The sequence below is a fragment of the Calliopsis andreniformis genome, unplaced genomic scaffold (genome assembly GCF_051401765.1).
Source record: "Calliopsis andreniformis isolate RMS-2024a unplaced genomic scaffold, iyCalAndr_principal scaffold0025, whole genome shotgun sequence".
NCBI lineage: Eukaryota > Metazoa > Arthropoda > Insecta > Hymenoptera > Andrenidae > Calliopsis > Calliopsis andreniformis.
Genome location: NW_027480434.1, coordinates 7,379,237 through 7,451,325, shown reverse-complemented (window position 1 = coordinate 7,451,325; position 72,089 = coordinate 7,379,237).

Sequence of the window (72,089 nt, the reverse complement as noted above, 5' to 3'; positions counted from 1 at the left end):
ACAGTTTTTCCATCGTATAAAACGAATAATTGCAATCAGTGTGCAAGTAATGATCATTTCGACGTTTCGGGCATCCTAGATTTAACTGTGAGGCATTGCTCCACCAGATCGAATACGTAGCGCCTTAGAAGTCAACGCCAGAAACATAGAGTACAATAAAAATGCAACAGCTTGTCCATCGTATAACAGGAATAACTGCAACCAGTGTTAAAGTGATGGTCATTTCTACGTTTCGGGCAACATACGCTTCACTCTAGAACGTTGCTCCAACAAATCGAATATCTAGGTCCATAGAAGTCAACGCCCAAAGCATAAAATACAATAAAAGTACAACAGTTTTTCCATCGTATAAAAAGGATAATTGCAACCAGTGTGAATGTTATGGTAATTTCTGCGTTCCGGGTAACCTGGTCTTCACTCTAGGGCGTTGTTCCAACAGATCGAATAGTTAGGGCCTGAGAAGTCAGCGCAAGAAGCATAAAGTGCAATATAAATACAACACCTTTTCCATCGTATAACAGGGATAATTGCAACCAGTGTTAAGGTTATGGTCATTTCTACGTTCCGGGCAACCTAGGCTTCATTCTAGGGCGTTGCTCCACTAGATCGAATAGTTAGGGCCCAAGAAGTCACCGCCAGAAGCATAAAATACAATACAAATACAACAGTTTTTCCATCGTATAACACGAATAATTGCAACCACTGTGAGAGTTATGGTAAATTCTACGTTCCGGGCAACCTAGGCTTCACTCTAGGGCGTTGCTCCACCACATCAAACAGTTAGGGCCTTAGAAGCCAACGCCCGAAGCATTAAATACAAAATAAACAGAACAGTTTTTCCATTGTATAAAACGAATAATTGCTACCAGTGTAAAAGTTATGGTCATTTCTACGTTCCGGACAACCTAGGCTTCACCCTCGGCCGTTGTTCCACCAGATCGAATAGTTCGGGCCTAAGAAGTGAACGCCAGAAGCATAAAATACAATATAAATACAACAGTTTTTCCATTGTATAAAACGAATAATTGCAACCAGTATGAAACATATGGTCATTTATATTTTCCGGGCAACCTAGGCATCACCCTAGGGCATTGCTCCAACAGATCCAACAGTTAGGGCCTTAGAAGTCATCCCCCGAAGCATAAAATGCAATAAAAATACAACAGTTTTTCCATCATATAACAGGAATAATTGCAACCAGTTTGATAGTGATGGTCATTTCTATGGACCGGGCAACCTAGGCTTCACTCTAGGGCGTTGATCCTCTAGATCGAATAGTTAGTGCCTTAGAAGTCAACGCTAGATGCATAATATACAATATAAATACAACAGTTTCTCCATCGTATAAAACGAATAATTGCAACCACTATGAAAGTTAACGTCATTTCTACTTTCCGAGCAACCTAGGCTTCACCCTAGGGCGTTGCTCCAACAGATTGAATAGTTAGGGCCTTAGAAGTCAACGCCCCAAGCATAAAAGGCAATAAAAATACAACAGGTTCTCCATCGTATGACAGGATTAATTCCAGCCAGTTTGAAAGAGATGGCCAATTCTACGTTCCGGGCAACCTAGGCTTCACTCTAGGGCGTTGCTCCACCAGATCGAATGGTTGGTGCCTTAGAAGTCAACGCCAGAAGCTTAAAATACAATATAAATACAACAGTTTTTCCAATGTATAAAACGAATAATTGCAACCAGTATGAAACTTATGGTCATTTCTACTTTCCGAGCAACCTAGGCTTCACCCTAGGGCGTTGCTCCAGCAGATTGAATAGTTAGGGCCTTAGAAGTCAATGCCCGAATCATTAAATGAAATAAAAATACAACAGCTTTTCCATTGTATAACAGGAATAATTGCAACCAGTGTGAAGGTAATGGTATGTTCTACGTTCCGGGCAACCTAGGCTTCACACTAGGGCGGTGCTCCACCAGGTTAAATAGCTAGGGCCTAAGAAGTCAGCGCCCGAAGCATAAAATACAAAATAAATAGGACAGCTTTTCCATGTATAAAACGAATAATTGCTTCCTGTGTGAAAGTTATGGTCATTTCTACGTTCCGGGCAACCTAGGCTTCACCAGAGGGCGTTGTTCTACCAGATGGAATAGCTGGGACCTAAGAAGTCAACGACAGAAGCATAAAATAAGATATAAATACAACAGCTTTTCCATCGTATAAAACGAATAATGGTAACCAGTGTGAAAGTTATGGTCATTTCTACGTTCCGGGCAATCTAGGCTTCACCCTAGGGCGTTGCTCCAAGAGATTGAATAGTTAGGGCCTTAGAAGTCAATGCCCGAAGCATAAAATGCGATAAAAATACAACAGTTTTTCCATCATATAATAGGAATAATTGCAACCAGTTTGAGAGTGATGGTCATTTCTACGTACCGGGCAACCTAGGCTTCACTCTAGGGCGTTGATCCACTAGATCGAATAGTTAGTGCATTAGAAGTCAACGCCCGAAGCATAAAATACAAAATAAATATAACAGTTTTTCCATCGTATAAAACGAATAATAGCAACCAGTGTGAAAGTTATGGTCACTTCTACGTTCCGGGCAACCTTGGCTTCACTCTAGGGCGTTGCTCCACCACATCAAACAGTTAGGGCCTTAGAAGTCAACGCCCGAAGCATAAAATACAAAATAAATATAACAGCTTTTCCATCGTATAAAACGAATAATAGCAACCAGTGTGAAAGTTATGGTCACTTCTACGTTCCGGGCAACCTAGGCTTCACTCTAGGGCGTTGCTCCACCGGATCAAACAGTTAGGGCCTTAGAAGCCAACGCCCGAAGCATTAAATACAAAATAAATAGAACAGTTTTTCCATTGTATAAAACGAATAATTGCTACCAGTGTAAAAGTTATGGTCATTTCTACGTTCCGGGCAACCTAGGCTTCACCCTCGGCCGTTGTTCCACCAGATCGAATAGTTCGGGCCTAAGAAGTGAACGCCAGAAGCATAAAATACAATATAAATACAACAGTTTTTCCATCGTATAACAGGAATAATTGCAACCAGTTTGAGAGTGATGGTCATTTCTACGTACCGGGCAACCTAGGCTTCACTCGAGGGCGTTAGGCCACCAGATCCAATACGTAGGGCCTAAGAAGTCAACGCCAGAAGCACAAAATAAAAAATAAATGGAACAGTTTTCCATTGTATAGAACGAATAATTGCAACCAGTGTGAAAGTTATGGTAATTTCTACGTTCCGGGCAACCTGGGCTTCACTCTAGGGCGTTGGTCCAACAGATCGAGTAGTTAGGGCCTAAGAAGTCACCGCCAGAAGCATAAAACACAATATAAATAAAACAGTTTTTCCATCGTATAAAACGAATAATTGCAATCAGTGTGAAAGTAATGGTCATTTCTACGTTTCTGGCAACATACGCTTCACTCTTGAACGTTGCCCCACGAGATCGAATATCGGAGACCTTAGAAGTCAACGCCAGAAACATAAAATACTGTAAAAAAGAAACAGTCTTTCCATCGTATAACAGGAATATCTGCAACCAGTGCGAACGTAATGGTCATTTCTACGTTTTGGGCAACATACGCTTCACTCTTGGACGCTGCCCCCGAGATCGAATAGTTAGGGCCTAAGAAGTCAACGCCAGAAGCATAAAATACAAAATAAATAGAACAGTTTTCCATTGTATAAAACGAATAATTGCTACCAGTGTGAAAGTTATGGTAATTTCTACGTTCCGGGCAACCTGGGCTTCACTCTAGGGCGTTGGTCCAACAGATCGAATAGTTAGGGCCTAAGAAGTCACCGCCAGAAGCATAAAACACAATATAAATAAAACAGTTTTTCCATCGTATAAAACGAATAATTGCAATCAGTGTGCAAGTAATGATCATTTCGACGTTTCGGGCATCCTAGATTTAACTGTGAGGCATTGCTCCACCAGATCGAATACGTAGCGCCTTAGAAGTCAACGCCAGAAACATAGAGTACAATAAAAATGCAACAGCTTGTCCATCGTATAACAGGAATAACTGCAACCAGTGTTAAAGTGATGGTCATTTCTACGTTTCGGGCAACATACGCTTCACTCTAGAACGTTGCTCCAACAAATCGAATATCTAGGGCCATAGAAGTCAACGCCCAAAGCATAAAATACAATAAAAGTACAACAGTTTTTCCATCGTATAAAAAGGATAATTGCAACCAGTGTGAATGTTATGGTAATTTCTGCGTTCCGGGTAACCTGGTCTTCACTCTAGGGCGTTGTTCCAACAGATCGAATAGTTAGGGCCTGAGAAGTCAGCGCAAGAAGCATAAAGTGCAATATAAATACAACACCTTTTCCATCGTATAACAGGGATAATTGCAACCAGTGTTAAGGATATGGTCATTTCTACGTTCCGGGCAACCTAGGCTTCATTCTAGGGCGTTGCTCCACTAGATAGAATAGTTAGGGCCCAAGAAGTCACCGCCAGAAGCATAAAATACAATACAAATACAACAGTTTTTCCATCGTATAACACGAATAATTGCAACCACTGTGAGAGTTATGGTAAATTCTACGTTCCGGGCAACCTAGGCTTCACTCTAGGGCGTTGCTCCACCACATCAAACAGTTAGGGCCTTAGAAGCCAACGCCCGAAGCATTAAATACAAAATAAACAGAACAGTTTTTCCATTGTATAAAACGAATAATTGCTACCAGTGTAAAAGTTATGGTCATTTCTACGTTCCGGACAACCTAGGCTTCACCCTCGGCCGTTGTTCCACCAGATCGAATAGTTCGGGCCTAAGAAGTGAACCCCAGAAGCATAAAATACAATATAAATACAACAGTTTTTCCATTGTATAAAACGAATAATTGCAACCAGTATGAAACTTATGGTCATTTATATTTTCCGGGCAACCTAGGCATCACCCTAGGGCATTGCTCCAACAGATCCAACAGTTAGGGCCTTAGAAGTCATCCCCCGAAGCATAAAATGCAATAAAAATACAACAGTTTTTCCATCATATAACAGGAATAATTGCAACCAGTTTGATAGTGATGGTCATTTCTATGGACCGGGCAACCTAGGCTTCACTCTAGGGCGTTGATCCACTAGATCGAATAGTTAGTGCCTTAGAAGTCAACGCTAGATGCATAAAATACAATATAAATACAACAGTTTCTCCATCGTATAAAACGAATAATTGCAACCACTATGAAAGTTAACGTCATTTCTACTTTCCGAGCAACCTAGGCTTCACCCTAGGGCGTTGCTCCAACAGATTGAATAGTTAGGGCCTTAGAAGTCAACGCCCCAAGCATAAAAGGCAATAAAAATACAACAGGTTCTCCATCGTATGACAGGATTAATTCCAGCCAGTTTGAAAGAGATGGCCAATTCTACGTTCCGGGCAACCTAGGCTTCACTCTAGGGCGTTGCTCCACCAGATCGAATGGTTGGTGCCTTAGAAGTCAACGCCAGAAGCTTAAAATACAATATAAGTACAACAGTTTTTCCATCGTATAAAATGTATAATTGCAACCAGTGTGAAAGTTATGGTCATTTCTACGTTCCGGGCAACCTAGGCTTCACCCTAGGGCGTTTCTCCAACAGATTGAATAGTTAGGGCCTTAGAAGTCAATGCCGGAAGCATAAAATGCGATAAAAATACAACAGCTTTTCCATCATATAACAGGAATAATTGCAACCAGTTTGAAAGTGATGGTCATTTCTACGTTCCGGGCAATCTAGGCTTCACTCTAGGGCGTCGATCCACTAGACGGAATTGTTAGTGCCTTAGAAGTCAACGCCGGATGCATAAAATACAATATACATACAACAGCTTTTCCATCGTATAAAACTAATAATTGCAACCAATATGAAAGTTAACGTCATATCTGCTTTCCGGGCAACCTAGGCTTCACCCTAGGGCGTTGCTCCAACAGATTGAATAGTTAGGGCCTTAGAAGTCAACGCCCGAAGCATAAAAGGCAACAAAAATACAACAGTCTTTCCATCGTATAACAGGATTAATTGCAACCAGTTTGAAAGTGATGGTCATTTCGACGCTACGGACAACCTAGGCTTCACTCTAGGTCGTTGCTCCACCAGATCGAATAGTTAGGGTCTTAGAAGTCAACGCCCGAAGCATAAAATACAAAATAAATGGAACAGTTTTTCCATCGTATAAAACGAATAATTGCTACCAGTGTGAAAGTTATGGTCATTTCTTCTTTCCGGGCAACCTACGCTTTACCCTAGGGCGTTGTTCCACCAGACGGAATAGTTACGGCCTAAGAAGTCAACGCCAGAAGCATAAAATACGATATAAATACAACAGCTTATCCATCGTATAAAACGAATAATTGCAACCAGTGTGAAAGTTATGGGCATTTCTAAGTTCCGGGCAACCTAGGATTCACCCTAGGGCGTTGTTCCACCACATCGAATAGCTACGTCCTCAGAAGTCAACGACAGAAGCATAAAATACAAAATAAATATAACAGTTCTTCCATCGTATAAAACGAATAATAGCAACCAGTGTGAAAGTTATGGTCACTTCTACGTTCCGCGCAACCTAGGCTTCACTCTAGGGCGTTGCTCCACCAGATCAAACAGTTAGGGCCTTAGAAACCAACGCCCGAAGCATTAAATACAAAATAAATAGAACAGTTTTTCCTTTGTATAAAACGAATAATTGCTACCAGTGTAAAAGTTATGGTCATTTCTACGTTCCGGGCAACCTAGGCTTCACCCTCGGCCGTTGTTTCACCAGATCGAATAGTTCGGGCCTAAGAAGTGAACGCCAGAAGCATAAAATACAATATAAATACAACAGTTTTTCCATCGTATAAAACGAATAATTGCAACCAGTATGAAACTTATGGTCATTTATATTTTCCGGGCAACCTAGGCTTCACCCTAGGGCATCGCTCCAACAGACCAAACAGTTAGGGCCTTAGAAGTCAACGCCCGAAGCATAAAATGCAATAAAAATACAACAGCTTTTCCATCATACAACAGGAATAATTGCAACCAGTTTGATAGTGATGGTCATTTCTATGTACCGGGCAACCTAGGCTTCACTCTAGGGCGTTGATCCACCAGATCGAATAGTTAGTGCCTTAGAAGTCAACGCTAGATGCATAAAATACAATATAAATACAACAGTTTTTCCATCGTATGAAACGAATAATTGCAACCACTATGAAAGTTAACGTCATTTCTACATTCCGAGCAACCTAGGCTTCACCCTAGGGCGTTGCTCCAACAGATTGAATAGTTAGGGCCTTAGAAGTCAACGCCCGAAGCATAAAAGGCAATAAAAATACAACAGCTTTTCCATCGTACGACAGGATTAATTGCAACCAGTTCGAAAGTGATGGCCAATTCTACGTTCCGGGCAACCTAGGCTTCACTCTAGGGCGTTGCTCCACCAGATCGAATGGTTGGTGCCTTAGAAGTCAACGCCAGAAGCACAATATACAATATAAATACAACAGTTTTTCCATTGTATAAAACGAATAATTGCTACCAGTGTGAAAGTTATGGTCATTTCTACGTTCCGGGCAACCTAGGCTTCACTCTAGGGCGTTGCTCCACCAGATCGAATAGCTAGGGCCTTAGAGGTCAACGCCCGAAGCATAAAATATAAAATAAATAGAACAGCTGTTCCATGTATAAAACGAATAATTGTTTCCAGTGTGAAAGTTATGGTCATTTCTACGTTCCGGGCAACCTAGGCTTCACCATAGGGGGTTGCTCCACCAGATGGAATAGTTGGGTCCTAAGAAGTCAACGCCAGAAGCATAAAATACGATATAAATACAACAGCTTTTCCATCGTATAATACGAATAATGGCAACCAGTGTGATAGTTATGGTCATATCTACGTTCCGGGCAACCTAGGCTTCACTCTAGGCTGTTGCTCCACCAGATCGAATAGCTAGGGCCTTAGAAGTCAGCGCCCGAAGCATAACATACAAAATAAATAGGACAGCTTTTCCATGTATAAAACGAATTATTGCTTCCTGTGTGAAAGTTATGGTCATTTCTACGTTCCGGGCAGCCTAGGCTTCACCCTAGGGCGTTGCTCCAACAGATTGAATAGTTAGGGTCTTTGAAGTCAATGCCCGAATCATTAAATGAATTAAAAATACAACAGCTTTTCCATTGTATAACAGGAATAATTGCAACCAGTGTGAAGGTAATGGTATGTTCTACGTTCCGGGCAACCTAGGCTTCGCTCTAGGGCGGTGCTCCACCAGGTTAAATAGTTAGGGCCTAAGAAGTCAACGCCAGAAGCATAAAATGCAATATAAGTACAACAGTTTACCATCGTATAAAATGAATAATTGCAAACATTGTGAAAGTAATGGTCATTTCTACGTGCCGGGCAACCTAGGCGTCACTCTAGGGCGTTGCTCCACCACAGCTAAATGCTACGGCCTTAGAATACAACGCCAGAAGCATAAAATACAATAAATATGCAACTGATTTTCCATCGTATAGCATGACTAATTGCAACCAGCGCGAAAGTAATGACCATTTCGACGTTTCGGGCATCCTAGGCTTATCTCTGAGGCATTGCTCCACCAAATCGAAGAGATAGGGCCTTAGAAGTCAACGCCAGAAGCATAAAATACAATATAAATACAACAGCTTTGCCATCGTATAAAATGAATTATTGCAAACAGTGTGAAGGTAATGGTCATTTCTACGTTTCGAGCAACCTAGGCTTCACTGTAGGGTGTTGCTCCGCTAGATCGAATAGGTAGGGCCTTAGAAGTCAACGCCAGAAGCATAAAAAACAAAATAAATAGAACAGTTTTTCCATGTATAAAACGAATAATTGCTACCAGTGTGAAAGTTATGGTCATTTCTACGTTCCGGTCAACCTAGGCTTCACTACAGGACTTTGTTCGACCAGATGGAATAGTTAGGGCCTAAGAAGTCAACGCCAGAAGCATAAAATACGATATAAATACTACAGCTTTTCCATCGTATAAAACGAATAATTGCTACCAGTGTGAAAGTTATGGTCATTTCTACGTTCCGGGCAGCCAAGGCTTCACTCTAGGACGATGCTCCACCAGATCCAATAGTTAGGGCCTAAGAAGTCAACGCCAGAAGCATAAAATACAATAAAGATGCAACAGTTGTTCCATTGTTTAACAGGAATAATTGCAAACAGTGTGAAAGTACAGGTCATTCCTACGTTCCGGGTAATCCAGGTTTCACTCTAGGGCGTTGCTCCACCAGATCGAATAGCTAGGGACTTAGAATTCAACGCCAGAAGAATAAAATACAATCTAAGTACAACAGTTTTTCCACCGAATAAAATGAATAATTGCATACATTGTGAAAGCAATGGTCATTTCTACGTTCCGGGCAACCTAGGCTTCACTCTAGGGCGTTGCTCCACCAGATCGAATAGCTAGGGCCTTAGAGGTCAACGCCCGAAGCATAAAATATAAAATAAATAGAACAGCTGTTCCATGTATCAAACGAATAATTGTTTCCAGTGTGAAAGTTATGGTCGTTTCTACGTTCCGGGCAACCTAGGCTTCACCATAGGGGGTTGCTCCACCAAATGGAATAGTTGGGGCCTAAGAAGTCAACGCCAGAAGCATAAAATACGATATAAATACAACAGCTTTTCCATCGTATAATACGAATAATGGCAACCAGTGTGATAGTTATGGTCATATCTACGTTCCGGGCAACCTAGGCTTCACTCTAGGCTGTTGCTCCACCAGATCGAATAGCTAGGGCCTTAGAAGTCAGCGCCCGAAGCATAACATACAAAATAAATAGGACAGCTTTTCCATGTATAAAACGAATTATTGCTTCCTGTGTGAAAGTTATGGTCATTTCTACGTTCCGGGCAGCCTGGGCTTCACTCTACGGCGATGCTCCACCAGATCAAACAGTTAGGGCCTTAGAAGTCAACGCCCGAAGCATAAAATACAAAATAAATAGAACGGTTTTTCCATTGTATAAAACGAATAATTGCTGCCAGTGTAAAAGTTATGGTCATTTCTAAGTTCCGGGCAACCTAGGCTTCACCCTAGGGCGCTGTACCACCAGATCGAATAGTTAGGGCCTAAGAAGTGAACGCCAGAAGCATAAAATACAATATAAATACAACAGTTTTTCCATGTATAAAACGAATAATTGCTACCAGTGTGAAAGTTATGGTCATTTCTACGTTCCGGTCAACCTAGGCTTCACTACAGGACTTTGTTCGACCAGATGGAATAGTTAGGGCCTAAGAAGTCAACGCCAGAAGCATAAAATACGATATAAATACTACAGCTTTTCCATCGTATAAAACGAATAATTGCTACCAGTGTGGAAGTTATGGTCATTTCTACGTTCCGGGCAGCCAAGGCTTCACTCTAGGACGATGCTCCACCAGATCCAATAGTTAGGGCCTAAGAAGTCAACGCCAGAAGCATAAAATACAATAAAGATGCAACAGTTGTTCCATTGTTTAACAGGAATAATTGCAAACAGTGTGAAAGTACAGGTCATTCCTACGTTCCGGGTAATCCAGGTTTCACTCTAGGGCGTTGCTCCACCAGATCGAATAGCTAGGGACTTAGAATTCAACGCCAGAAGAATAAAATACAATCTAAGTACAACAGTTTTTCCACCGAATAAAATGAATAATTGCATACATTGTGAAAGCAATGGTCATTTCTACGTTCCGGGCAACCTAGGCTTCACTCTAGGGCGTTGCTCCACCAGATCGAATAGCTAGGGCCTTAGAGGTCAACGCCCGAAGCATAAAATATAAAATAAATAGAACAGCTGTTCCATGTATAAAACGAATAATTGTTTCCAGTGTGAAAGTTATGGTCGTTTCTACGTTCCGGGCAACCTAGGCTTCACCATAGGGGGTTGCTCCACCAAATGGAATAGTTGGGGCCTAAGAAGTCAACGCCAGAAGCATAAAATACGATATAAATACAACAGCTTTTCCATCGTATAATACGAATAATGGCAACCAGTGTGATAGTTATGGTCATATCTACGTTCCGGGCAACCTAGGCTTCACTCTAGGCTGTTGCTCCACCAGATCGAATAGCTAGGGCCTTAGAAGTCAGCGCCCGAAGCATAACATACAAAATAAATAGGACAGCTTTTCCATGTATAAAACGAATTATTGCTTCCTGTGTGAAAGTTATGGTCATTTCTACGTTCCGGGCAGCCTAGGCTTCACTCTACGGCGATGCTCCACCAGATCAAACAGTTAGGGCCTTAGAAGTCAACGCCCGAAGCATAAAATACAAAATAAATAGAACGGTTTTTCCATTGTATAAAACGAATAATTGCTGCCAGTGTAAAAGTTATGGTCATTTCTAAGTTCCGGGCAACCTAGGCTTCACCCTAGGGCGCTGTACCACCAGATCGAATAGTTAGGGCCTAAGAAGTGAACGCCAGAAGCATAAAATACAATATAAATACAACAGTTTTTCCATGTATAAAACGAATAATTGCTACCAGTGTGAAAGTTATGGTCATTTCTACGTTCCGGTCAACCTAGGCTTCACTACAGGACTTTGTTCGACCAGATGGAATAGTTAGGGCCTAAGAAGTCAACGCCAGAAGCATAAAATACGATATAAATACTACAGCTTTTCCATCGTATAAAACGAATAATTGCTACCAGTGTGAAAGTTATGGTCATTTCTACGTTCCGGGCAGCCAAGGCTTCACTCTAGGACGATGCTCCACCAGATCCAATAGTTAGGGCCTAAGAAGTCAACGCCAGAAGCATAAAATACAATAAAGATGCAACAGTTGTTCCATTGTTTAACAGGAATAATTGCAAACAGTGTGAAAGTACAGGTCATTCCTACGTTCCGGGTAATCCAGGTTTCACTCTAGGGCGTTGCTCCACCAGATCGAATAGCTAGGGACTTAGAATTCAACGCCAGAAGAATAAAATACAATCTAAGTACAACAGTTTTTCCACCGAATAAAATGAATAATTGCATACATTGTGAAAGCAATGGTCATTTCTACGTTCCGGGCAACCTAGGCTTCACTCTAGGGCGTTGCTCCACCAGATCGAATAGCTAGGGCCTTAGAGGTCAACGCCCGAAGCATAAAATATAAAATAAATAGAACAGCTGTTCCATGTATAAAACGAATAATTGTTTCCAGTGTGAAAGTTATGGTCATTTCTACGTTCCGGGCAACCTAGGCTTCACCATAGGGGGTTGCTCCACCAGATGGAATAGTTGGGTCCTAAGAAGTCAACGCCAGAAGCATAAAATACGATATAAATACAACAGCTTTTCCATCGTATAATACGAATAATGGCAACCAGTGTGATAGTTATGGTCATATCTACGTTCCGGGCAACCTAGGCTTCACTCTAGGCTGTTGCTCCACCAGATCGAATAGCTAGGGCCTTAGAAGTCAGCGCCCGAAGCATAACATACAAAATAAATAGGACAGCTTTTCCATGTATAAAACGAATTATTGCTTCCTGTGTGAAAGTTATGGTCATTTCTACGTTCCGGGCAGCCTAGGCTTCACCCTAGGGCGTTGCTCCAGCAGATTGAATAGTTAGGGTCTTTGAAGTCAATGCCCGAATCATTAAATGAATTAAAAATACAACAGCTTTTCCATTGTATAACAGGAATAATTGCAACCAGTGTGAAGGTAATGGTATGTTCTACGTTCCGGGCAACCTAGGCTTCGCTCTAGGGCGGTGCTCCACCAGGTTAAATAGTTAGGGCCTAAGAAGTCAACGCCAGAAGCATAAAATGCAATATAAGTACAACAGTTTACCATCGTATAAAATGAATAATTGCAAACATTGTGAAAGTAATGGTCATTTCTACGTGCCGGGCAACCTAGGCGTCACTCTAGGGCGTTGCTCCACCACAGCTAAATGCTACGGCCTTAGAATACAACGCCAGAAGCATAAAATACAATAAATATGCAACTGATTTTCCATCTTATAGCATGACTAATTGCAACCAGCGCGAAAGTAATGACCATTTCGACGTTTCGGGCATCCTAGGCTTATCTCTGAGGCATTGCTCCACCAAATCGAAGAGATAGGGCCTTAGAAGTCAACGCCAGAAGCATAAAATACAATATAAATACAACAGCTTTGCCATCGTATAAAATGAATTATTGCAAACAGTGTGAAGGTAATGGTCATTTCTACGTTTCGAGCAACCTAGGCTTCACTGTAGGGTGTTGCTCCGCTAGATCGAATAGGTAGGGCCTTAGAAGTCAACGCCAGAAGCATAAAAAACAAAATAAATAGAACAGTTTTTCCATGTATAAAACGAATAATTGCTACCAGTGTGAAAGTTATGGTCATTTCTACGTTCCGGTCAACCTAGGCTTCACTACAGGACTTTGTTCGACCAGATGGAATAGTTAGGGCCTAAGAAGTCAACGCCAGAAGCATAAAATACGATATAAATACTACAGCTTTTCCATCGTATAAAACGAATAATTGCTACCAGTGTGAAAGTTATGGTCATTTCTACGTTCCGGGCAGCCAAGGCTTCACTCTAGGACGATGCTCCACCAGATCCAATAGTTAGGGCCTAAGAAGTCAACGCCAGAAGCATAAAATACAATAAAGATGCAACAGTTGTTCCATGGTTTAACAGGAATAATTGCAAACAGTGTGAAAGTACAGGTCATTCCTACGTTCCGGGTAATCCAGGTTTCACTCTAGGGCGTTGCTCCACCAGATCGAATAGCTAGGGACTTAGAATTCAACGCCAGAAGAATAAAATACAATCTAAGTACAACAGTTTTTCCACCGAATAAAATGAATAATTGCATACATTGTGAAAGCAATGGTCATTTCTACGTTCCGGGCAACCTAGGCTTCACTCTAGGGCGTTGCTCCACCAGATCGAATAGCTAGGGCCTTAGAGGTCAACGCCCGAAGCATAAAATATAAAATAAATAGAACAGCTGTTCCATGTATCAAACGAATAATTGTTTCCAGTGTGAAAGTTATGGTCGTTTCTACGTTCCGGGCAACCTAGGCTTCACCATAGGGGGTTGCTCCACCAAATGGAATAGTTGGGGCCTAAGAAGTCAACGCCAGAAGCATAAAATACGATATAAATACAACAGCTTTTCCATCGTATAATACGAATAATGGCAACCAGTGTGATAGTTATGGTCATATCTACGTTCCGGGCAACCTAGGCTTCACTCTAGGCTGTTGCTCCACCAGATCGAATAGCTAGGGCCTTAGAAGTCAGCGCCCGAAGCATAACATACAAAATAAATAGGACAGCTTTTCCATGTATAAAACGAATTATTGCTTCCTGTGTGAAAGTTATGGTCATTTCTACGTTCCGGGCAGCCTGGGCTTCACTCTACGGCGATGCTCCACCAGATCAAACAGTTAGGGCCTTAGAAGTCAACGCCCGAAGCATAAAATACAAAATAAATAGAACGGTTTTTCCATTGTATAAAACGAATAATTGCTGCCAGTGTAAAAGTTATGGTCATTTCTAAGTTCCGGGCAACCTAGGCTTCACCCTAGGGCGCTGTACCACCAGATCGAATAGTTAGGGCCTAAGAAGTGAACGCCAGAAGCATAAAATACAATATAAATACAACAGTTTTTCCATGTATAAAACGAATAATTGCTACCAGTGTGAAAGTTATGGTCATTTCTACGTTCCGGTCAACCTAGGCTTCACTACAGGACTTTGTTCGACCAGATGGAATAGTTAGGGCCTAAGAAGTCAACGCCAGAAGCATAAAATACGATATAAATGCTACAGCTTTTCCATCGTATAAAACGAATAATTGCTACCAGTGTGGAAGTTATGGTCATTTCTACGTTCCGGGCAGCCAAGGCTTCACTCTAGGACGATGCTCCACCAGATCCAATAGTTAGGGCCTAAGAAGTCAACGCCAGAAGCATAAAATACAATAAAGATGCAACAGTTGTTCCATTGTTTAACAGGAATAATTGCAAACAGTGTGAAAGTACAGGTCATTCCTACGTTCCGGGTAATCCAGGTTTCACTCTAGGGCGTTGCTCCACCAGATCGAATAGCTAGGGACTTAGAATTCAACGCCAGAAGAATAAAATACAATCTAAGTACAACAGTTTTTCCACCGAATAAAATGAATAATTGCATACATTGTGAAAGCAATGGTCATTTCTACGTTCCGGGCAACCTAGGCTTCACTCTAGGGCGTTGCTCCACCAGATCGAATAGCTAGGGCCTTAGAGGTCAACGCCCGAAGCATAAAATATAAAATAAATAGAACAGCTGTTCCATGTATAAAACGAATAATTGTTTCCAGTGTGAAAGTTATGGTCGTTTCTACGTTCCGGGCAACCTAGGCTTCACCATAGGGGGTTGCTCCACCAAATGGAATAGTTGGGGCCTAAGAAGTCAACGCCAGAAGCATAAAATACGATATAAATACAACAGCTTTTCCATCGTATAATACGAATAATGGCAACCAGTGTGATAGTTATGGTCATATCTACGTTCCGGGCAACCTAGGCTTCACTCTAGGCTGTTGCTCCACCAGATCGAATAGCTAGGGCCTTAGAAGTCAGCGCCCGAAGCATAACATACAAAATAAATAGGACAGCTTTTCCATGTATAAAACGAATTATTGCTTCCTGTGTGAAAGTTATGGTCATTTCTACGTTCCGGGCAGCCTAGGCTTCACTCTACGGCGATGCTCCACCAGATCAAACAGTTAGGGCCTTAGAAGTCAACGCGCGAAGCATAAAATACAAAATAAATAGAACGGTTTTTCCATTGTATAAAACGAATAATTGCTGCCAGTGTAAAAGTTATGGTCATTTCTAAGTTCCGGGCAACCTAGGCTTCACCCTAGGGCGCTGTACCACCAGATCGAATAGTTAGGGCCTAAGAAGTGAACGCCAGAAGCATAAAATACAATATAAATACAACAGTTTTTCCATGTATAAAACGAATAATTGCTACCAGTGTGAAAGTTATGGTCATTTCTACGTTCCGGTCAACCTAGGCTTCACTACAGGACTTTGTTCGACCAGATGGAATAGTTAGGGCCTAAGAAGTCAACGCCAGAAGCATAAAATACGATATAAATACTACAGCTTTTCCATCGTATAAAACGAATAATTGCTACCAGTGTGAAAGTTATGGTCATTTCTACGTTCCGGGCAGCCAAGGCTTCACTCTAGGACGATGCTCCACCAGATCCAATAGTTAGGGCCTAAGAAGTCAACGCCAGAAGCATAAAATACAATAAAGATGCAACAGTTGTTCCATTGTTTAACAGGAATAATTGCAAACAGTGTGAAAGTACAGGTCATTCCTACGTTCCGGGTAATCCAGGTTTCACTCTAGGGCGTTGCTCCACCAGATCGAATAGCTAGGGACTTAGAATTCAACGCCAGAAGAATAAAATACAATCTAAGTACAACAGTTTTTCCACCGAATAAAATGAATAATTGCATACATTGTGAAAGCAATGGTCATTTCTACGTTCCGGGCAACCTAGGCTTCACTCTAGGGCGTTGCTCCACCAGATCGAATAGCTAGGGCCTTAGAGGTCAACGCCCGAAGCATAAAATATAAAATAAATAGAACAGCTGTTCCATGTATCAAACGAATAATTGTTTCCAGTGTGAAAGTTATGGTCGTTTCTACGTTCCGGGCAACCTAGGCTTCACCATAGGGGGTTGCTCCACCAAATGGAATAGTTGGGGCCTAAGAAGTCAACGCCAGAAGCATAAAATACGATATAAATACAACAGCTTTTCCATCGTATAATACGAATAATGGCAACCAGTGTGATAGTTATGGTCATATCTACGTTCCGGGCAACCTAGGCTTCACTCTAGGCTGTTGCTCCACCAGATCGAATAGCTAGGGCCTTAGAAGTCAGCGCCCGAAGCATAACATACAATATAAATAGGACAGCTTTTCCATGTATAAAACGAATTATTGCTTCCTGTGTGAAAGTTATGGTCATTTCTACGTTCCGGGCAGCCTAGGCTTCACTCTACGGCGATGCTCCACCAGATCAAACAGTTAGGGCCTTAGAAGTCAACGCCCGAAGCATAAAATACAAAATAAATAGAACGGTTTTTCCATTGTATAAAACGAATAATTGCTGCCAGTGTAAAAGTTATGGTCATTTCTAAGTTCCGGGCAACCTAGGCTTCACCCTAGGGCGCTGTACCACCAGATCGAATAGTTAGGGCCTAAGAAGTGAACGCCAGAAGCATAAAATACAATATAAATACAACAGTTTTTCCATCGTATAAAACGAATAATTGCAACCAGTATGAAACCTATGGTCATTTCTACGTACCGGGCAACCTAGGCTTCACTCTAGGGCGGTGCTCTACCAGATCGAATAGTTAGGGCCTTAGAAGTCAACGCCCGAAGCATAAAATACAAAATAAATAGAACAGTTTTTCCATCGTATAAAACGAATTATTGCTACCAGTGTGAAAGTTATGGTCATTTCTACGTTCCGGGCAACCTAGTCTTCCCTCTAGGGCGTTGCTCCACCAGTTCAAACAGCTAGGGCCTTAGAAGTCAACGCCCGAAGCATAAAATACAAAATAAATAGAACAGTTTTTCCATTGTATAAAACGATTAATTGCTGCCAGTGTAAAAGTTATGGTCAGTTCTACGTTCCGGGCAACCTAGGCCTCACTCTAGGTCGTTTTTCCACCAGATCGAATTGTTAGGGCCTAAGAAGTCAACGCCAGAAGCATAAGATACAATATAAATATAACAGGTTTTCCATCGTATAGAACGAATAATAGCAACCAGTGTGAAAGTTAACGTCATTTCTACTTTCCGGGCACCTAGGCTTCACCCTTGGGCGTTGCTCCAACAGGTTGAATAGTTAGGGCCTTAGAAGTCAACGCACGATGCATAAAATACAAAATAATTAGAACAGTTTTTCCATCGTGTAAAACGAATAATTGCTACCGGTGTGAAAGTTATGGACATTTCTACGTTCCGGTCAACCTAGGCTTCACCATAGGGCGTTGTTCCACCAGATCGAATAGTTAGGGCCTAAGAAGTGTACGCCAGAAGCATAAAATACAATATAAATATAACAGTTTTTCCATCATATAAAACGAATAATTGCAACCAGTATGAAAGCTATGGTCATTTCTACTTTACAGCAACCTAGGCTACACCCTAGGGCGTTGCTCCACCAGATCGAATAGCGAGTGCCTTAGAAGTCAACGCCAGAAGCATAAAATACAATAAAAATACAACAGTTTTTCCATCGTATAAAACGAATAATTGCAACCAGTATGAAACTTATGGTCATTTCTACTTTCCGAGAAACCTAGGCTTCAACCGTAGGGTGTTGTTCCATCAGACTGAATAGTTAGGGCCTTAGAAGTCAACGCCCGAAGCATAAAATGCAATAAAATTACAACAGTGTTTCCATCATATAACAGGAATAATTGCAACCAGTTTGAAAGTGATGGCCAATTCTACGTTCCGGGCAACCTAGGCTTCACTCTGTTGCGTTGCTCCACCAGATCGAATAGTTAGTGCCTTAGAAGTCAACGCCAGAAGCTTAAAATACAATATAAATACAACAGTTTTTCCATCGTATAGAACGAATAATAGCAACCAGTGTGAAAGTTATGGTCATTTCTAGGTTCCGGGCAACCTAGGCTTCACTGTATGGCGTTGCTACACCAGATCAAACAGTTAGGGCCTTAGAAGTCAACGCCCGAAGCATAAAATGCAAAATAAACAGAACAGTTTTTCCATTGTGTAAAACGAATAATTGCTACCAGTGTGAAAGTTATGGTCATTTCTACGTTCCGGGCAACCTAGGCCTCACTCTAGGGTGTTGTTCCACCAGATTGAATAGTTAGGGCCTAAGAAATCAACGCCAGAAGCATACTATACAGTATAAATATAACAGTTTTCCAATCGTATAAAACGAATAATTACAACCAGTGTTAATGTTATGGTCATTTTTACATTCCGAGCAACCTAGGCATCACTCTAGGGCGTTGCTCCACCAGATCGAATAGTTAGTGACTTAGAAGTCAACGCCAGAAGCTTAAAATACAATATAAATACAACAGTTTTTCCATCGTATAGAACCAATAATTGCAACCAGTTTAAAAGTGATGGTCATTTCTACGTTCCGGGCAACCTAGGCTTCACTCTAGGGCGTTGCTCCACCAGATTAAACAGTTAGGGCCTTAGAAGTCAACGCCCGAAGCATAAAATACAAAATAAGTAGAATGGTTTTTAAATTGTATAAAACGAATAATTGCTGCCAGTGTAAAAGTTATGGTCATTTCTACGTTCCGGGCAACCTAGGCTTCACCCTAAGGCGTTGTACCACCAGATCGAATAGTTGGGGCCTAAGAAGTGAACGCCGGAAGCATAAAATACAATATAAATACAACAGTTTTTCCATCGTATAAAACGAATAATTGCAACCAGTATGAAACCTATGGTCATTTCTACGTACCGGGCAACCTAGGCTTCACTGTATGGCGTTGCTACACCAGATCAAACAGTTAGGGCCTTAGAAGTCAACGCCCGAAGCATAAAATGCAAAACAAACAGAACAGTTTTTCCATTGTATAAAACGAATAATTGCTACCAGTGTGAAAGTTATGGTCATTTCTACGTTCCGGGCAACCTAGGCTTCACTCTAGGGCGTTGCTCCACCACATCAAACAGTTAGGGCCTTAGAAGTCAACGCCCGAAGCATAAAAAACAAAATAAATATAACAGTTCTTCCATCGTATAAAACGAATAATAGCAACCAGTGTGAAAGTTATGGTCACTTCTACGTTCCGCGCAACCTAGGCTTCACTCTAGGGCGTTGCTCCACCAGATCAAACGGTTAGGGCCTTAGAAACCAACGCCCGAAGCATTAAATACAAAATAAATAGAACAGTTTTTCCTTTGTATAAAACGAATAATTGCTACCAGTGTAAAAGTTATGGTCATTTCTACGTTCCGGGCAACCTAGGCTTCACCATCGGCCGTTGTTTCACCAGATCGAATAGTTCGGGCCTAAGAAGTGAACGCCAGAAGCATAAAATACAATATAAATACAACAGTTTTTCCATCGTATAAAACGAATAATTGCAACCAGTATGAAACTTATGGTCATTTATATTTTCCGGGCAACCTAGGCTTCACCCTAGGGCATCGCTCCAACAGACCAAACAGTTAGGGCCTTAGAAGTCAACGCCCGAAGCATAAAATGCAATAAAAATACAACAGCTTTTCCATCATACAACAGGAATAATTGCAACCAGTTTGATAGTGATGGTCATTTCTATGTACCGGGCAACCTAGGCTTCACTCTAGGGCGTTGATCCACCAGATCGAATAGTTAGTGCCTTAGAAGTCAACGCTAGATGCATAAAATACAATATAAATACAACAGTTTTTCCATCGTATGAAACGAATAATTGCAACCACTATGAAAGTTAACGTCATTTCTACATTCCGAGCAACCTAGGCTTCACCCTAGGGCGTTGCTCCAACAGATTGAATAGTTAGGGCCTTAGAAGTCAACGCCCGAAGCATAAAAGGCAATAAAAGTACAACAGCTTTTCCATCGTACGACAGGATTAATTGCAACCAGTTCGAAAGTGATGGCCAATTCTACGTTCCGGGCAACCTAGGCTTCACTCTAGGGCGTTGCTCCACCAGATCGAATGGTTGGTGCCTTAGAAGTCAACGCCAGAAGCATAATATACAATATAAATACAACAGTTTTTCCATTGTATAAAACGAATAATTGCTACCAGTGTGAAAGTTATGGTCATTTCTACGTTCCGGGCAACCTAGGCCTCACTCTAGGGTGTTGTTCCACCAGATTGAATAGTTAGGGCCTAAGAAATCAACGCCAGAAGCATACTATACAGTATAAATATAACAGTTTTCCAATCGTATAAAACGAATAATTACAACCAGTGTTAATGTTATGGCCATTTTTACATTCCGAGCAACCTAGGCATCACTCTAGGGCGTTGCTCCACCAGATCGAATAGTTAGTGACTTAGAAGTCAACGCCAGAAGCTTAAAATACAATATAAATACAACAGTTTTTCCATCGTATAGAACGAATAATTGCAACCAGTTTAAAAGTGATGGTCATTTCTACGTTCCGGGCAACCTAGGCTTCACTCTAGGGCGTTGCTCCAGCAGATTAAACAGTTAGGGCCTTAGAAGTCAACGCCCGAAGCATAAAATACAAAATAAATAGAATGGTTTTTCCATTGTATAAAACGAATAATTGCTGCCAGTGTAAAAGTTATGGTCATTTCTCCGTTCCGGGCAACCTAGGCTTCACTCTAGGGCGTTGATCCACCAGATCGAATAGTTAGTGCCTTAGAAGTCAACGCTAGATGCATAAAATACAATATAAATACAACAGTTTTTCCATCGTATGAAACGAATAATTGCAACCACTATGAAAGTTAACGTCATTTCTACATTCCGAGCAACCTAGGCTTCACCCTAGGGCGTTGCTCCAACAGATTGAATAGTTAGGGCCTTAGAAGTCAACGCCCGAAGCATAAAAGGCAATAAAAATACAACAGCTTTTCCATCGTACGACAGGATTAATTGCAACCAGTTCGAAAGTGATGGCCAATTCTACGTTCCGGGCAACCTAGGCTTCACTCTAGGGCGTTGCTCCACCAGATCGAATGGTTGGTGCCTTAGAAGTCAACGCCAGAAGCATAATATACAATATAAATACAACAGTTTTTCCATTGTATAAAACGAATAATTGCTACCAGTGTGAAAGTTATGGTCATTTCTACGTTCCGGGCAACCTAGGCCTCACTCTAGGGTGTTGTTCCACCAGATTGAATAGTTAGGGCCTAAGAAATCAACGCCAGAAGCATACTATACAGTATAAATATAACAGTTTTCCAATCGTATAAAACGAATAATTACAACCAGTGTTAATGTTATGGTCATTTTTACATTCCGAGCAACCTAGGCATCACTCTAGGGCGTTGCTCCACCAGATCGAATAGTTAGTGACTTAGAAGTCAACGCCAGAAGCTTAAAATACAATATAAATACAACAGTTTTTCCATCGTATAGAACGAATAATTGCAACCAGTTTAAAAGTGATGGTCATTTCTACGTTCCGGGCAACCTAGGCTTCACTCTAGGGCGTTGCTCCACCAGATTAAACAGTTAGGGCCTTAGAAGTCAACGCCCGAAGCATAAAATACAAAATAAATACAATGGTTTTTCCATTGTATAAAACGAATAATTGCTGCCAGTGTAAAAGTTATGGTCATTTCTCCGTTCCGGGCAACCTAGGCTTCACCCTAGGGCGTTGTACCACCAGATCGAATAGTTAGGGCCTAAGAAGTGAACGCCGGAAGCATAAAATGCAATATAAATACAACAGTTTTTCCATCGTATAAAACGAATAATTGCAACCAGTATGAAACCTATGGTCATTTCTACGTACCGGGCAACCTAGGCTTCACTCTAGGGCGGTGCTCTACCAGATCGAATAGTTAGGGCCTTAGAAGTCAACGCCCGAAGCATAAAATACAAAATAAATAGAAAAGTTTTTCCATCGTATAAAATGAGTAATTGCTACCAGTGTGAAAGTTATGGTCATTTCTACGTTCCGGGCGACCTAGACTTCCCTCTAGGTCGTTGCTCCACCAGTTCAAACAGCTAGGGCCTTAGAAGTCAACGCCCGAAGCATAAAATACAAAATAAATAGAACAGTTTTTCCATTGTATAAAACGATTAATTGCTGCCAGTGTAAAAGTTATGGTCAGTTCTACGTTCCGGGCAACCTAGGCCTCACTCTAGGTCGTTTTTCCACCAGATCGAATTGTTAGGGCCTAAGAAGTCAACGCCAGAAGCATAAGATACAATATAAATATAACAGTTTTTCCATCATATAAAACGAATAATTGCAACCAGTATGAAAGCTATGGTCATTTCTACTTTACAGCAACCTAGGCTACACCCTAGGGCGTTGCTCCACCAGATCGAATAGTGAGTGCCTTAGAAGTCAACGCCAGAAGCATAAAATACAATAAAAATACAACAGTTTTTCCATCGTATAAAACGAATAATTGCAACCAGTATGAAACTTATGGTCATTTCTACTTTCCGAGAAACCTAGGCTTAAACCCTAGGGCGTTGTTCCATCAGATTGAATAGTTATGGCCTTAGAAGTCAACGCCCGAAGCATAAAATGCAATAAAAATACAACAGTGTTTCCATCATATAACAGGAATAATTGCAACCAGTTTGAAAGTGATGGCCAATTCTACGTTGCGGGCAACCTAGGCTTCACTCTGTTGCGTTGCTCCACCAGATCGAATAGTTAGTGCCTTAGAAGTCAACGCCAGAAGCTTAAAATACAATATAAATACAACAGTTTTTCCATCGTATAGAACGAATAATAGCAACCAGTGTGAAAGTTATGGTCATTTCTAGGTTCCGGGCAACCTAGGCTTCACTCTATGGCGTTGCTACACCAGATCAAACAGTTAGGGCCTTAGAAGTCAACGCCCGAAGCATAAAATGCAAAATAAACAGAACAGTTTTTCCATTGTATAAAACGAATAATTGCTGCCAGTGTGAAAGCTATGGTCATTTCTACGTTCCGGGCAACCTAGGCCTCACTCTAGGGTGTTGTTCCACCAGATTGAATAGTTAGGGCCTAAGAAATCAACGCCAGAAGCATACTATACAGTATAAATATAACAGTTTTCCAATCGTATAAAACGAATAATTACAACCAGTGTTAATGTTATGGTCATTTTTACATTCCGAGCAACCTAGGCATCACTCTAGGGCGTTGCTCCACCAGATCGAATAGTTAGTGACTTAGAAGTCAACGTCAGAAGCTTAAAATACAATATAAATACAACAGTTTTTCCATCGTATAGAACGAATAATTGCAACCAGTTTAAAAGTGATGGTCATTTCTACGTTCCGGGCAACCTAGGCTTCACTCTAGGGCGTTGCTCCACCAGATCGAATAGTTAGGGCGTTAGAAGTCAACGCCAGAAGCATAAAATTCAATAAAGATGCAACAGCTTTTCCATCGTATAACAGGAGTAACTGCAAACAGTGTGAAAGTACTGGTCATTTCTACGTTCCGGGTGACCTAGGCTTCACTCTAGGGCGTTGTTCTACCAGATCGAACAGTTAGGGCCTAAGAAGGCAACGCCAGAAGCATAAAATACAATATAAATATAACAGTCTTTCAATCGTATAAAGCGAATAATGGCAACCAGTGTGAAGGTTATGGTCATTTCTACGTTCCGGGCAACCTAGACTTCACCACAGGGCGTTGTTCCACCAGATCGAATAGTTAGGGCCTAAGAAGTGAACGCCAGCAGCATAAAATACAATATGAATACAACAGTTCTTCCTTCATATAAAACGAATAATTGCAACCAGTATGAAAGTTATGGTCATTTCTACGTTCCGGGCAACCTAGGCTTCACACCATGGCGTTCTTCCACCACATCGAATAGCTGCGGCCTCCGAAGTCAACGCCTGAAGCATAAAATACAACAGAAATACAACAGTATTTCCATCCTATAACAGGAATAATTGCTACCCTTGTGAAAGTGATGGTCATTTGTACGTTCCAGGCAACCTAGGCTTCACTCTAGGGCGTTGTTCCACCAGATCGAATTGTTAGGGCCTAAGAAGTCAACGCCAGAAGCATAAGATACAATATAAATATAACAGTTTTTCCATCGTATAGAACGAATAATAGCAACCAGTGTGAAAGTTATGGTCATTTCTACGTTCCGGGCAACCTAGGCTTCACTCTAGGGCGTTGCTCCACCAGATCAAACAGTTAGGGCCTTAGAAGTCAACGCCCGAAGCATAAAATACAAAATAAATAGAACAGTTTTTCCATTGTATAAAACGAATAATTGCTACCAGTGTAAAAGTTATGGTCATTTCTACCTTCCGGGCAACCTAGGCTTCACCCTAGGGCGCTGTTCCACCAGATCGAATAGTTAGGGCCTAAGAAGTGGACGCCAGAAGCATAAAATACAATATAAATACAACAGTTTTTCCATCATATAAAACGAGTAATTGCAACCAGTATGAAAGTTGTGGTCATTTCTACTTTCCGGTCAAACTAGGCTACACCCTAGGGCGTTGCTCCAACAGATCGAACAGTTAGGGCCTTAGAAGTCAATGCCCGAAGCATAAAATGCAATAAAAATACAACAGTTTTTCCATCGTATAACCGGAATAATTGCAACCAGTTTGAAAGTGATTGTCATTTCTACGTTCCGGGCAACCTAGCCTACACCCTAGGGCGTTGCTCCAACAGATTGAATAGTTAGGGCCTTAGAAGTCAATGCCCGAAGCATAAAATGCAATAAAAATACAACAGTTTTTCCGTCATAAAACAGGAATAATTGCAACCAGTTTGAAAGTGATGGTCATTTCTACGTTCCGGGGAACCTCGGCTTCACTCTAGGGCGTTGCTCCGCCAGATCGAATAGTTAGTGCATTAGAAGTCAACGCCAGAAGCATAAAATGCAATATAAATACAACAGTTTGTCCATCATATAAAACGAGTAATTGGAACCAGTATGAAAGTTGTGGTCATTTCTACTTTCCGGGCAACCTAGGCTACACGCTAGGACGTTGCTCCAACAGATTGAATAGTTAGGGCCTTAGGAGTCACCGCCAGAAGCATAAAAAACAATATAAATACAACAGTTTTTCCATCGTATAAAACGAATAATTGCAACAAGTATGAAAGTTGTGGTTATTTCTACGTTCCGGGCAACCTAGGTTTCCCTCTAGGGCGTTGCTCCACCAGATCGAATAGCTAGGGACTTGGAATTCAACGCCAGAAGAATAAAACACAATATAAGTACAACCGTTTTTCCAGTGTATAAAATGAATAATTGCAAACATTGTGAAATTAATGGTCATTTCTACGTTCCGGGTAACCTAGGCTTCACTCTAGGGCATTGTTCCACCAGATCGAACAGTTAGGGCCTAAGATGGCAGCGCCAGTAGCATAAAATACAATATAAATACAACAGTCTTTCCATCGTATAAAACGAATAATTGCAACCTATGAGAAGATTATGGTCATGTCCACGTTCCGGGCAACCTTGGCTTCACTGTAGGGTGTTGCTCCAACCGATCGAATAGGTAGGGCCATAGAAGTCAGCGCCCAAGCATAAAATACAATAAATATACAAGAGTCTTTCCATCGTATAACCGGAATAATTGCAACCAGTGTGAAAGTGATGGTCATTTCTACGTTCCGGGCAGCCTAGGTTTCACTCTAGGGCGTTGCTCCACCAGATCGAGTAGTTAGGGCCTTAGAAGTCCACGGCCGAAGCATAATATACAAAATAAATAGAACAGTTTTTCCATTGTATAAAACGAGGAATTGCTGCCAGGGTGAAAGTTATGTTTATTTCTACGTTCCAGGCAACCTAGGCTTAACTGTAGGGTGTTGCACCAACAGATCGAATTGGTAGGGGCATAGAAGTCAACGCCCGGAGCATAAAATACAATAAATATACAAGAGTTTTTCCATCGAATAACAGGAATAACTGCAACCAGTGTGAAGCTAATGGTCATTTCTACGTTTCGAGCAACCTAGGCTTCACTGTAGGATGTTGCTCCACCAGCCCGAATAGTTAGGGCCTTAGAAGTCGACGGCCGAAGCATAAAATTCCAAATAAATTTATCAGCTTTTCCATCGTATAACAGGAATAATTGCAACCAGTTTGAAGGTAATGGTATGAGCCACGTTCCGGGCAACCTAGGCTTCACTCTAGCGCGTTGCTCCACCAGATCGAATGGTTGGTGCCTTAGAAGTCAACGCCAGAAGCATAATATACAATATAAATACAACAGTATTTCCAATGTATAAAACGAATAATTGCAACCAGTATGAAACTTATCGCCATTTCTACTTTCCGAGCAACCTAGGCTTCACCCTAGGGCGTTGCTCCAACAGATTGAATAGTTAGGGTCTTTGAAGTCAATGCCCGAATCATTAAATGAAATAAAAATACAACAGCTTTTCCATTGTATAACAGGAATAATTGCAACCAGCGTGAAGGTAATGGTATGTTCTACGTTCCGGGCAACCTAGGCTTCACTCTAGGGCGGTGCTCCACCAGGTTAAATAGTTAGGGCCTAAGAAGTCAACGCCAGAAGCATAAAATGCAATATAAGTACAACAGCTTTGCCATCGTATAAAATGAATTATTGCAAACAGTGTGAAGGTAATGGTCATTTCTACGTTTCGAGCAACCTAGGCTTCACTGTAGGGTGTTGCTCCGCTAGATCGAATAGGTAGGGCCTTAGAAGTCAACGCCAGAAGCATAAAAAACAAAATAAATAGAACAGTTTTTCCATGTATAAAACGAATAATTGCTACCAGTGTGAAAGTTATGGTCATTTCTACGTTCCGGTCAACCTAGGCTTCACTACAGGACTTTGTTCGACCAGATGGAATAGTTAGGGCCTAAGAAGTCAACGCCAGAAGCATAAAATACGATATAAATACTACAGCTTTTCCATCGTATAAAACGAATAATTGCTACCAGTGTGAAAGTTATGGTCATTTCTACGTTCCGGGCAGCCAAGGCTTCACTCTAGGACGATGCTCCACCAGATCCAATAGTTAGGGCCTAAGAAGTCAACGCCCGAAGCATAAAATATAGAATAAATAGAACAGCTGTTCCATGTATAAAACGAATAATTGTTTCCAGTGTGAAAGTTATGGTCATTTCTACGTTCCGGGCAACCTAGGCTTCACCATAGGGGGTTGCTCCACCAGAAGGAATAGTTGGGGCCTAAGAAGTCAACGCCAGAAGCATAAAATACGATATAAATACAACAGCTTTTCCATCGTATAATACGAATAATGGCAACCAGTGTGATAGTTATGGTCATATCTACGTTCCGGGCAACCTAGGCTTCACTCTAGGCTGTTGCTCCACCAGATCGAATAGCTAGGGCCTTAGAAGTCAGCGCCCGAAGCATAACATACAAAATAAATAGGACAGCTTTTCCATGTATAAAACGAATTATTGCTTCCTGTGTGAAAGTTATGGTCATTTCTACGTTCCGGGCAGCCTAGGCTTCACCCTAGGGCGTTGCTCCAACAGATTGAATAGTTAGGGTCTTTGAAGTCAATGCCCGAATCATTAAATGAATTAAAAATACAACAGCTTTTCCATTGTATAACAGGAATAATTGCAACCAGTGTGAAGGTAATGGTATGTTCTACGTTCCGGGCAACCTAGGCTTCGCTCTAGGGCGGTGCTCCACCAGGTTAAATAGTTAGGGCCTAAGAAGTCAACGCCAGAAGCATAAAATGCAATATAAGTACAACAGTTTACCATCGTATAAAATGAATAATTGCAAACATTGTGAAAGTAATGGTCATTTCTACGTGCCGGGCAACCTAGGCGTCACTCTAGGGCGTTGCTCCACCAGATCGAATAGCTAGGGACTTAGAATTCAACGCCAGAAGAATAAAATACAATCTAAGTACAACAGTTTTTCCACCGAATAAAATGAATAATTGCATACATTGTGAAAGCAATGGTCATTTCTACGTTCCGGGCAACCTAGGCTTCACTCTAGGGCGTTGCTCCACCAGATCGAATAGCTAGGGCCTTAGAGGTCAACGCCCGAAGCATAAAATATAAAATAAATAGAACAGCTGTTCCATGTATCAAACGAATAATTGTTTCCAGTGTGAAAGTTATGGTCGTTTCTACGTTCCGGGCAACCTAGGCTTCACCATAGGGGGTTGCTCCACCAAATGGAATAGTTGGAGCCTAAGAAGTCAACGCCAGAAGCATAAAATACGATATAAATACAACAGCTTTTCCATCGTATAATACGAATAATGGCAACCAGTGTGATAGTTATGGTCATATCTACGTTCCGGGCAACCTAGGCTTCACTCTAGGCTGTTGCTCCACCAGATCGAATAGCTAGGGCCTTAGAAGTCAGCGCCCGAAGCATAACATACAAAATAAATAGGACAGCTTTTCCATGTATAAAACGAATTATTGCTTCCTGTGTGAAAGTTATGGTCATTTCTACGTACCGGGCAACCTAGGCTTCACTCTAGGGCGGTGCTCTACCAGATCGAATAGTTAGGGCCTTAGAAGTCAACGCCCGAAGCATAAAATACAAAATAAATAGAACAGTTTTTCCATCGTATAAAACGAATTATTGCTACCAGTGTGAAAGTTATGGTCATTTCTACGTTCCGGGCAACCTAGTCTTCCCTCTAGGGCGTTGCTCCACCAGTTCAAACAGCTAGGGCCTTAGAAGTCAACGCCCGAAGCATAAAATACAAAATAAATAGAACAGTTTTTCCATTGTATAAAACGATTAATTGCTGCCAGTGTAAAAGTTATGGTCAGTTCTACGTTCCGGGCAACCTAGGCCTCACTCTAGGTCGTTTTTCCACCAGATCGAATTGTTAGGGCCTAAGAAGTCAACGCCAGAAGCATAAGATACAATATAAATATAACAGGTTTTCCATCGTATAGAACGAATAATAGCAACCAGTGTGAAAGTTAACGTCATTTCTACTTTCCGGGCACCTAGGCTTCACCCTTGGGCGTTGCTCCAACAGATTGAATAGTTAGGGCCTTAGAAGTCAACGCACGATGCATAAAATACAAAATAATTAGAACAGTTTTTCCATCGTGTAAAACGAATAATTGCTACCGGTGTGAAAGTTATGGACATTTCTACGTTCTGGTGAACCTAGGCTTCACCATAGGGCGTTGTTCCACCAGATCGAATAGTTAGGGCCTAAGAAGTGTACGCCAGAAGCATAAAATACAATATAAATATAACAGTTTTTCCATCATATAAAACGAATAATTGCAACCAGTATGAAAGCTATGGTCATTTCTACTTTACAGCAACCTAGGCTACACCCTAGGGCGTTGCTCCACCAGATCGAATAGCGAGTGCCTTAGAAGTCAACGCCAGAAGCATAAAATACAATAAAAATACAACAGTTTTTCCATCGTATAGAACGAATAATTGCAACCAGTTTAAAAGTGATGGTCATTTCTACGTTCCGGGCAACCTAGGCTTCACTCTAGGGCGTTGCTCCACCAGATTAAACAGTTAGGGCCTTAGAAGTCAACGCCCTAAGCATAAAATACAAAATAAGTAGAATGGTTTTTAGATTGTATAAAACGAATAATTGCTGCCAGTGTAAAAGTTATGGTCATTTCTACGTTCCGGGCAACCTAGGCTTCACCCTAGGGCGTTGTACCACCAGATCGAATAGTTAGGGCCTAAGAAGTGAACGCCGGAAGCATAAAATACAATATAAATACAACAGTTTTTCCATCGTATAAAACGAATAATTGCAACCAGTATGAAACCTATGGTCATTTCTACGTACCGGGCAACCTAGGCTTCACTGTATGGCGTTGCTACACCAGATCAAACAGTTAGGGCCTTAGAAGTCAACGCCCGAAGCATAAAATGCAAAATAAACAGAACAGTTTTTCCATTGTATAAAACGAATAATTGCTACCAGTGTGAAAGTTATGGTCATTTCTACGTTCCGGGCAACCTAGGCCTCACTCTAGGGTGTTGTTCCACCAGATTGAATAGTTAGGGCCTAAGAAATCAACGCCAGAAGCATACTATACTGTATAAATATAACAGTTTTCCAATCGTATAAAACGAATAATTACAACCAGTGTTAATGTTATGGTCATTTTTACATTCCGAGCAACCTAGGCACCACTCTAGGGCGTTGCTCCACCAGATCGAATAGTTAGTGACTTAGAAGTCAACGCCAGAAGCTTAAAATACAATATAAATACAACAGTTTTTCCATCGTATAGAACGAATAATTGCAACCAGTTTAAAAGTGATGGTCATTTCTACGTTCCGGGCAGCCTAGGCTTCACTCTAGGGCGTTGCTCCACCAGATTAAACAGTTAGGGCCTAAGAAGTGAACGCCGGAAGCATAAAATACAATATAAATACAACAGTTTTTCCATCGTATAAAACGAATAATTGCAACCAGTATGAAACCTATGGTCATTTCTACGTACCGGGCAACCTAGGCTTCACTCTAGGGCGGTGCTCTACCAGATCGAATAGTTAGGGCCTTAGAAGTCAACGCCCGAAGCATAAAATACAAAATAAATAGAAAAGTTTTTCCATCGTATAAAACGAGTAATTGCTACCAGTGTGAAAGTTATGGTCATTTCTACGTTCCGGGCGACCTAGACTTCCCTCTAGGTCGTTGCTCCACCAGTTCAAACAGCTAGGGCCTTAGAAGTCAACGCCCGAAGCATAAAATACAAAATAAATAGAACAGTTTTTCCATTGTATAAAACGATTAATTGCTGCCAGTGTAAAAGTTATGGTCAGTTCTACGTTCCGGGCAACCTAGGCCTCACTCTAGGTCGTTTTTCCACCAGATCGAATTGTTAGGGCCTAAGAAGTCAACGCCAGAAGCATAAGATACAATATAAATATAACAGTTTTTCCATCATATAAAACGAATAATTGCAACCAGTATGAAAGCTATGGTCATTTCTACTTTACAGCAACCTAGGATACACCCTAGGGCGTTGCTCCACCAGATCGAATAGTGAGTGCCTTAGAAGTCAACGCCAGAAGCATAAAATACAATAAAAATACAACAGTTTTTCCATCGTATAAAACGAATAATTGCAACCAGTATGAAACTTATGGTCATTTCTACTTTCCGAGAAACCTAGGCTTCATCCCTAGGGCGTTGTTCCATCAGATTGAATAGTTATGGCCTTAGAAGTCAACGCCCGAAGCATAAAATGCAATAAAAATACAACAGTGTTTCCATCATATAACAGGAATAATTGCAACCAGTTTGAAAGTGATGGCCAATTCTACGTTCCGGGCAACCTAGGCTTCACTCTGTTGCGTTGCTCCACCAGATCGAATAGTTAGTGCCTTAGAAGTCAACGCCAGAAGCTTAAAATACAATATAAATACAACAGTTTTTCCATCGTATAGAACGAATAATAGCAACCAGTGTGAAAGTTATGGTCATTTCTAGGTTCCGGGCAACCTAGGCTTCACTCTAGGGCGTTGCTCCACCAGATTAAACAGTTAGGGCCTTAGAAGTCAACGCCCGAAGCATAAAATACAAAATAAATAGAATGGTTTTTCCATTGTATAAAACGAATAATTGCTGCCAGTGTAAAAGTTATGGTCATTTCTACGTTCCGGGCAACCTAGGCTTCACCGTAGGGCGTTGTACCACCAGATCGAATAGTTAGGGCCTAAGAAGTGAACGCCGGAAGCATAAAATACAATATAAATACAACAGTTTTTCCATCGTATAAAACGAATAATTGCAACCAGTATGAAACCTATGGTCATTTCTACGTACCGGGCAACTTAGGCTTCACTCTAGGGCGGTGCTCTACCAGATCGAATAGTTAGGGCCTTAGAAGTCAACGCCCGAAGCATAAAATACAAAATAAATAGAACAGTGTTTCCATCGTATAAAACGAATAATTGCTACCAGTGTGAATGTTATGGTCATTTCTACGTTCCGGGCAACCTAGACTTCCCTCTAGGGCGTTGCTCCACCAGTTCAAACAGCTAGGGCCTTAGAAGTCAACGCCCGAAGCATAAAATACAAAATAAATAGAACAGTTTTTCCATTGTATAAAACGAATAATTACAACCAGTGTTAATGTTATGGTCATTTTTACATTCCGAGCAACCTAGGCATCACTCTAGGGCGTTGCTCCACCAGATCGAATAGTTACTGCCTTAGAAGTCAACGCCAGAAGCTTAAAATACAATATAAATACAACAGTTTTTCCATCGTATAGAACGAATAATTGCAACCAGTTTAAAAGTGATGGTCATTTCTACGTTCCGGGCAACCTAGGCTTCACTCTAGGGCGTTGCTCCACCAGATCGAATAGTTAGGGCGTTAGAAGTCAACGCCAGAAGCATAAAATTCAATAAAGATGCAACAGCTTTTCCATTGTATAACAGGAGTAACTGCAAACAGTGTGAAAGTACTGGTCATTTCTACGTTCCGGGTGACCTAGGCTTCACTCTAGGGCGTTGTTCTACCAGATCGAACAGTTAGGGCCTAAGAAGGCAACGCCAGAAGCATAAAATACAATATAAATATAACAGTCTTTCAATCGTATAAAGCGAATAATGGCAACCAGTGTGAAGGTTATGGTCATTTCTACGTTCCGGGCAACCTAGACTTCACCACAGGGCGTTGTTCCACCAGATCGAATAGTTAGGGCCTAAGAAGTGAACGCCAGCAGCATAAAATACAATATGAATACAACAGTTCTTCCTTCATATAAAACGAATAATTGCAACCAGTATGAAAGTTATGGTCATTTCTACGTTCCGGGCAACCTAGGCTTCACACCATGGCGTTCTTCCACCACATCGAATAGCTGCGGCCTCCGAAGTCAACGCCTGAAGCATAAAATACAACAGAAATACAACAGTATTTCCATCCTATAGCAGGAATAATTGCTACCCTTGTGAAAGTGATGGTCATTTGTACGTTCCAGGCAACCTAGGCTTCACTCTAGGGCGTTGTTCCACCAGATCGAATTGTTAGGGCCTAAGAAGTCAACGCCAGGAGCATAAGATACAATATAAATATAACAGTTTTTCCATCGTATAGAACGAATAATAGCAACCAGTGTGAAAGTTATGGTCATTTCTACGTTCCGGGCAACCTAGGCTTCACTCTAGGGCGTTGCTCCACCAGATCAAACAGTTAGGGCCTTAGAAGTCAACGCCCGAAGCATAAAATACAAAATAAATAGAACAGTTTTTCCATTGTATAAAACGATTAATTGCTGCCAGTGTAAAAGTTATGGTCAGTTCTACGTTCCGGGCAACCTAGGCCTCACTCTAGGTCGTTTTTCCACCAGATCGAATTGTTAGGGCCTAAGAAGTCAACGCCAGAAGCATAAGATACAATATAAATATAACAGTTCTTCCATCATATAAAACGAATAATTGCAACCAGTATGAAAGCTATGGTCATTTCTACTTTACAGCAACCTAGGATACACCCTAGGGCGTTGCTCCACCAGATCGAATAGTGAGTGCCTTAGAAGTCAACGCCAGAAGCATAAAATACAATAAAAATACAACAGTTTTTCCATCGTATAAAACGAATAATTGCAACCAGTATGAAACTTATGGTCATTTCTACTTTCCGAGAAACCTAGGCTTCATCCCTAGGGCGTTGTTCCATCAGATTGAATAGTTATGGCCTTAGAAGTCAACGCCCGAAGCATAAAATGCAATAAAAATTCAACAGTGTTTCCATCATATAACAGGAATAATTGCAACCAGTTTGAAAGTGATGGCCAATTCTACGTTCCGGGCAACCTAGGCTTCACTCTGTTGCGTTGCTCCACCAGATCGAATAGTTAGTGCCTTAGAAGTCAACGCCAGAAGCTTAAAATACAATATAAATACAACAGTTTTTCCATCGTATAGAACGAATAATAGCAACCAGTGTGAAAGTTATGGTCATTTCTAGGTTCCGGGCAACCTAGGCTTCACTCTAGGGCGTTGCTCCACCAGATTAAACAGTTAGGGCCTTAGAAGTCAACGCCCGAAGCATAAAATACAAAATAAATAGAATGGTTTTTCCATTGTATAAAACGAATAATTGCTGCCAGTGTAAAAGTTATGGTCATTTCTACGTTCCGGGCAACCTAGGCTTCACCGTAGGGCGTTGTACCACCAGATCGAATAGTTAGGGCCTAAGAAGTGAACGCCGGAAGCATAAAATACAATATAAATACAACAGTTTTTCCATCGTATAAAACGAATAATTGCAACCAGTATGAAACCTATGGTCATTTCTACGTACCGGGCAACTTAGGCTTCACTCTAGGGCGGTGCTCTACCAGATCGAATAGTTAGGGCCTTAGAAGTCAACGCCCGAAGCATAAAATACAAAATAAATAGAACAGTGTTTCCATCGTATAAAACGAATAATTGCTACCAGTGTGAATGTTATGGTCATTTCTACGTTCCGGGCAACCTAGACTTCCCTCTAGGGCGTTGCTCCACCAGTTCAAACAGCTAGGGCCTTAGAAGTCAACGCCCGAAGCATAAAATACAAAATAAATAGAACAGTTTTTCCATTGTATAAAACGAATAATTACAACCAGTGTTAATGTTATGGTCATTTTTACATTCCGAGCAACCTAGGCATCACTCTAGGGCGTTGCTCCACCAGATCGAATAGTTACTGCCTTAGAAGTCAACGCCAGAAGCTTAAAATACAATATAAATACAACAGTTTTTCCATCGTATAGAACGAATAATTGCAACCAGTTTAAAAGTGATGGTCATTTCTACGTTCCGGGCAACCTAGGCTTCACTCTAGGGCGTTGCTCCACCAGATCGAATAGTTAGGGCGTTAGAAGTCAACGCCAGAAGCATAAAATTCAATAAAGATGCAACAGCTTTTCCATTGTATAACAGGAGTAACTGCAAACAGTGTGAAAGTACTGGTCATTTCTACGTTCCGGGTGACCTAGGCTTCACTCTAGGGCGTTGTTCTACCAGATCGAACAGTTAGGGCCTAAGAAGGCAACGCCAGAAGCATAAAATACAATATAAATATAACAGTCTTTCAATCGTATAAAGCGAATAATGGCAACCAGTGTGAAGGTTATGGTCATTTCTACGTTCCGGGCAACCTAGACTTCACCACAGGGCGTTGTTCCACCAGATCGAATAGTTAGGGCCTAAGAAGTGAACGCCAGCAGCATAAAATACAATATGAATACAACAGTTCTTCCTTCATATAAAACGAATAATTGCAACCAGTATGAAAGTTATGGTCATTTCTACGTTCCGGGCAACCTAGGCTTCACACCATGGCGTTCTTCCACCACATCGAATAGCTGCGGCCTCCGAAGTCAACGCCTGAAGCATAAAATACAACAGAAATACAACAGTATTTCCATCCTATAGCAGGAATAATTGCTACCCTTGTGAAAGTGATGGTCATTTGTACGTTCCAGGCAACCTAGGCTTCACTCTAGGGCGTTGTTCCACCAGATCGAATTGTTAGGGCCTAAGAAGTCAACGCCAGGAGCATAAGATACAATATAAATATAACAGTTTTTCCATCGTATAGAACGAATAATAGCAACCAGTGTGAAAGTTATGGTCATTTCTACGTTCCGGGCAACCTAGGCTTCACTCTAGGGCGTTGCTCCACCAGATCAAACAGTTAGGGCCTTAGAAGTCAACGCCCGAAGCATAAAATACAAAATAAATAGAACAGTTTTTCCATTGTATAAAACGATTAATTGCTGCCAGTGTAAAAGTTATGGTCAGTTCTACGTTCCGGGCAACCTAGGCCTCACTCTAGGTCGTTTTTCCACCAGATCGAATTGTTAGGGCCTAAGAAGTCAACGCCAGAAGCATAAGATACAATATAAATATAACAGTTTTTCCATCATATAAAACGAATAATTGCAACCAGTATGAAAGCTATGGTCATTTCTACTTTACAGCAACCTAGGATACACCCTAGGGCGTTGCTCCACCAGATCGAATAGTGAGTGCCTTAGAAGTCAACGCCAGAAGCATAAAATACAGTAAAAATACAACAGTTTTTCCATCGTATAAAACGAATAATTGCAACCAGTATGAAACTTATGGTCATTTCTACTTTCCGAGAAACCTAGGCTTCATCCCTAGGGCGTTGTTCCATCAGATTGAATAGTTATGGCCTTAGAAGTCAACGCCCGAAGCATAAAATGCAATAAAAATACAACAGTGTTTCCATCATATAACAGGAATAATTGCAACCAGTTTGAAAGTGATGGCCAATTCTACGTTCCGGGCAACCTAGGCTTCACTCTGTTGCGTTGCTCCACCAGATCGAATAGTTAGTGCCTTAGAAGTCAACGCCAGAAGCTTAAAATACAATATAAATACAACAGTTTTTCCATCGTATAGAACGAATAATAGCAACCAGTGTGAAAGTTATGGTCATTTCTAGGTTCCGGGCAACCTAGGCTTCACTCTAGGGCGTTGCTCCACCAGATTAAACAGTTAGGGCCTTAGAAGTCAACGCCCGAAGCATAAAATACAAAATAAATAGAATGGTTTTTCCATTGTATAAAACGAATAATTGCTGCCAGTGTAAAAGTTATGGTCATTTCTACGTTCCGGGCAACCTAGGCTTCACCGTAGGGCGTTGTACCACCAGATCGAATAGTTAGGGCCTAAGAAGTGAACGCCGGAAGCATAAAATACAATATAAATACAACAGTTTTTCCATCGTATAAAACGAATAATTGCAACCAGTATGAAACCTATGGTCATTTCTACGTACCGGGCAACTTAGGCTTCACTCTAGGGCGGTGCTCTACCAGATCGAATAGTTAGGGCCTTAGAAGTCAACGCCCGAAGCATAAAATACAAAATAAATAGAACAGTGTTTCCATCGTATAAAACGAATAATTGCTACCAGTGTGAATGTTATGGTCATTTCTACGTTCCGGGCAACCTAGACTTCCCTCTAGGGCGTTGCTCCACCAGTTCAAACAGCTAGGGCCTTAGAAGTCAACGCCCGAAGCATAAAATACAAAATAAATAGAACAGTTTTTCCATTGTATAAAACGAATAATTACAACCAGTGTTAATGTTATGGTCATTTTTACATTCCGAGCAACCTAGGCATCACTCTAGGGCGTTGCTCCACCAGATCGAATAGTTACTGCCTTAGAAGTCAACGCCAGAAGCTTAAAATACAATATAAATACAACAGTTTTTCCATCGTATAGAACGAATAATTGCAACCAGTATAAAAGTGATGGTCATTTCTACGTTCCGGGCAACCTAGGCTTCACTCTAGGGCGTTGCTCCACCAGATCGAATAGTTAGGGCGTTAGAAGTCAACGCCAGAAGCATAAAATTCAATAAAGATGCAACAGCTTTTCCATTGTATAACAGGAGTAACTGCAAACAGTGTGAAAGTACTGGTCATTTCTACGTTCCGGGTGACCTAGGCTTCACTCTAGGGCGTTGTTCTACCAGATCGAACAGTTAGGGCCTAAGAAGGCAACGCCAGAAGCATAAAATACAATATAAATATAACAGTCTTTCAATCGTATAAAGCGAATAATGGCAACCAGTGTGAAGGTTATGGTCATTTCTACGTTCCGGGCAACCTAGACTTCACCACAGGGCGTTGTTCCACCAGATCGAATAGTTAGGGCCTAAGAAGTGAACGCCAGCAGCATAAAATACAATATGAATACAACAGTTCTTCCTTCATATAAAACGAATAATTGCAACCAGTATGAAAGTTATGGTCATTTCTACGTTCCGGGCAACCTAGGCTTCACACCATGGCGTTCTTCCACCACATCGAATAGCTGCGGCCTCCGAAGTCAACGCCTGAAGCATAAAATACAACAGAAATACAACAGTATTTCCATCCTATAGCAGGAATAATTGCTACCCTTGTGAAAGTGATGGTCATTTGTACGTTCCAGGCAACCTAGGCTTCACTCTAGGGCGTTGTTCCACCAGATCGAATTGTTAGGGCCTAAGAAGTCAACGCCAGGAGCATAAGATACAATATAAATATAACAGTTTTTCCATCGTATAGAACGAATAATAGCAACCAGTGTGAAAGTTATGGTCATTTCTACGTTCCGGGCAACCTAGGCTTCACTCTAGGGCGTTGCTCCACCAGATCAAACAGTTAGGGCCTTAGAAGTCAACGCCCGAAGCATAAAATACAAAATAAATAGAACAGTTTTTCCATTGTATAAAACGAATAATTGCTACCAGTGTAAAAGTTATGGTCATTTCTACCTTCCGGGCAACCTAGGCTTCACCCTAGGGCGCTGTTCCACCAGATCGAATAGTTAGGGCCTAAGAAGTGAACGCCAGAAGCATAAAATACAATATAAATACAACAGTTTTTCCATCATATAAAACGAGTAATTGCAACCAGTATGAAAGTTCTGGTCATTTCTACTTTCCGGTCAAACTAGGCTACACCCTAGGGCGTTGCTCCAACAGATCGAACAGTTAGGGCCTTAGAAGTCAATGCCCGAAGCATAAAATGCAATAAAAATACAACAGTTTTTCCATCGTATAACCGGAATAATTGCAACCAGTTTGAAAGTGATGGTCATTTCTACGTGACGGGCAACCTAGGCTACACCCTAGGGCGTTGCTCCAACAGATTGAATAGTTAGGGCCTTAGAAGTCAATGCACGAAGCATAAAATGCAATAAAAATACAACAGTTTTTCCGTCATAAAACAGGAATAATTGCAACCAGTTTGAAAGTGATGGTCATTTCTACGTTCCGGGGAACCTCGGCTTCAATCTAGGGCGTTGCTCCGCCAGATCGAATAGTTAGTGCATTAGAAGTCAACGCCAGAAGCATAAAATGCAATATAAATACAACAGTTTGTCCATCATATAAAACGAGTAATTGGAACCAGTATGAAAGTTGTGGTCATTTCTACTTTCCGGGCAACCTAGGCTACACGCTAGGGCGTTGCTCCAACAGATTGAATAGTTAGGGCCTTAGGAGTCACCGCCAGAAGCATAAAAAACAATATAAATACAACAGTTTTTCCATCGTATAAAACGAATAATTGCAACAAGTATGAAAGTTGTGGTTATTTCTACGTTCCGGGCAACCTAGGTTTCCCTCTAGGGCGTTGCTCCACCAGATCGAATAGCTAGGGACTTGGAATTCAACGCCAGAAGAATAAAACACAATATAAGTACAACCGTTTTTCCAGTGTATAAAATGAATAATTGCAAACATTGTGAAATTAATGGTCATTTCTACGTTCCGGGTAACCTAGGCTTCACTCTAGGGCATTGTTCCACCAGATCGAACAGTTAGGGCCTAAGATGGCAGCGCCAGTAGCATAAAATACAATATAAATACAACAGTCTTTCCATCGTATAAAACGAATAATTGCAACCTATGAGAAGATTATGGTCATGTCCACGTTCCGGGCAACCTTGGCTTCACTGTAGGGTGTTGCTCCAACCGATCGAATAGGTAGGGCCATAGAAGTCAGCGCCCAAGCATAAAATACAATAAATATACAAGAGTCTTTCCATCGTATAACCGGAATAATTGCAACCAGTGTGAAAGTGATGGTCATTTCTACGTTCCGGGCAGCCTAGGCTTCACTCTAGGGCGTTGCTCCACCAGATCGAGTAGTTAGGGCCTTAGAAGTCCACGGCCGAAGCATAATATACAAAATAAATAGAACAGTTTTTCCATTGTATAAAACGAGGAATTGCTGCCAGGGTGAAAGTTATGTTTATTTCTACGTTCCAGGCAACCTAGGCTTAACTGTAGGGTGTTGCACCAACAGATCGAATAGGTAGGGCCATAGAAGTCAGCGCCCAAGCATAAAATACAATAAATATACAAGAGTCTTTCCATCGTATAACCGGAATAATTGCAACCAGTGTGAAAGTGATGGTCATTTCTACGTTCCGGGCAGCCTAGGCTTCACTCTAGGGCGTTGTTCCACCAGATCGAATAGTTAGGGCCTAAGAAGTCAACGCCAGAAGAATAAAATACAATACAAGTACAACAGTTTTTCCATCGTATAAAATGAATAATTGCAAACATTGTGAAAGTAATCGTCATTTCTACGTTGCGGGCAACCTAGGCGTCACACTAGGGCGTCGCTCCACCACATCTACTAGCTACGGCCTTAGAAGTCAACGCCAGAAGCATAAAATACAATATAAATACAACAGTTTTTCCATCGTATAAAACGAATAATTGCAACCAGTGTGAAAATAAAGTTCATTTCTACTTTCCGTGCACCCTAGGCTTCACTCTATGGTGCTGCTCCACCAGATCGAATAGTTAAGGCCTAGGAAGTCAACGCCAGAAGCACCAAATGCAAAATAAATACAACAGCTTTTCCATCGTATAAAACGAATAATTGCAGCCAGTGTGAAAGTAACGGTCATTTCAACGTTCCGGGCAACCTAGGCTTCACCCTAGGTCGTTGTTCCACCAGATGGAATAGTTAGGGCCTAAGAAGTCAACGCCAGAAGCATAAAATACGATATAAATACGACAGCTTTTCCATCGTATAACAGGAATAATTGTAACCAGTGTGAAAGTGATGGTCATTTCTACGTTCCGGGCAACCTAGGCGTCACTCTATGGCGTTGCTCCACCACATCTAATAGCTACGGCCTTAGAAGTCATCGCCAGAAGCATAAAATACAATATAAATACAACAGCTTTTTCATCGTATATAATGTGTATTTGCAAACAGTGTGATCGTAATGGTCAGTGCTACGTTACGGGCAACCTAGGCTTCACTCTAGGGCGTTGTTCCACCAGATCGGATAGTTAGGGCCTAAGAAGTCAACGCCAGAAGAATAAAATACAATATAAGTACAACAGCTTTTCCATCGAATAAAATGAATAATTGCAAACATTGTGAAAGTACTGGTCATTTCTACGTTCCGGGTAACCTAGGTTTAACTCTAGGGCGTTGCTCCACCAGATCGAATAGTTAGGGCCTTAGAAGTCAACATCAGAAGCATAAAATACAGTATAAATATAACAGTTCTTCCATTGTATAAAACGATTAATTGCTACCAGTGTGAAAGTTGTGGTCATTTCAACGTTCCGGGCAACCTAGACTTCACCACAGGGCGTTGTTCCACCAGATCGAATAGTTAGGGCCTAAGAAGTGAACGCCAGCAGCATAAAATACAATATGAATACAACAGTTCTTCCTTCATATAAAACGAATAATTGCAACCAGTATGAAAGTTACGGTCATTTCTACGTTCCTGGCAACCTAGGCTTCACTCTAGGGCGTTGCTCCACCAGATCGAATAGTTAGGGCCTTAGAAGTCAACGCCAGAAGCATAAAATACAATAAAGATGCAACAGCCTTTCCATCGTATAAAACGAATAATTTCAGCCAGTGAGAATGTTATGGTAATTTTTACATTCCGAGCAACCTAGGATTCACTCTAGACTGGTGATCCACCAGATAGAATAGTTAGGGCCTTAGAAGTCAACGCCAGAAGCATAAAATTCAATAAAGATGCAACAGTTTTTCCATCGTATAACAGGAGTAACTGCAAACAGTGTGAAAGTACTGGTCATTTCTACGTTCCGGGTAAACTAGGCTCCACTCTAGGGCGTTGTTCTACCAGATCGAACAGTTAGGGCCTTAGAAGTCAATGCCCGAAGCATAAAATGCAATAAAAATACAACAGTTTTTCCATCGTATAACCGGAATAATTGCAACCAGTTTGAAAGTGATGGTCATTTCTACGTTCCGGGCAACCTAGGCTACACCCTAGGGCGTTGCTCCAACAGATTGAATAGTTAGGGCCTTAGAAGTCAATGCCCGAAGCATAAAATGCAATAAAAATACAACAGTTTTTCCGTCATAAAACAGGAATAATTGCAACCAGTTTGAAAGTGATGGTCATTTCTACGTTCCGGGGAACCTCGGCTTCACTCTAGGGCGTTGCTCCGCCAGATCGAATAGTTAGTGCATTAGAAGTCAACGCCAGAAGCATAAAATGCAATATAAATACAACAGTTTGTCCATCATATAAAACGAGTAATTGCAACCAGTATGAAAGTTGTGGTCATTTCTACTTTCCGGGCAACCTAGGCTACACGCTAGGGCGTTGCTCCAACAGATTGAATAGTTAGGGCCTTAGGAGTCACCGCCAGAAGCATAAAAAACAATATAAATACAACAGTTTTTCCATCGTATAAAACGAATAATTGCAACAAGTATGAAAGTTGTGGTTATTTCTACGTTCCGGGCAACCTAGGTTTCCCTCTAGGGCGTTGCTCCACCAGATCGAATAGCTAGGGACTTGGAATTCAACGCCAGAAGAATAAAACACAATATAAGTACAACCGTTTTTCCATTGTATAAAATGAATAATTGCAAACATTGTGAAATTAATGGTCATTTCTACGTTCCGGGTAACCTAGGCTTCACTCTAGGGCATTGTTCCACCAGATCGAACAGTTAGGGCCTAAGATGGCAGCGCCAGCAGCATAAAATACAATATAAATATAACAGTTTTTCCATCGTATAAAACGAATAATAGCAACCAGTGTGAAAGTTATGGTCATTTCTACGTTCCGGGCAACCTAGGCTTCACCCCAGGTCGTTGTTGCACCAGATCGAATAGTTAGGGCCTAAGAAGTGAACGCCAGCAGCATAAAATACAATATAAATACAATAGTTCTTCCATCATATAAAACGAATAATTGCAGCCAGTATGAAAGTTATGGTCATTTCTACGTTCCGGGCATCCTAGGCATCACTCTATGCCGTTCTTCCACCACATCGAATAGCTGCGGCCTCAGAAGTCAACGCCTGAAGCATAAGATACAATAAAAATACAACAGTCTTTCCATCCTATAACAGGAATAATTGCAACCCGTGTGAAAGTGATGGTCATTTGTACGTTCCAGGCAACCTAGGCTTCACTCTAGGGCGTTGTTCCACCAGATCGAATTGTTAGGGACTAAGAAGTCAACGCCAGAAGCATAAGATACAATATAAATATAACAGTCTTTCCATCGAATAGAACGAATAATAGCATCCAGTGTGAAAGTTATGGTCATTTCTACGTTCCTGGCAACCTAGGCTTCACTCTAGGGCGTTGCTCCACCAGATCAAACAGTTAGGGCCTAGGAAGTCAACGCCAGAAGCACCAAATGCAAAATAAATACAACAGCTTTTCCATCGTATAAAGCGAATAATTGCAGCCAGTGTGAAAGTAACGGTCATTTCAACGTTCCGGGCAACCTAGGCTTCACCCTATGTCGTTGTTCCACCAGATGGAATAGTTAGGGCCTAAGAAGTCAACGCCAGAAGCATAAAATACGATATAAATACGACAGCTTTTCCATCGTATAACAGGAATAATTGTAACCAGTGTGAAAGTGATGGTCATTTCTACGTTCCGGGCAACCTAGGCGTCACTCTATGGCGTTGCTCCACCACATCTAATAGCTACGGCCTTAGAAGTCATCGCCAGAAGCATAAAATACAATATAAATACAACAGCTTTTTCATCGTATATAATGTGTATTTGCAAACAGTGTGATCGTAATGGTCAGTGCTACGTTCCGGGCAAACTAGGCTTCACTCTAGGGCGTTGTTCCACCAGATCGGATAGTTAGGGCCTAAGAAGTCAACGCCAGAAGAATAAAATACAATATAAGTACAACAGCTTTTCCATCGAATAAAATGAATAATTGCAAACATTGTGAAAGTACTGGTCATTTCTACGTTCCGGGTAACCTAGGTTAAACTCTAGGGCGTTGCTCCACCAGATCGAATAGTTAGGGCCTTAGAGGTCAACATCAGAAGCATAAAATACAGTATAAATATAACAGTTCTTCCATTGTATAAAACGATTAATTGCTACCAGTGTGAAAGTTATGGTCATTTCTACGTTCCGGGCAACCTAGGCTTCACTCTAGGGCATTGTTCCACCAGATCGAACAGTTAGGGCCTAAGATGGCAGCGCCAGCAGCATAAAATACAATATAAATATAACAGTTTTTCCATCGTATAAAACGAATAATAGCAACCAGTGTGAAAGTTATGGTCATTTCTACGTTCCGGGCAACCTAGGCTTCACCCCAGGTCGTTGTTGCACCAGATCGAATAGTTAGGGCCTAAGAAGTGAACGCCAGCAGCATAAAATACAATATAAATACAATAGTTCTTCCATCATATAAAACGAATAATTGCAGCCAGTATGAAAGTTATGGTCATTTCAACGTTCCGGGCAACCTAGGCTTCACCCTATGTCGTTGTTCCACCAGATGGAATAGTTAGGGCCTAAGAAGTCAACGCCTGAAGCATAAAATACAATAAAAATACAACAGTCTTTCCATCCTATAACAGGAATGATTGCAACCCGTGTGAAAGTGATGGTCATTTGTACGTTCCAGTCAACCTAGGCTTCACTCTAGGGCGTTGTTCCACCAGATCGAATTGTTAGGGCCTAAGAAGTCAACGCCAGAAGCATAAGATACAATATAAATATAACAGTTTTTCCATCGTATAGAACGAATAATAGCAACCAGTGTGAAAGTTATGGTCATTTCTACGTTCCGGGCAACCTAGGCTTCACTCTATGGCGTTCTTCCACCACTTCGAATAGCTACGGCCTCAGAAGTCAACGCCTGAAGCATAAAATACAATAAAAATACAACAGTCTTTCCATCCTATAACAGGAATGATTGCAACCCGTGTGAAAGTGATGGTCATTTGTACGTTCCAGGCAACCTAGGCTTCACTCTAGGGCGTTGCTCCACCAGATCGAATTGTTAGGGCCTAAGAACTGAACGCCAGCAGCATAAAATACATTATAAATACAACAGTTTTTCCATCATATAAAACGAATAATTGCCACCAGTATGAAAGTTATGGTCATTTCTACGTTCCGGGCAACCTAGGCTTCACTCTATGGCGTTCTTCCACCACATCGAATAGCTACGGCCTCAGAAGTCAACGCCTGAAGCATAAAAGACAATAAAAATACAACAGTCTTTCCATCCTATAACAGGAATGATTGCAACCCGTGTGAAAGTGATGGTCATTTGTACGTTCCAGGCAATCTAGGCTTCACTCTAGGGCGTTGCTCCACCAGATCGAATTGTTAGGGCCTAAGATGTCAACGCCAGAAGCATAAGATACAATATAAATATAACAGTTTTTCCATCGTATAGAACGAATAATAGCAACCAGTGTGAAAGTTATGGTCATTTCTACGTTGCGGGCAACCTAGGCTTCACTCTAGGGCGTTGCTCCATCAGATCAATCAGCTAGGGCCTAAGAACTGAACGCCAGCAGCATAAAATACATTATAAATACAACAGTTTTTCCATCATATAAAACGAATAATTGCCACCAGTATGAAAGTTATGGTCATTTCTACGTTCCGGGCAACCTAGGCTTCACTCTATGGCGTTCTTCCACCACATCGAATAGCTACGGCCTCAGAAGTCAACGCCTGAAGCATAAAATACAATAAAAATACAACAGTCTTTCCATCCTATAACAGGAATAATTGCAACCCGGCGTGAAAGTGATGGTCATTTGTACGTTCCAGGCAACCTAGACTTCACTCTAGGGCGTTGTTCCACCAGATCGAACAGCTAGGGCCTAAGAAGGCAAAGCCAGAAGCATAAAATACAATATAAATATAACAGTTTCTCCATCGTAAAAAACGAATAATAGCGACCAGTGTGAATGTTATGGTCATTTCTACGTTCCCGGCAACCTAGGCTTCACTCTAGGTCGTTGCTCCGCCAGATCGAATAGTTTGGGCCTTAGAAGTCAACGCCCGAAGCATAAAATACAAAATAAATAAAACAGTTTTTCCATCGTATAAAACGAATAATTGCTACCAGTGTGAAATGAATGGTCATTTCTACGTTCCGGGCAACCTAGGCTTCACGCTAGGGCGGTGCTCCACCAGATCAAATAGTTAGGGCCTAAGAAGTCAACGCCAGGAGCATAAAATACAACATAAATACAACAGACTTTCCGTCGTATATAATGTATATTTGCAAACAGTGTGAAAGTAATGGTCATTTCTACGTTCCGGGCAACCTATGCGACACTCTAGGGCGTTGCTGCACCACATCTAATAGCTACGGCCTTAAAAGTCAACGCCAGAAGAATAAAATGCAATATAAATACAACAGCTTTTCCATCGTATAAAATGAATAATTGCAACCAGTGTGATAGTAGTGGTCATTTCCACGTTCCGGGCAACCTAGGTTTCTCTTCTGGGCGTTGCTCCACCAGATAGAATAGTTACGGCCTAAGAAGTGAACGCCAGAAACATAAAATACAATATAAATACAACAGTTTTTCCATCATATAAAACGAATGATAGCAACCAGTGTGGAAGTTATGGTCACTTCTACGTTCCGGGCAACCTAGGCTTCACTTTAGGGCGTTGCTCCTCCAGATCAGATAGTTAGGGCCTAAGAAGTCAACACCAGAAGCATAAAATACAATATAAATACAACAGCATTGCCATCGTATAAAATGAATAATTGCAAACAGTGTGAAAGATATGGATATTTCTACGTACCGGGCAAACTAGGCTTCACTCTATGGCGTTCATCCACCACATCGAATAGCTACGGCCTCAGAAGTCTACGCGTGAAGCATAAAATACAATAAAAATACAACAGTCTTTCCATCCTATAACAGGAATAATTGCAACCCGAGTAAAAGTGATGGTCATTTCTACGTTTCAGGCAACCTAGGCTTCACTCTAGGGTGTTGTTCCACCAGATCGAATAGTTAGGGCCTAAGAAGTCAACGCCAGAAGCATAAAATACAATATAAATATAACAGTTTTTCCATCGTATAAAACGAATAATAGCAACAAGTGTGAAAGTTATGGTCATTTCTACGTTCCGGGCAACCTAGGCTTCACTCTAGGGCGTTGCTCCACCAGATCAAACAGTTAGGGCCTTAGATGTCAACGCCAGAAACATAAAATACAATAAAGGTGCAACAGTTTTTCCATCGTATAACAGGAATAACTGCAACCAGTGTGAAAGTACTGGTCATTTCTACCTTCCGGGCAACCTAGGCTTCACCCTAGGCCGTTGTTCCACTAGATCGAATAGTTAGGGCCTAAGAAGTGAACGCCAGAAGCATAAAATACAATATAAATACACAGTTTTTCCATCATATAAAACGAATGATAGCAACCAGTGTGGAAGTTATGGTCACTTCTACGTTCCGGGCAACCTAGGCTTCACTCTAGGGCGTAGTTCCACCAGATCGAACAGCTAGGGCCTAAGAAGGCAAAGCCAGAAGCATAAAATACAATATAAATATAACAGTTTCTCCATCGTATAAAACGAATAATAGCGACCAGTGTGAAAGTTATGGTCATTTCTACGTTCCCGGCAACCTAGGCTTCACACCAGGGCGTTGTTCCACCAGATCGAATAGTTAGAGCCTGAGAAGTGAACGCCAAAAGCATAAAATACAATATAAATACAACAGTTTTTCCATAATATAAAACGAATAATTGCAACCAGTATAAAAGCTATGGTCATTTCTACTTTACGGGCATCCTAGGCTACACCCTAGGGCGTTGCTCCTACAGATTGAATAGTTAGGGCCTTAGAAGTCATTGCCCGAAGCATAAAATGCAATAAAAATACAACAGTTTTTCCATCGTATAAAAGGATTAATTGCTACCAGTATGGAAGTGATGGTCATTTCTACGTTCCGGGCTACCTAGGCCTCACGCTAGGTCGTTGTTCTACCAGATCGCATTGTTAGGGCCTAAGAAGTCAACGCCAGAAGCATAAGATACAATATAAATATAACAGTTTTTCCATCGTATAGAACGAATAATAGCAAACAGAGTGAAAGTTATGGTCAATTCTACGTTCCGGGCAACCTAGGCTTCACTCTAGGGCGTTGCTCCACCAGATCAAACAGCTAGGGCCTAAGAACTGAACGCCAGCAGCATAAAGTACAATATAAATACAACAGTTTTTCCGTCATATAAAACGAATAATTGCCACCAGTATGAAAGTTATGGTCATTTCTACGTTCCGGGCAACCTAGGCTTCACTCTATGGCGTTCTTCCACCACATCGAATAGCTACGGCCTCAGAAGTCAACGCCTGAAGCATAAAATACAATAAAAATACAACAGTCTTTCCATCCTAAAACAGGAATAATTGCAACCCGGCGTGAAAGTGATGGTCATTTGTACGTTCCAGGCAACCTAGACTTCACTCTAGGGCGTTGTTCCACCAGATCGAACAGCTAGCGCCTAAGAAGGCAAAGCCAGAAGCATAAAATACAATATAAATATAACAGTTTCTCCATCGTATAAAACGAATAATAGCGACCAGTGTGAAAGTTATGGTCATTTCTACGTTCCCGGCAACCTAGGCTTCACTCTAGGGCGTTGCTCCGCCAGATCGAATAGTTTGGGCCTTAGAAGTCAACGCCCGAAGCATAAAATACAAAATAAATAAAACAGTTTTTCCATCGTATAAAACGAATATTTGCTACCAGTGTGAAATGAATGGTCATTTCTACGTTCCGGGCAACCTAGGCTTCACGCTAGGGCGGTGCTCCACCAGATCAGATAGTTAGGGCCTAAGAAGTCAACGCCAGGAGCATAAAATACAACATAAATACAACAGACTTTCCGTCGTATATAATGTATATTTGCAAACAGTGTGAAAGTAATGGTCATTTCTACGTTCCGGGCAACCTATGCGACACTCTAGGGCGTTGCTGCACCACATCTAATAGCTACGGCCTTAAAAGTCAACGCCAGAAGAATAAAATGCAATATAAATACAACAGCTTTTCCATCGTATAAAATGAATAATTGCAAACAGTGTGAAAGTAATAGTCATTTCTACGTTCCGGGCAACCTAGGCTTCACTCTAGAGCGTTGCTCCAACAGATTGAATAGTTAGGGCCTTAGAAGTCAATGCCCGAAGCATAAAATGCAATAAAAATACAACAGTTTTTCCATCGTATAGCAGAAATAATTTGCAACCAGTGTGATAGTAGTGGTCATTTCCACGTTCCGGGCAACCTAGGTTTCTCTTCTGGGCGTTGCTCCACCAGATAGAATAGTTACGGCCTAAGAAGTGAACGCCAGAAACATAAAATACAATATAAATACAACAGTTTTTCCATCATATAAAACGAATGATAGCAACCAGTGTGGAAGTTATGGTCACTTCTACGTTCCGGGCAACCTAGGCTTCACTTTAGGGCGTTGCTCCTCCAGATCAGATAGTTAGGGCCTAAGAAGTCAACACCAGAAGCATAAAATACAATATAAATACAACAGCATTGCCATCGTATAAAATGAATAATTGCAAACAGTGTGAAAGATATGGATATTTCTACGTACCGGGCAAACTAGGCTTCACTCTATGGCGTTCATCCACCACATCGAATAGCTACGGCCTCAGAAGTCTACGCGTGAAGCATAAAATACAATAAAAATACAACAGTCTTTCCATCCTATAACAGGAATAATTGCAACCCGAGTAAAAGTGATGGTCATTTCTACGTTTCAGGCAACCTAGGCTTCACTCTAGGGTGTTGTTCCACCAGATCAAACAGTTAGGGCCTCAGAAGTCAACGCCTGAAGCATAAAATACAATAAAAATACAACAGTCTTTCCATCCTAAAACAGGAATAATTGCAACCCGGCGTGAAAGTGATGGTCATTTGTACGTTCCAGGCAACCTAGACTTCACTCTAGGGCGTTGTTCCACCAGATCGAACAGCTAGGGCCTAAGAAGGCAAAGCCAGAAGCATAAAATACAATATAAATTTAACAGTTTCTCCATCGTATAAAACGAATAATAGCGACCAGTGTGAAAGTTATGGTCATTTCTACGTTCCCGGCAACCTAGGCTTCACCCCAAGGCGTTGTTCCACCAGATCGAATAGTTAGGGCCTGAGAAGTGAACGCCAGAAGCATAAAATACAATATAAATACAACAGTTTATCCATCATATAAAACGAATGATAGCAACCAGTGTGAAAATTATGGTCATTTCTACGTTCCGGGCAACCTAGGCTTCACTCTAGGGCGTTGCTCCACCAGATCAAACAGTTGGGGCCTTAGATGTCAACGCCAGAAGCATAAAATGCAACATGAATACAACAGATTTTCCATCGTATATAATGTATATTTGCAAACAGTGTGAAAGTAATGGACGTTTCTACGTACCGGGCAACCTAGGCCCCACTCTAGGGCGTTGCTCCACGAAATCGAATAGCTAGGGCCTTAGAAGTCAACGCCGGAAGCATAAAATACAATATAGATGCAAAAGTTTTTCCATCGTATAACAGGAATAACTGCAAACAGTATGAAAGTACTGGTCATTTCTACGTTCCGGGTAACCTAGGTTTCACTCTAGGGCGTTGCTCCACCATATCGAATAGCTAGGGACTTAGAATTCAACGCCATAAGAATAAAATACAATATAAGTACAACAGTTTTTCCATCGTATAAAATGAATAATTGCAACCAGTGTGAAAGTTATGGTCATTTCTACATTTAGAGCAACCTAGGTTTCACTCTAGGGCGTTGCTCCACCTGATCAAACAGTTAGAGCCTTAGAAGTCAACGCCGGAAGCATAAAATACAAAATAAATAGAACGGTTTTTCCATTGTATAAAACGAATAATTGCTACCAGTGTAAAAGTTATGGTCTTTTCTACGTTCCGGGCAGCCTAGGCTACACACTAGGGCGTTGCTCCTCCAGATCAATCAGTTAGGGCCTTAGAAGTCAACGCCCGAAGCATAAAATGCAAAATAAATAGAACAGTTTTTCCATTGTATAAAACGAATAATTGCTACCAGTGTAAAAGTTATGGTCATTTCCACGTTCCGGGCAACCTAGGCTTCACCCTAGGGCGTTGTTCCACCAGATCGAATAGTTAGGGCTTAAGAAGTGAACGCCAGAAGCATACAATACAATATAAATACAACAGTTTATCCATCATATAAAACGAATGATAGCAACCAGTGTGAAAATTATGGTCATTTCTACGTTCCGGGCAACCTAGGCTTCACTCTAGGGTGTTGCTCCACCAGATCGAACAGTTGGGGCCTTAGATGTCAACGCCAGAAGCATAAAATGCAACATAAATACAACAGATTTTCCATCGTATATAATGTATATTTGCAAACAGTGTGAAAGGAATGGACATTTCTACGTACCGGGCAACCTAGGCCCCACTCTAGGGCGTTGCTCCACGAAATCGAATAGCTAGGGCCTTAGAAGTCAACGCCGGAAGCATAAAATACAATATAGATGCAAAAGTTTTTCCATCGTATAACAGGAATAACTGCAAACAGTATGAAAGTACTGGTCATTTCTACGTTCCGGGTAACCTAGGTTTCGCTCTAGGGCGTTGCTCCACCATATCGAATAGCTAGGGACTTAGAATTCAACGCCATAAGAATAAAATACAATATAAGTACAACAGTTTTTCCATCGTATAAAATGAATAATTGCAACCAGTGTGAAAGTTATGGTCATTTCAACGTTCCGGGCAATCTAGGCTTCACACTAGGGCGTTGCCCCTCCAGATCAATCAGTTAGGGCCTTAGAAGTCAACGCCCGAAGCATAAAACGCAAAATAAATAGAACAGTTTTTCCATTGTATAAAACGATTGATAGCAACCAGTGTGGAAGTTATGGTCACTTCTACGTTCCGGGCAACCTAGGCTTCACTCTAGGGCGTTGCTCCACCAGATCAAATAGTTAGGGCCTAAGAAGTCAACGCCAGAAGCATAAAATGCAACATAAATACAACAGATTTTCCATCGTATATAATGTATATTTGCAAACAGTGTGAAAGTAATGGACATTTCTACGTACCGGACAACCTAGGTTTCACTCTAGGGCGTTGCACCACCATATCGAATAGCTAGGGACTTAGAAGTCAACGCCAGAAGCATTAAATACAATAAAGATGCAACAGTTTTTCCATCGTATAACAGGATTAACTGCAAACAGTGTGAAAGTACTGGTCATTTCTACGTTCCGGGTAACCTAGGTTTCACTCTAGGGCGATGCTCCACCAGATCAAATAGCTAGGGACTTAGAATTCAACGCAATAAGTACAAAATACAATATAAATATAACAGTTTTTCCACCGTATAAAACGAACATTAGCAACCAGTGTGAAAGTTATGATCATTTCAACTTTCCGGGCAACCTAGGCTTCACTCTATGGCGTTCTTTCACCACATCGAATAGCTACGGCCTCAGAAGTCAACGCCTGAAGCATAAAATACAATAAAAATACAACAGTCTTTCCATCCTATAACAGGAATAATTGCAACCCGGCGTGAAAGTGATGGTCATTTGTACGTTCCAGGCAACCTAGACTTCACTCTAGGGCGTTGTTCCACCAGATCGAACAGCTAGGGCCTAGGAAGGCAAAGCCAGAAGCATAAAATACAATATAAATATAACAGTTTCTCCATCGTATAAAACGAATAATAGCGACCAGTGTGAAAGTTATGGTCATTTCTACGTTCCCGGCAACCTAGGCTTCACCCCAAGGCGTTGTTCCACCAGATCGAATAGTTAGGGCCTGAGAAGTGAACGCCAGAAGCATAAAATACAATATAAATACAACAGTTTATCCATCATATAAAACGAATGATAGCAACCAGTGTGAAAATTATGGTCATTTCTACGTTCCGGGCAACATAGGCTTCACGCTAGGGCGGTGCTCCACCAGATCAAATAGTTAGGGCCTAAGAAGTCAACGCCAGGAGCATAAAATACAACATAAATACAACAGACTTTCCGTCGTATATAATGTATATTTGCAAACAGTGTGAAAGTAATGGTCATTTCTACGTACCGGGCAACCTAGGCTCCACTCTAGGGCGTTGCTCCACCAAATCGAATAGCTAGGGCCTCAGAAGTCAACGCCAGAAGCATAAAATACAATAAAGACGCAAAGGTTTTTCCATCGTATAACAGGAATAACTGCAAACAGTATGAAAGTACTGGTCATTTCTACGTTCCGGGTAACCTAGGTTTCACTCTGGGGCGTTGGTCCACCACATCGAATAGCTAGGGAATTAGAATTCAACGCCATAAGAATAAAATACTATATAAGTCCAACAGTTTTTCCATCGTATAAAATGAATAATTGCAACCAGTGTGAAAGTTATGGTCATTTCTACATTTAGAGCAACCTAGGTTTCACTCTAGGGCGTTGCTCCACCTGATCAAACAGTTAGAGCCTTAGAAGTCAACGCCGGAAGCATAAAATACAAAATAAATAGAACGGTTTTTCCATTGTATAAAACGAATAATTGCTACCAGTGTAAAAGTTATGGTCTTTTCTACGTTCCGGGCAACCTAGGCTTCACACTAGGGCGTTGCTCCTCCAGATCAATCAGTTAGGGCCTTAGAAGTCAACGCCCGAAGCATAAAATGCAAAATAAATAGAACAGTTTTTCCATTGTATAAAACGAATAATTGCTACCAGTGTAAAAGTTATGGTCATTTCCACGTTCCGGGCAACCTAGGCTTCACCCTAGGGCGTTGTTCCACCAGATCGAATAGTTAGGGCTTAAGAAGTGAACGCCAGAAGCATACAATACAATATAAATACAACAGTTTATCCATCGTATAGAACGAATAATAGCAACCAGTGTGAAAGTTAACGTCATTTCTACTTTCCGGGCACCTAGGCTTCACCCTTGGGCGTTGCTCCAACAGATTGAATAGTTAGGGCCTTAGATGTCAACGCCAGAAGCATAAAATGCAACATAAATACAACAGATTTTCCATCGTATATAATGTATATTTGCAAACAGTGTGAAAGGAATGGACATTTCTACGTACCGGGCAACCTAGGCCCCACTCTAGGGCGTTGCTCCACGAAATCGAATAGCTAGGGCCTTAGAAGTCAACGCCGGAAGCATAAAATACAATATAGATGCAAAAGTTTTTCCATCGTATAACAGGAATAACTGCAAACAGTATGAAAGTACTGGTCATTTCTACGTTCCGGGTAACCTAGGTTTCGCTCTAGGGCGTTGCTCCACCATATCGAATAGCTAGGGACTTAGAATTCAACGCCATAAGAATAAAATACAATATTAGTACAACAGTTTTTCCATCGTATAAAATGAATAATTGCAACCAGTGTGAAAGTTATGGTCATTTCAACGTTCCGGGCAATCTAGGCTTCACACTAGGGCGTTGCCCCTCCAGATCAATCAGTTAGGGCCTTAGAAGTCAACGCCCGAAGCATAAAACGCAAAATAAATAGAACAGTTTTTCCATTGTATAAAACGATTGATAGCAACCAGTGTGGAAGTTATGGTCACTTCTACGTTCCGGGCAACCTAGGCTTCACTCTAGGGCGTTGCTCCACCAGATCAAATAGTTAGGGCCTAAGAAGTCAACGCCAGAAGCATAAAATGCAACATAAATACAACAGATTTTCCATCGTATATAATGTATATTTGCAAACAGTGTGAAAGTAATGGACATTTCTACGTACCGGACAACCTAGGTTTCACTCTAGGGCGTTGCACCACCATATCGAATAGCTAGGGACTTAGAAGTCAACGCCAGAAGCATAAAATACAATAAAGATGCAACAGTTTTTCCATCGTATAACAGGAATAACTGCAAACAGTGTGAAAGTACTGGTCATTTCTACGTTCCGGGTAACCTAGGTTTCACTCTAGGGCGATGCTCCACCAGATCAAATAGCTAGGGACTTAGAATTCAACGCAATAAGTACAAAATACAATATAAATATAACAGTTTTTCCACCGTATAAAACGAACATTAGCAACCAGTGTGAAAGTTATGGTCATTTCAACTTTCCGGGCAACCTAGGCTTCACTCTATGGCGTTCTTTCACCATATCGAATAGCTACGGCCTCAGAAGTCAACGCCTGAAGCATAAAATACAATAAAAATACAACAGTCTTTCCATCCTATAACAGGAATAATTGCAACCCGGCGTGAAAGTGATGGTCATTTGTACGTTCCAGGCAACCTAGACTTCACTCTAGGGCGTTGTTCCACCAGATCGAACAGCTAGGGCCTAGGAAGGCAAAGCCAGAAGCATAAAATACAATATAAATATAACAGTTTCTCCATCGTATAAAACGAATAATAGCGACCAGTGTGAAAGTTATGGTCATTTCTACGTTCCCGGCAACCTAGGCTTCACCCCAAGGCGTTGTTCCACCAGATCGAATAGTTAGGGCCTGAGAAGTGAACGCCAGAAGCATAAAATACAATATAAATACAACAGTTTATCCATCATATAAAACGAATGATAGCAACCAGTGTGAAAATTATGGTCATTTCTACGTTCCGGGCAACATAGGCTTCACCCTAGGGCGTTGTTCCATCAGATGGAATAGTTAGGGCCTAAGAAGTCAACGCCGGAAGCATAAAATACGATATAGATACAACAGCTTTTCCATCGTATAAAACGAATAATTGCAACCAGTGTGAAAGTTATGGTCATTTCTACGTTCCGGTCAACCTAGGCTTCACCCTAGGGCGTTGCTCCAACAGATTGAATAGTTAGGGCCTAAGAAGTCAACGCCAGAAGCATAAAATACGATATAAATACAACAGCTTTTCCATCGTATAAAACGAATAATTGTAACCTGTGTGAAAGTTATGGTCATTTCTACGTTCCGGGCAACCTAGGCATCACCCTAGGGCGTTGCTCCAACAGATTGAATAGTTAGGGCCTAAGAAGTGAACGCCAGAAGCATAAAATACAATATAAATACAACAGTTTTTCCATCATATAAAACGAATGATAGCAACCAGTGTGAAAGTTATGGTCATTTCTACGTGCCGGGCAACCTAGGTTTCACTCTAGGGCGTTGCTCCACCAGATCGAATATTTACGGCCTTAGAAGTCAACGCCCGAAGCATAAAATACAAAATAAATAAAACAGTTTTTCCATCATATAAAACGAATAATTGCTACCAGTGTGAAAGTTATCGTCATTTCTACGCTCCGCGCAACCTAGGCTTCACTCTAGGGCGTTGCTCTGCCAGATCGAATAGTTTGGGCCTTAGAAGTCAACGCCCGAAGCATAAAATACAAAATAAATAAAACAGTTTTTCCATCGTATAAAACGAATAATTGCTACCAGTGTGAAATGAATGGTCATTTCTACGTTCCGGGCAACCTAGGCTTCACGCTAGGGCGGTGCTCCACCAGATCAAATAGTTAGGGCCTAAGAAGTCAACGCCAGGAGCATAAAATACAACATAAATACAACAGACTTTCCGTCGTATATAATGTATATTTGCAAACAGTGTGAAAGTAATGGTCATTTCTACGTACCGGGCAACCTAGGCTCCACTCGAGGGCGTTGCTCCACCAAATCGAATAGCTAGGGCCTCAGAAGTCAACGCCAGAAGCATAAAATACAATAAAGACGCAAAGGTTTTTCCATCGTATAACAGGAATAACTGCAAACAGTATGAAAGTACTGGTCATTTCTACGTTCCGGGTAACCTAGGTTTCACTCTGGGGCGTTGGGCCACCACATCGAATTTCTAGGGAATTAGAATTCAACGCCATAAGAATAAAATACAATATAAGTCCAACAGTTTTTCCATCGTATAAAATGAATAATTGCAACCAGTGTGAAAGTTATGGTCATTTCTACATTTCGAGCAACCTAGTCTTCACTCTAGGGCGTTGCTCCACCTGATCGAATAGTTAGGGCCTTAGAAATCAACGCCCGAAGCATAAAATACAAAATAAATAAAACAGTTTTTCCATCGTATAAAACGAATAATTGCAACCAGTATGAAACTTATGGTCATTTCTACTTTCCGGGCAACCTAGGCTTCACTCTATGGCGTTCTACCAATACATCGAATAGCTACGGCCACAGAAGTCAACGCCTGAAGTATAAAATACAATAAAAATACAACAGTCTTTCCATCCTATAACAGGAATAGTTGCAACCCGTGTGAAAGTGATGGTCATTTCAACGTTCCAGGCAACCTAGGCTTCACTCTAGGGCGTTGTTGCACCAGATCGAATAGTTCGGGCCTAAGAAGTCAACGCCCGAAGCATAAAATACAAAATAAATAGAACGGTTTTTCCATTGTATAAAACGAATAAATGCTACCAGTGTAAAAGTTATGGTCTTTTCTACGTTCCGGGCAACCTAGGCTTCACTCCAGGGCGTTCTCCACCAGATCAAACAGTTAGGGCCTTAGAAGTCAACGCCCGAAGCATAAAATACAAAATAAATAGAACGGTCTTTCCATTGTATAAAACGAATAAATGCTACCAGTGTAAAAGTTATGGTCTTTTCTACGTTCCGGGCAACCTGGGCTTCAATCTAGGGCGTTGCTCCTTCAGATCGAATAGTTTGGGCCTTAGAAGTCAACGCCCGAAGCATAAAATACAAAATAAATGAAACAGTTTTTCCATCGTATAAAACGAATAATTGCTACCAGTGTGAAAGTTATGGTCATTTCTACGTTCCGTGCAACCTAGGCTTCACTCTAGGGCGTTGCTCCACCAGATCGAATAGTTAGGGCCTTAGAAGACAACGCCCGAAGCATAAAATACAAAATAAATAAAACAGTTTTTCCATCGTATAAAACGAATAATTGCTACCAGTGTGAAATGAATGGTCATTTCTACGTTCCGGGCAACCTAGGCTTCACGCTAGGGCGGTGCTCCACCAGATCAAATAGTTAGGGCCTTAGAAGACAACGCCCGAAGCATAAAATACAAAATAAATAAAACAGTTTTTCCATCGTATAAGACGAATATTGGCAACCAGTGTGAAATTTATGGTCATTTTAACGTTCCGGGCAATCTAGGCTTCACTCTAGGGCGTTGCTCCTCCAGATCAATCAGTTAGGACCTTAGAAGTCAACGCCCGAAGCATAAAATGCAAAATAAATAGAACAGCTTTTCCATTGTATAAAACGAATAAATGCTAGCAGTGTAAAAGTTATGGTCATTTCTACGTTCCGGGCAACCTAGGCTTCACCCTAGGGCGTTGTTCCACCAGATCGAATAGTTAGGGCCTAAGAAGTGAACGCCAGAAGCATAAAACACAATATAAATACAACAGTTTATCCATCATATAAAACGAATGATAGCAACCAGTGTGAAAGTTATGGTCATTTCTACGTTCCGGGCAACCTAGGCTTCACGCTAGGGCGGTGCTCCACCAGATCAAATAGTTAGGGCCTAAGAAGTCAACGCCAGGAGCATAAAATACAACATAAATACAACAGACTTTCCATCGTATATAATGTATATTTGCAAACAGTGTGAAAGTAATGGTCATTTCTACGTACCGGGCAACCTAGTCTCCACCCTAGGGCGTTGCTCCACCAAATCGAATAGCTAGGGCCTTAGAAGTCAACGCCAGAAGCATAAAATATAAAATAATTAGAACAGTTTTTCCATCGTATAAAACGGTTAATTGCTACCAGTGTGAAAGTTATCGTCATTTCTACGCTCCGCGCAACCTAGGCTTCACTCTAGGGCGTTGCTCCGCCAGATCGAATAGTTTGGGCCTTAGAAGTCAACGCCCGAAGCATAAAATACAAAATAAATAAAACAGTTTTTCCATCGTATAAAACGAATAATTGCTACCAGTGTGAAATGAATGGTCATTTCTACGTTCCGGGCAACCTAGGCTTCACGCTAGGGCGGTGCTCCACCAGATCAAATAGTTAGGGCCTAAGAAGTCAACGCCAGGAGCATAAAATACAACATAAATACAACAGACTTTCCGTCGTATATAATGTATATTTGCAAACAGTGTGAAAGTAATGGTCATTTCTACGTACCGGGCAACCTAGGCTCCACTCTAGGGCGTTGTTCCACCAAATCGAATAGCTAGGGCCTCAGAAGTCAACGCCAGAAGCATAAAATACAATAAAGACGCAAAGGTTTTTCCATCGTATAACAGGAATAACTGCAAACAGTATGAAAGTACTGGTCATTTCTACGTTCCGGGTAACCTAGGTTTCACTCTGGGGCGTTGGCCCACCACATCGAATAGCTAGGGAATTAGAATTCAACGCCATAAGAATAAAATACAATATAAGTCCAACAGTTTTTCCATCGTATAAAATGAATAATTGCAACCAGTGTGAAAGTTATGGTCATTTCTACGTTCCGGACAACCTAGTCTCCACCCTAGGGCGTTGCTCCACCAGATCGAATAGTTAGGGCCTAAGAAGTGAACGCCAGAAGCATAAAATACAATATAAATACAACAGTTTTTCCATCATATAAAACGAATGATAACAACCAGTGTGAAAGTTATGGTCATTTCTACGTGCCGGGCAACCTAGGCTTCACTCTAGGGCGTTGCTCCACCAGATCGAATATTTAGGGCCTTAGAAGTCAACGCCCGAAGCATAAAATACAAAATAAATAAAACAGTATTTCCATCATATAAAACGAATAATTGCTACCAGTGTGAAAGTTATCGTCATTTCTACGCTCCGCGCAACCTAGGCTTCACTCTAGGGCGTTGCTCCGCCAGATCGAATAGTTTGGGCCTTAGAAGTCAACGCCCGAAGCATAAAATACAAAATAAATAAAACAGTTTTTCCATCGTATAAAACGAATAATTGCTACCAGTGTGAAAGTTATCGTCATTTCTACGCTCCGCGCAACCTAGGCTTCACTCTAGGGCGTTGCTCCGCCAGATCGAATAGTTTGGGCCTTAGAAGTCAACGCCCGAAGCATAAAATACAAAATAAATAGAACGGTCTTTCCATTGTATAAAACGAATAAATGCTACCAGTGTAAAAGTTATGGTCTTTTCTACGTTCCGGGCAACCTAGGCTTCAATCTAGGGCGTTGCTCCTTCAGATCGAATAGTTTGGGCCTTAGAAGTCAACGCCCGAAGCATAAAATACAAAATAAATGAAACAGTTTTTCCATCGTATAAAACGAATAATTGCTACCAGTGTGAAAGTTATGGTCATTTCTACGTTCCGTGCAACCTAGGCTTCACTCCAGGGCGTTGCTCCACCAGATCGAATAGTTAGGGCCTTAGAAGACAACGCCCGAAGCATAAAATACAAAATAAATAAAACAGTTTTTCCATCATATAAAACGGATGATAGCAACCAGTGTGGAAGTTATGGTCACTTCTACGTTCCGGGCAACCTAGGCTTCACTTTAGGGCGTTCCTCCACCAGATCAAATAGTTAGGGCCTAAGAAGTCAACGCAAGAAGCATAAAATGCAACATAAATACAACAGACTTTCCATCGTATATAATGTATATTTGCAAACAGTGTGAAAGTAATGGACATTTCTACGTACCGGGCAACCTAGTCTCCACCCTAGGGCGTTGCTCCACCAGATCGAATATTTAGGGCCTTAGAAGTCAACGCCCGAAGCATAAAATACAAAATAAATAAAACAGTATTTCCATCATATAAAACGAATAATTGCTACCAGTGTGAAAGTTATCGTCATTTCTACGCTCCGCGCAACCTAGGCTTCACTCTAGGGCGTTGCTCCGCCAGATCGAATAGTTTGGGCCTTAGAAGTCAACGCCCGAAGCATAAAATACAAAATAAATAAAACAGTTTTTCCATCGTATAAAACGAATAATTGCTACCAGTGTGAAAGTTATCGTCATTTCTACGCTCCGCGCAACCTAGGCTTCACTCTAGGGCGTTGCTCCGCCAGATCGAATAGTTTGGGCCTTAGAAGTCAACGCCCGAAGCATAAAATACAAAATAAATAGAACGGTCTTTCCATTGTATAAAACGAATAAATGCTACCAGTGTAAAAGTTATGGTCTTTTCTACGTTCCGGGCAACCTAGGCTTCAATCTAGGGCGTTGCTCCTTCAGATCGAATAGTTTGGGCCTTAGAAGTCAACGCCCGAAGCATAAAATAAAAAATAAATGAAACAGTTTTTCCATCGTATAAAACGAATAATTGCTACCAGTGTGAAAGTTATGGTCATTTCTACGTTCCGTGCAACCTAGGCTTCACTCTAGGGCGTTGCTCCACCAGATCGAATAGTTAGGGCCTTAGAAGACAACGCCCGAAGCATAAAATACAAAATAAATAAAACAGTTTTTCCATCATATAAAACGGATGATAGCAACCAGTGTGGAAGTTATGGTCACTTCTACGTTCCGGGCAACCTAGGCTTCACTTTAGGGCGTTCCTCCACCAGATCAAATAGTTAGGGCCTAAGAAGTCAACGCCAGAAGCATAAAATGCAACATAAATACAACAGACTTTCCATCGTATATAATGTATATTTGCAAACAGTGTGAAAGTAATGGACATTTCTACGTACCGGGCAAACTAGGCCCCACTCTAGGGCGTTGCTCCACCCAATCGAATACCTAGGGCCTTAGAAGTCAACGCCAGAAGCATAAAATACAATATAGATGCAAAAGTTTTTCCATCGTATAACAGGAATAACTGTAAACAGTATGAAAGTACTGGTCATTTCTACGTTCCGTGTAACCTAGGTTTTGCTCTAGGGCGTTGCTCCACCATATCGAATAGCTAGGGACTTAGAATTCAACGCCATAAGAATAAAATACAATACAAGTACAACAGTTTTTCCATCGTATAAAAAGAATAATTGCAACCAGTGTGAAAGTCATGGTCATTTCTACATTTCGAGCAACCTAGGTTTCACTCTAGAGCGTTGATCCACCTGATCGAATAGTTAGAGCCTTAGAAGTCAACGCCAGAAGCATAAAATACAATAAAGATGCAACAGTTTTTCCATCGTATAACAGGAATAACTGCAAACAGTGTCAAAGTACTGGGCATTTCTACGTTCCGGGTAACCTAGGTTTCACTTGAGGGCGTTGCTCCACCAGATCAAATAGCTTGGGACTTAGAATTCAACGCCATAAGTATAAAATACAATATAAATATAACAGTTTTCCATCGTATAAGACGAATATTGGCAACCAGTGTGAAATTTATGGTCATTTTAACGTTCCGGGCAATCTAGGCTTCACTCTAGGGCGTTGCTCCTCCAGATCAATCAGTTAGGACCTTAGAAGTCAACGCCCGAAGCATAAAATGCAAAATAAATAGAACAGCTTTTCCATTGTATAAAACGAATAAATGCTAGCAGTGTAAAAGTTATGGTCATTTCTACGTTCCGGGCAACCTAGGCTTCACCCTAGGGCGTTGTTCCACCAGATCGAATAGTTAGGGCCTAAGAAGTGAACGCCAGAAGCATAAAACACAATATAAATACAACAGTTTATCCATCATATAAAACGAATGATAGCAACCAGTGTGAAAGTTATGGTCATTTCTACGTTCCGGGCAACCTAGGCTTCACTCTAGGCCGTTGTTCCACCAGATCGAATAGTTAGGGCCTAAGCAGTGAACGCCAGAAGCATAAAATACAATATAAATACAACAGTTTTTCCATCATATAAAACGAATGATAACAACCAGTGTGAAAGTTATGGTCATTTCTACGTGCCGGGCAACCTAGGCTTCACTCTAGGGCGTTGCTCCACCAGATCGAATATTTAGGGCCTTAGAAGTCAACGCCCGAAGCATAAAATACAAAATAAATAAAACAGTATTTCCATCATATAAAACGAATAATTGCTACCAGTGTGAAAGTTATCGTCATTTCTACGCTCCGCGCAACCTAGGCTTCACTCTAGGGCGTTGCTCCGCCAGATCGAATAGTTTGGGCCTTAGAAGTCAACGCCCGAAGCATAAAATACAAAATAAATAAAACAGTTTTTCCATCGTATAAAACGAATAATTGCTACCAGTGTGTAAGTTATCGTCATTTCTACGCTCCGCGCAACCTAGGCTTCACTCTAGGGCGTTGCTCCGCCAGATCGAATAGTTTGGGCCTTAGAAGTCAACGCCCGAAGCATAAAATACAAAATAAATAGAACGGTCTTTCCATTGTATAAAACGAATAAATGCTACCAGTGTAAAAGTTATGGTCTTTTCTACGTTCCGGGCAACCTAGGCTTCAATCTAGGGCGTTGCTCCTTCAGATCGAATAGTTTGGGCCTTAGAAGTCAACGCCCGAAGCATAAAATACAAAATAAATGAAACAGTTTTTCCATCGTATAAAACGAATAATTGCTACCAGTGTGAAAGTTATGGTCATTTCTACGTTCCGTGCAACCTAGGCTTCACTCTAGGGCGTTGCTCCACCAGATCGAATAGTTAGGGCCTTAGAAGACAACGCCCGAAGCATAAAATACAAAATAAATAAAACAGTTTTTCCATCGTATAAAACGAATAATTGCTACCAGTGTGAAATGAATGGTCATTTCTACGATCCGGGCAACCTAGGCTTCACGCTAGGGCGGTGCTCCACCAGATCAAATAGTTAGGGCCTAAGAAGTCAATGCCAGGAGCATAAAATACAACATAAATACAACAGACTTTCCATCGTATATAATGTATATTTGCAAACAGTGTGAAAGTAATGGTCATTTCTACGTACCGGGCAACCTAGTCTCCACCCTAGGGCGTTGCTCCACCAAATCGAATAGCTAGGGCCTTAGAAGTCAACGCCAGAAGCACAAAATATAAAATAATTAGAACAGTTTTTCCATCGTATAAAACGAATAATTGCTACCAGTGTGAAAGTTATGGTTATTTCTACTATCCGGGCAACCTAGGCTTCACCCTATGGCGTTGTTCCACCAGAGCGAGTAGTTAGGGCCTAAGAAGTGAACGCCAGAAGCATAAAATACAATATAAATACAACAGTTTTTCCATCATATAAAACGAATAATTGCAACCAGTGTAAAAGTTATGGTCATTTCTACGTTCCGGACAACCTAGGCTTCAGCCTAGGGCGTTGTTCGACCAGATCGAATAGTTAGGGCCTAAGAAGTGAACGCCAGAAGCATAAAATACAATATAAATACACAGTTTTTCCATCATATAAAACGGATGATAGCAACCAGTGTGGAAGTTATGGTCACTTCTACGTTCCGGGCAACCTAGGCTTCACCTTAGGGCGTTCCTCCACCAGATCAAATAGTTAGGGCCTAAGAAGTCAACGCCAGAAGCATAAAATGCAACATAAATACAACAGACTTTCCATCGTATATAATGTATATTTGCAAACAGTGTGAAAGTAATGGACATTTCTACGTACCGGGCAAACTAGGCCCCACTCTAGGGCGTTGCTCCACCCAATCGAATACCTAGGGCCTTAGAAGTCAACGCCAGAAGCATAAAATACAATATAGATGCAAAAGTTTTTCCATCGTATAACAGGAATAACTGTAAACAGTATGAAAGTACTGGTCATTTCTACGTTCCGTGTAACCTAGGTTTTGCTCTAGGGCGTTGCTCCACCATATCGAATAGCTAGGGACTTAGAATTCAACGCCATAAGAATAAAATACAATATAAGTACAACAGTTTTTCCATCGTATAAAAAGAATAATTGCAACCAGTGTGAAAGTCATGGTCATTTCTACATTTCGAGCAACCTAGGTTTCACTCTAGAGCGTTGATCCACCTGATCGAATAGTTAGAGCCTTAGAAGTCAACGCCAGAAGCATAAAATACAATAAAGATGCAACAGTTTTTCCATCGTATAACAGGAATAACTGCAAACAGTGTCAAAGTACTGGGCATTTCTACGTTCCGGGTAACCTAGGTTTCACTTGAGGGCGTTGCTCCACCAGATCAAATAGCTTGGGACTTAGAATTCAACGCCATAAGTATAAAATACAATATAAATATAACAGTTTTTCCATCGTATAAGACGAATATTGGCAACCAGTGTGAAATTTATGGTCATTTTAACGTTCCGGGCAATCTAGGCTTCACTCTAGGGCGTTGCTCCTCCAGATCAATCAGTTAGGACCTTAGAAGTCAACGCCCGAAGCATAAAATGCAAAATAAATAGAACAGCTTTTCCATTGTATAAAACGAATAAATGCTAGCAGTGTAAAAGTTATGGTCATTTCTACGTTCCGGGCAACCTAGGCTTCACCCTAGGGCGTTGTTCCACCAGATCGAATAGTTAGGGCCTAAGAAGTGAACGCCAGAAGCATAAAACACAATATAAATACAACAGTTTATCCATCATATAAAACGAATGATAGCAACCAGTGTGAAAGTTATGGACATTTCTACGTTCCGGGCAACCTAGGCTTCACTCTAGGCCGTTGTTCCCCCAGATCGAATAGTTAGGGCCTAAGAAGTGAACGCCAGAAGCATAAAATACAATATAAATACAACAGTTTTTCCATCATATAAAACGAATGATAACAACCAGTGTGAAAGTTATGGTCATTTCTACGTGCCGGGCAACCTAGGCTTCACTCTAGGGCGTTGCTCCACCAGATCGAATATTTAGGGCCTTAGAAGTCAACGCCCGAAGCATAAAATACAAAATAAATAAAACAGTATTTCCATCATATAAAACGAATAATTGCTACCAGTGTGAAAGTTATGGTCATTTCTACGTTCCGGGCAACCTAGGCTTCACTCCAGGGCGTTCTCCACCAGATCAAACAGTTAGGGCCTTAGAAGTCAACGCCCGAAGCATAAAATACAAAATAAATACAACGGTTTTTCCATTGTATAAAACGAATAAATGCTACCAGTGTAAAAGTTATGGTCTTTTCTACGTTCCGGGCAACCTAGGCTTCAATCTAGGGCGTTGCTCCATCAGATCGAATAGTTTGGGCCTTAGAAGTCAACGCCCGAAGCATAAAATACAAAATAAATGAAACAGTTTTTCCATCGTATAGAACGAATAATTGCTACCAGTGTGAAAGTTATGGTCATTTCTACGTTCCGTGCAACCTAGGCTTCACTCTAGGGCGTTGCTCCACCAGATCGAATAGTTAGGGCCTTAGAAGACAACGCCCGAAGCATAAAATACAAAATAAATAAAACAGTTTTTCCATCGTATAAAACGAATAATTGCTACCAGTGTGAAATGAATGGTCATTTCTACGTTCCGGGCAACCTAGGCTTCACGCTAGGGCGGTGCTCCACCAGATCAAATAGTTAGGGCCTAAGAAGTCAACGCCAGGAGCATAAAATACAACATAAATACAACAGACTTTCCATCGTATATAATGTATATTTGCAAACAGTGTGAAAGTAATGGTCATTTCTACGTACCGGGCAACCTAGTCTCCACCCTAGGGCGTTGCTCCACCAAATCGAATAGCTAGGGCCTTAGAAGTCAACGCCAGAAGCATAAAATATAAAATAATTAGAACAGTTTTTCCATCGTATAAAACGAATAATTGCTACCAGTGTGAAAGTTATGGTTATTTCTACTTTCCGGGCAACCTAGGCTTCACCCTATGGCGTTGTTCCACCAGGGCGAGTAGTTAGGGCCTAAGAAGTGAACGCCAGAAGCATAAAATACAATATAAATACAACAGTTTTTCCATCATATAAAACGAATAATTGCAACCAGTGTAAAAGTTATGGTCATTTCTACGTTCCGGACAACCTAGGCTTCAGCCTAGGGCGTTGTTCCACCAGATCGAATAGTTAGGGCCTAAGAGGTGAACGCCAGAAGCATAAAATACAATATAAATACACAGTTTTTCCATCATATAAAACGGATGATAGCAACCAGTGTGGAAGTTATGGTCACTTCTACGTTCCGGGCAACCTAGGCTTCACTTTAGGGCGTTGCTCCACCAGATCGAATAGCTAGGGACTTAGAATTCAACGCCAGAAGGATAAAATACAATATAAGTACAACAGTTTTTCCATCGTATGAAATGAATAATTGCAGACATTGTGAAAGTAATGGTCATTTCTACGTTCCGGTCAACCTAGGTGTCACTCTAGGGCGTTGCTCCACCACATCTAATAGCTACGGCCTTAGAAGTCAACGCCAGGAGCATAAAATACAATATAAATATAACAGTTTTTCCATCGTATAAAACGAATAATAGAAACCAGTGTGAAAGTTATGGTCATTTCTACGTTCCGGGCAACCTAGGCTTCACTCCAGGGCGTTCTCCACCAGATAAAACAGTTAGGGCCTTAGAAGTCAACGCCCGAAGCATAAAATACAAGATAAATAAAACAGTTTTTCCATCGTATAAAACGAATAATTGCTACCAGTGTGAAATGAATGGTCATTTCTACGTTCCGGGCAACCTAGGCTTCACGCTCGGGCGGTGCTCCACCAGATCAAATAGTTAGGGCCTATGAAGTCAACGCCAGGAGCATAAAATACAACATAAATACAACAGACTTTCCATCGTATATAATGTATATTTGCAAACAGTGTGAAAGTAATGGTCATTTCTACGTACCGGGCAACCTAGTCTCCACTCTATGGCGTTGCTCCACCAAATCGAATAGCTAGGGCCTTAGAAGTCAACGCCAGAAGCATAAAATATAAAATAAATAGAACAGTTTTTCCATCGTATAAAACGAATAATTGCTACCAGTGTGAAAGTTATGGTTATTTCTACTTTCCGGGCAAGCTAGGCTTCACCCTATGGCGTTGTTCCACCAGATGGAATAGTTAGGGCCTTAGAAGTCAACGCCCGAAGCATAAAATACAAAATAAATAAAACAGTTTTTCCATCGTATAAAACGAATAATTGCAACCAGTATGAAACTTATGGTCATTTCTACTTTCCGGGCAACCTAGGCTTCACTCTATGGCGTTCTACCAGCACATCGAATAGCTACGGCCACAGAAGTCAACGCCTGAAGTATAAAATACAATAAAAATACAACAGTCTTTCCATCCTATAACAGGAATAGTTGCAACCCGTGTGAAAGTGATGGTCATTTCAACGTTCCAGGCAACCTAGGCTTCACTCTAGGGCGTTGTTGCACCAGATCGAATAGTTCGGGCCTAAGAAGTCAACGCCAGAAGCATAAAATACAATATAAATATAACAGTTTTTCCATCGTATAAAACGAATAATAGAAACCAGTGTGAAAGTTATGGTCATTTCTACGTTCCGGGCAACCTAGGCTTCACTCCAGGGCGTTCTCCACCAGATCAAACAGTTAGGGCCTTAGAAGTCAACGCCCGAAGCATAAAATACAAAATAAATAGAACGGTTTTTCCATTGTATAAAACGAATAAATGCTACCAGTGTAAAAGTTATGGTCTTTTCTACGTTCCGGGCAACCTAGGCTTCAATCTAGGGCGTTGCTCCATCAGATCGAATAGTTTGGGCCTTAGAAGTCAACGCCCGAAGCATAAAATACAAAATAAATGAAACAGTTTTTCCATCGTATAAAACGAATAATTGCTACCAGTGTGAAAGTTATGGTCATTTCTACGTTCCGTGCAACCTAGGCTTCACTCTAGGGCGTTGCTCCACCAGATCGAATAGTTAGGGCCTTAGAAGACAACGCCCGAAGCATAAAATACAAAATAAATAAAACAGTTTTTCCATCGTATAAAACGAATAATTGCTACCAGTGTGAAATGAATGGTCATTTCTACGTTCCGGGCAACCTAGGCTTCACGCTAGGGCGGTGCTCCACCAGATCAAATAGTTAGGGCCTAAGAAGTCAACGCCAGGAGCATAAAATACAACATAAATACAACAGACTTTCCATCGTATATAATGTATATTTGCAAACAGTGTGAAAGTAATGGTCATTTCTACGTACCGGGCAACCTAGTCTCCACCCTAGGGCGTTGCTCCACCAAATCGAATAGCTAGGGCCTTAGAAGTCAACGCCAGAAGCATAAAATATAAAATAATTAGAACAGTTTTTCCATCGTATAAAACGAATAATTGCTACCAGTGTGAAAGTTATGGTTATTTCTACTTTCCGGGCAACCTAGGCTTCACCCTATGGCGTTGTTCCACCAGAGCGAGTAGTTAGGGCCTAAGAAGTGAACGCCAGAAGCATAAAATACAATATAAATACAACAGTTTTTCCATCATATAAAACGAATAATTGCAACCAGTGTAAAAGTTATGGTCATTTCTACGTTCCGGACAACCTAGGCTTCAGCCTAGGGCATTGTTCCACCAGATCGAATAGTTAGGGCCTAAGAAGTGAACGCCAGAAGCATAAAATACAATATAAATTCACAGTTTTTCCATCATATAAAACGGATGATAGCAACCAGTGTGGAAGTTATGGTCACTTCTACGTTCCGGGCAACCTAGGCTTCACTTTAGGGCGTTGCTCCACCAGATCAAATAGTTAGGGCCTAAGAAGTCAACGCCAGAAGCATAAAATGCAACATAAATACAACAGACTTTCCATCGTATATAATGTATATTTGCAAACAGTGTGAAAGTAATGGACACTTCTACGTACCGGGCAAACTAGGCCCCACTCTAGGGCGTTGCTCCACCCAATCGAATACCTAGGGCCTTAGAAATCAACGCCAGAAGCATAAAATACAATATAGATGCAAAAGTTTTTCCATCGTATAACAGGTATAACTGTAAACAGTATGAAAGTACTGGTCATTTCTACGTTCCGTGTAACCTAGGTTTTGCTCTAGGGCGTTGCTCCACCATATCGAATAGCTAGGGACTTAGAATTCAACGCCATAAGTATAAAATACAATATAAATATAACGGTTTTTCCATCGTATAAGACGAATATTGGCAACCAGTGTGAAATTTATGGTCATTTTAACGTTCCGGGCAATCTAGGCTTCACTCTAGGGCGTTGCTCCTCCAGATCAATCAGTTAGGACCTTAGAAGTCAACGCCCGAAGCATAAAATGCAAAATAAATAGAACAGCTTTTCCATTGTATAAAACGAATAAATGCTAGCAGTGTAAAAGTTATGGTCATTTCTACGTTCCGGGCAACCTAGGCTTCACCCTAGGGCGTTGTTCCACCAGATCGAATAGTTAGGGCCTAAGAAGTGAACGCCAGAAGCATAAAACACAATATAAATACAACAGTTTATCCATCATATAAAACGAATGATAGCAACCAGTGTGAAAGTTATGGTCATTTCTACGTGCCGGGCAACCTAGGCTTCACTCTAGGGCGTTGCTCCACCAGATCGAATATTTAGGGCCTTAGAAGTCAACGCCCGAAGCATAAAATACAAAATAAATAAAACAGTATGTCCATCATATAAAACGAATAATTGCTACCAGTGTGAAAGTTATCGTCATTTCTACGCTCCGCGCAACCTAGGCTTCACTCTAGGGCGTTGCTCCGCCAGATCGAATAGTTTGGGCCTTAGAAGTCAACGCCCGAAGCATAAAATACAAAATAAATAAAACAGTTTTTCCATCGTATAAAACGAATAATTGCTACCAGTGTGAAATGAATGGTCATTTCTACGTACCGGGCAACCTAGGCTCCACTCTAGGGCGTTGCTCCACCAAATCGAATAGCTAGGGCCTTAGAAGTCAACGCCAGAAGCATAAAATACAATAAAGACGCAAAGGTTTTTCCATCGTATAACAGGAATAACTGCAAACAGTATGAAAGTACTGGTCATTTCTACGTTCCGGGTAACCTAGGTTTCACTCTGGGGCGTTGGTCCACCACATCGAATAGCTAGGGAATTAGAATTCAACGCCATAAGAATAAAATACAATATAAGTCCAACAGTTTTTCCATCGTATAAAATGAATAATTGCAACCAGTGTGAAAGTTATGGTCATTTCTACATTTCGAGCAACCTAGTCTTCACTCTAGGGCGTTGCTCCACCTGATCGAATAGTTAGGGCCTTAGAAGTCAACGCCAGAAGCATAAAATACAATAAAGGTGCAACAGTTTTTCCATCGTATAACAGGAATAACTGCAAACAGTGTTAAAGTACTGGTCATTTCTACGTTCCAGGCAACCTAGGCTTCACTCTAGGGCGTTGTTGCACCAGATCGAATAGTTCGGGCCTAAGAAGTCAACGCCAGAAGCATAAAATACAATATAAATATAACAGCTTTTCCATCGTATAAAACGAATAATAGAAACCAGTGTGAAAGTTATGGTCATTTCTACGTTCCGGGCAACCTAGGCTTCACTCCAGGGCGTTCTCCACCAGATCAAACAGTTAGGGCCTTAGAAGTCAACGCCCGAAGCATAAAATACAAAATAAATAGAACGGTTTTTCCATTGTATAAAACGAATAAATGCTACCAGTGTAAAAGTTATGGTCTTTTCTACGTTCCGGGCAACCTAGGCTTCAATCTAGGGCGTTGCTCCATCAGATCGAATAGTTTGGGCCTTAGAAGTCAACGCCCGAAGCATAAAATACAAAATAAATGAAACAGTTTTTCCATCGTATAAAACGAATAATTGCTACCAGTGTGAAAGTTATGGTCATTTCTACGTTCCGTGCAACCTAGGCTTCACTCTAGGGCGTTGCTCCACCAGATCGAATAGTTAGGGCCTTAGAAGACAACGCCCGAAGCATAAAATACAAAATAAATAAAACAGTTTTTCCATCGTATAAAACGAATAATTGCTACCAGTGTGAAATGAATGGTCATTTCTACGTTCCGGGCAACCTAGGCTTCACGC